The 60,948-nt window shown below is 43.7% G+C and overlaps 4 protein-coding genes across 5 annotated transcripts; 2 read left to right on the forward strand and 2 right to left on the reverse strand.

The window, feature by feature from the left end:
- Positions 1–3,551: 3,551 nt before the first annotated feature.
- On the reverse strand, positions 3,552–6,154 carry prok1 (prokineticin 1). Its single transcript, XM_010902409.3, has 3 exons — positions 5,980–6,154; positions 5,218–5,343; positions 3,552–4,000 (listed from the first exon to the last, which is right to left on the reverse strand). Exons 1-3 carry the CDS (start codon positions 6,052–6,054, stop codon positions 3,881–3,883), a joined length of 321 nt encoding a protein of 106 aa, XP_010900711.1. The 5' UTR covers positions 6,055–6,154; the 3' UTR covers positions 3,552–3,880.
- A 7,456-nt stretch (positions 6,155–13,610) lies between these two features.
- lamtor5 (late endosomal/lysosomal adaptor, MAPK and MTOR activator 5) lies at positions 13,611–16,111 on the forward strand. The gene is made up of 4 exons (XM_010902410.4): positions 13,611–13,780; positions 13,869–13,930; positions 14,203–14,320; positions 15,719–16,111. Exons 1-4 carry the CDS (start codon positions 13,746–13,748, stop codon positions 15,777–15,779), a joined length of 276 nt encoding a protein of 91 aa, XP_010900712.1. The 5' UTR covers positions 13,611–13,745; the 3' UTR covers positions 15,780–16,111.
- Positions 16,112–18,396: 2,285 nt separating this feature from the next.
- Positions 18,397–50,644, forward strand: slc16a4 (solute carrier family 16 member 4). Of its 2 annotated transcripts, XM_010902411.3 has the most exons (11): positions 18,397–18,481; positions 18,712–19,287; positions 22,878–23,019; positions 32,796–32,934; positions 33,194–33,326; positions 33,467–33,610; positions 34,453–34,614; positions 34,805–35,488; positions 40,923–41,134; positions 44,338–44,431; positions 47,101–50,644. In XM_010902411.3, the coding sequence occupies exons 3-11, from the start codon at positions 22,997–22,999 to the stop codon at positions 47,325–47,327; spliced, it is 1,818 nt and encodes a 605-aa protein (XP_010900713.1). In that variant the 5' UTR covers positions 18,397–18,481; positions 18,712–19,287; positions 22,878–22,996; the 3' UTR covers positions 47,328–50,644. The 2 variants fall into 2 exon arrangements, with proteins under 2 accessions (XP_010900713.1, XP_010900714.1); XM_010902412.3 differs by lacking the exons at positions 18,397–18,481; positions 18,712–19,287 and adding an exon at positions 22,588–22,671.
- A 5,036-nt stretch (positions 50,645–55,680) lies between these two features.
- Positions 55,681–60,244, reverse strand: rbm15 (RNA binding motif protein 15). The gene has a single exon (XM_010902413.4). It carries the CDS (start codon positions 60,093–60,095, stop codon positions 57,483–57,485), a length of 2,613 nt encoding a protein of 870 aa, XP_010900715.1. The 5' UTR covers positions 60,096–60,244; the 3' UTR covers positions 55,681–57,482.
- Between the last annotated feature and the right edge of the window lie 704 nt (positions 60,245–60,948).

A 60,948-nucleotide genomic window follows, 5' to 3' on the forward strand; every position in this document is an offset into this window, starting at 1 on the left:
TTTCATTTTGTAGTAGCAACACAGTCAGATTTATTATCTTGTTTTTCAGGGTTTAACAAAAAAAAATCCATGTAGAAAGACTAGCTTGGCATATCCAGGCCATATATTTAGATTGCAGCATTTTACTATAACATGTATTATGATTAATGTTTCAGACAATAGTCCATTCACCAAAAAATAATAACACAATGTAATCAATGAGTCATTAATGAAAAATTGGTGTGTTATCAAAGGTTTGTTATTAGCATAAAATAATCTACAGCAGTGATAGTCTCTGACAACTCAGTCGAAAGATTTTATACGCCCATTGGACGGTTTATTGTGTAGAGTTATTTAGTACCGGGTCAAACTGATTCGCCTCCAGAACAGCCTGAACTACTTAGGCCGTTGATTCTACAAGGTGTCGGAAATGTTCCTCAGGGATGTTGGTCCACGTGGTGACTGAGGAATGTGAAGACTAGATGAAGTCATATCATGTATACATATACACGCAATGCATGTCCACAGAAGCCCCTTTTTGTCTTGTCTGGTATATTGTGTACCAGTCATATGGTAGACCTTAATGAAGACAGAGAAAGAAAAGCCCCCAATTGTTGTGTTCACGCCATATCTCTTGTTTTTGAAAAGTAAATATGCTACAATATTAGTAGATAGTCATTTAGATTTATTTTCATATATTGCTACTGCGCAAATAGGTTTCAGAGGTCGTAATCAGAGGTCGTTATCTCATTTACACTTCAATGATGCCCTTGGGACTAGAGACCTAAAAGTCAATGGTTGTGTCCAAAGACAAATATGCTGCATTCTTAAGCCAACGGAAATTTTACAACATAAAAACAGTTTTAAAGTGTGTGATTGAAAAACAGTCAAGTTTCCAGTTGTAATATTCAGGTACAGACAAAGTGATTCCAGTTGTAATATTCAGGTACAGACAAAGTGATTCCAGTAGTAGTATTCAGGCACAGACAGTGTTTCCAGTAGAAGTATTCAGGTACAGACAGTGTTTCCAGTAGTAGTATTCAGGTACAGACAGTGTTTGGTGTTAGTAAATAGTCAAAACAATAGGCCTACAGCTTCACCACACAGCTTTTTTAAGTTGTTTTTTTTTTATTTAATTTTAAATTTGGTGATGAATATAACATAGTCAAAACTATAGCATACAGCACTTGAAACATTCATGAAAATTGCTTCATCCATTTACAAAAAAATCTACACTTATTCATTTGCTGTCTGTTTAAACTATCTAATCCTGAAGGACAGATGTGGAATTTAACAAATAGTAGAGAGGTATGATGGAAAAGGGAAAGTCAATGATATCTATCTGCAGAGAAGGTGATTTGCGGAAAAACAGAAGGAAAAAAGGCCCTTTTGTTAGTAACAAACATTAAGGATGTCAGTCATGAAATGGCAACGCTCTGGAGTACCTTAAATTACATTCTATACTGACGCTAAAACATAGTACCAACAATCCTGGGTGGTTAAGGGTTTGGATTGACAGTGGATGAGATTACCTAGGATATTAACCTAAGCCTACAGGACAGCGTCGGACCTAGGAACATGGTCCTTGCTTTAACCAAGAATACCTAAGCATCCTCATACCATATATTTACACTTTTACACTGAACCTATTCATCAGGCCTGAAACTGTTATGGGTAATAACATCATTTTGGATTGTTGATACAGTGGAAATAATGTTCCAGTGAATCATTTCAGATACCATCCTCACTTTCCCCAAAGAAAACAGAACACCTTAAGAAATTTGCTGAAACTAACCAAGAAATAATGCTTGAGTTACCAAGACCAAGGGGAATAGAGGATGTTGAGAAGAAAAACACTTCAATGTTAAGTTTCAGTTACAATTTTGAGAGTTCCAAAAGTGTTTCTGTGGATGCTCTACAAATTATCAACTGATTGTCAGTAACATTGTAACTACAGTTATATCCGAAAAAAGTTGTCCATGGTCATGCAAGTGTGGGTTATTTCTTCATCTATTAAGCAGGTAAAAGGCATGGAGTTGATTCCAGGTGTGGCATTTACATTTGGAAGCTGTTGCTGAGAACCCACAACATGCGGTCAAATGAGCTCTCAATGCAAGTGAAACAGGCCATCATTAGGCTGCAAAAGAAAATCCATCAGAGAGATAGCAGGCACATTAGGAATGGCCAAATCAACAGTTTGTTACATTCAGAGAAAAAAAGAACGCACTGGTGAGCTCTGGAACGCAAAAAGGCCTGGATGTCCATGGAAGACAACAGGGGTGCATGATAGTAGTATCCTTTCCATGGTAAAGAAAAACCCTTCACAACACCCAGCCAAGTGGAGAACACTCTCCGGGAGGTAGACATATCATTATCCAAGTCTACCATAAGGAGATTACTTCACAAGAGCAAATACAGAGGGTTCACCACAAGGTGCAAACCATTCAAAAGCCTCAAGAATAGAAAGGCCAGATTAGACTTTGCCAAAAACCATCTAAAAAAAAGCCAGCCGAGTTCTGGAACAGCATTCTTTGGACAGATGAAACTAAGATCAATCTGTACCAGAATGATGAGAAGAAAAAAGTATGGAGAAGGCTTGGAACAGCTCATGATCCGAAGCCTACCACATCTGTTTAACATGGTGGAGGCAGTTTGATGGCATGGCCATGCATGGCTTACAATGACACTGGGTCACTAGTGTTTATCGATGATGCGACAGAAGACAGAAGCAGCCGAATTAATTCTGAAGTGTATTGGGATATATTGTCTGCTCAGATTCAGCCAAATTCAGCCTAGTTGTTTGGACGGCGCTTCACTTTACAGATGGACAATGACCCAAAACATACTGCAAAAGCAAAACAAGGTGTTTTTTAAGGAAAATAAGAGGAATATTCTGCAATGGCCGAGTCAATCACCTGATCTCAACCCAATCGAGCATGCATTTCATCCAAATATTTCCGGACCTAATTGTATCTACTAACCCTAACCTTTTTCCTAACCATAAACCTTAACCTAACCCTAACCTTAGCAACATATTGCTTATCAACAGGTTTGAAAATATATTTCGAAATGCCTGTTACATATGTTGATGAGTATGAGTACGTATACTGCAGGGCATTCAGGGTTTCTTGGATCTATGGATGCACATCTTCAAATGCAACCTCTTCCAAAACTCTTGCTTAGGAATCACACAGTGATTTGAGGGGAAAATAGTTTTCAGCAGCAGGCATACACCACAATAAATTAGCCATTAGTACTAATTATTGAATAAATCCCCAGCGGTTGACAATGGCAGTAGTAATTCAGTAGTGTTATAAACAGTAGACATACAGCATCGGCATTGTATAGGAATGGTGAAAATGTGTAGGCAAAAAATAACTAATGGTTTACTACACATTTTAAATGCAATCAGGTAGGAAATCCAGTAGGTTTTATGCAGATCGTGTGTGCTTGGGATAATTAGTAATTCAACAGTCATGGAGGGATATAACATACACAATTAGAATTACAATTACTAACACAATTAGAATTACAATTACTAACACAATGAACAAGAAAACAAAGAGTGACGGAGTGAGTTTATTTGCAAATATCTACAATTTTGATGAATAAAAAACATTACATTGACACAAATAAAACAGTAACAAATTATGATGATCATGGAGCCTTTACCATGGCCCTGTGCACTGAGACTTTAGCCTGCAATTGTTACAACAATACAAATTAAAATGTACGTATGTCGGTCTTGTCGCCAGAGGGCAACATAAATGGTAACTGATGGTAACTAATGGTGCATAGGACAAAGACTAAAAGTTAGAGCAAGAGCAATGTATTGTGGTGCCGTCTTCATTTCCTTACTCCTTTGCGAAGGTCTCCTCGCTCCTCCACTGTCTGTCTGCTGTTAAAAGTCAATGTTCTTGAAGTCGTCGGTACATCTGTACTTACTGCCCGTGTAGCCGGTGCAAACCAAGTGAGGAAGACATGGACAGGTGTGGTGTTGCCTTTTTCCTGGATACGGCACCTTGATTAGAAAACATTAGTTCCAATTCAATTACACCCTCGGTTTGCTTGTAGCTGCCGGTGTGGCCTGTGGGAGACCCTAGAGCATAATGGGTCAAGGAAATCCATTCCAATGAGCCCCTGCCTCCACCCCAGGCTATGCTGGCCAATGTTCAACGGCCCTTAGGATTCTCGGCCACACCTTCGATTCAAGTCAATAACATCTGCAGTTATCAGCTTGCCAACCGCTGTCAAGCAGCCAAGACCTAGATATCATTGTTATTTCAGTGAGTGTGTGTGTGCGCACGCTCTATTGCAAGGATTACATTACATGAGTGAATTAGCTTGAAAAGGCACAATGGTTCAACAAAAATACTTCAGATTCTTTCAGGGCAGGAAATAATTTGGCCAAGATACAAGCAGATGCATCAGTTTAAGCTACAAGCATAATGACGAAAGCCATAGTACGTTGCTACCCTTTCTTTGTTTGTAAATGACAAAACATTTATCCAATTGCAGGTGTTCCAAGGCAGTTTGAATGCCCCGAGTATTTAACGGATAAACCTGCACAGCCAACGGGACAGCTGTGATTGACGTTCAAATAAATACTTTTGACTGGCTGTTATCAAGCACACTAGGCTATAACATAATACATTGTAGATGTTATTTGACTGATCTTTAGGCTACTAAGGGGCTACTAGGTATATGACAGAGGGGCCAGCGTGGTTCAAGCACATGGTCCAGGCATCACCTATTCAGGTGTTTCAGGAGTTAACCCAGAGTTTACTATCTGTTGCGTCGTCACTTGCCATTGGCTGCAATATGATATCTACGTGTGGGGTTCCCACTCAGGATCCCCTCTTTTTCTCAGCTATCATCCCCCACTTCCTTGTATTGTTGTTTAGTAAGCCTTTATTAATTACACCACTGGCATGATTTAGTTAAATTGAGGGACCTAGAATATTCCTTTTAGAATCGCATCCAACAACAGAACATTGACCAAAACACATGACATATTTTAACCACTACTACTTCTAGTACTCCTGTAGTACCACTACTAATACTAATGAACCTAATTTCCATAATAGTAGTGAACCTAATATTGCTTATTTCAGATGCACCTAATGTGATGTTTAATATATTCCCCAAACCCAAAATCTTCCAACTCCCAAATAATTCCGGAAATATACCCCCCCCCCCCCAACCCATGTGTGTGAATGGGTGCACGCGTTTCCTTACCTTGTGGCTGAATGGGTGGCACTCGTCTCCCTCTCCCCCTCGAGGTACGCACATTCTCAGTCCCCTGAGCCACAGGCTGACTGCACAGCACAGACCAAACCCACACTGTATATCTCTGTCACACGCCTGGGAGAGGGGTCGGGATGAAGAGAGTGGGGGCGATGGATGTATATATATATATAGACAGAAAGATAGAGAGTGAGAGAGAGAGGGAGTGAGAGAGAGAGATAGAGGGTGAGAGAGATAGAGATTGAGTGAGAGAGAGAGAGAGATAGGGAGAGCGGGAGCAAAATGCCCATTACATATTTTTTTGAGCGTCACCCAACTTTGAAAGGCCACAGCAAAATGCCTTGTCTCACTTGTGAAAGACATGTTTATTTACAAGGAATGTTCTAAACTGTGTTCGGCTTCAGGTGTTCTGTTTTAGTATGAATTAGTATGTTGGGACCACTCGTAACCCTGGAAACAAGGTTATGAATCCCACCAGAATGTCTGTCTCCCTCTATGAGATCCGTGTCTACAGTCAACGATAACTAGGTTTTTTCTTCAGAAGAACTATGGACATGCTGTCTCGTGCAGTGCCAGGCTTTTAATTGCATCTAACGAGTTCAACAAGTATGGAAATGTATGAACATCAATGAGTGTTGAAGTGTTGCAGATTAGGAACAGGCAAAAACAAAATCAATCATACATGCATTTCTCTTCATTTTAATTCCATAGGACAGCTCCAATTCTCTTTCCATAGACAGCAATGTCACTCACCCCAGTGATGACAGCCCCTCTGGACCAGTTCAAAGAAACCAGGAAGACAAAGAGAAGTAGGACCCTAATCTCCATGGCTGAGGGCAGCAACAGGAGCACAGGATTCGTTGCCACTCTCTCCTCAAAACAGCGACGCTGTAGCACCGTTCAGAAGAGTAGCTTCTCTCGTTTCTCCTCGCGCTTCCTGTGAATCCTTAGTTTTATGTTCATGGGACTTCTCAGATGACATCGGTCTTAATCTTCACCCCTCCCACCCTCCCTCCCTCCCACCCCCCACCCCACCGCCCCCTTACTTTCAGTGTTCACCTCCTCATGCCCCCCTCCCTTGTCTCCTCGGGTAGTCTGTCACCTCCTTCAGAGGGCTGAGGGAGTGTGGAGGGGATGATGGAAGACCTATCGCGATTAGGATTAGTTCCATTTAATTACCAGTCAATTCAAAAAGCCAATCAAACTACAATTTAAATTGAAAAGCTTAGAAATTAATTGGATTGGGGCCAAATCCTGGTGGTTCCTATTGATCTTTCCCTGGTGTGTTTATCTCTATCTTCTGAGTAAATGCCCAGATCTGGCTTGATTAAAGACGCAGCCATTTTTTAAAACATGTTGTGTAATATCTTGTTTATTCTTGCGTTATCTTTAAGGTGAATCACTTTCATACCTCAGTTAGCCATGAAATAACATATTTCAAAGTGAGTGGTTTTTATGACATAAATCGGCAATTTACAGAGACCGTTTTTGTCTCGCAAGGACCAGTTTTACAACCAGTGGCCAAAAATCACAGACTGCAGCTTTAATATAAGGTATTGATTGACATCCGAGACACATTTAGAACAGATAAACATAGTTATTTATTATCCTGGTCTTCCTGTTTGTCTGCACAGAGGCAAGACCGGCCACACTAGAAAACCCCAAACTAGTAACCATAGAAACCTAATCTCATTCTAGGTCTATCTATTCCCTATCTATTACACTTCTAGGTCTATTCTATTCCCTATCTATTACACTTCTAGGTCTATTCTATTCCCTATCTATTACATTTCTAGGTCTATTCTATTCCCTATCTATTACACTTCTAGGTCTATTCTATTCCCTATCTATTACATTTCTAGGTCTATTCTATTCCCTATCTATTACACTTCTAGGTCTATTCTATTCCCTATCTATTACACTTCTAGGTCTATTCTATTCCCTATCTATTACACTTCTAGGTCTATTCTATTCCCTATCTATTACACTTCCAGGTCTATTGTATTCCCTATCTATTACACTTCTAGGTCTATTCTATTCCCTATCTATTACACTTCTAGGTCTATTATATTCCCTATCTATTACACTTCTTCAGACTTGATAAGTGGCCGACGTAATTAGGAGTGTCTGATAAATGGCCGATTTAACATGCAGTCTCTGGCTCATTTATATGAGACAATGCAATGTCATGTTGAAAGAACAGATTTCTTTGTCAAAACACGGATTCCTTTACTCATACTATATATGTATATTTTAGATGCTTTTATCCTAAGAAAATTACAAGGAGTAATTGGGGTTAACTGCTTTGTTCAAGTGAAGGATGACTGACCTTTCCCCTTACTGGCTTTGAGTTTTGCCCCAGCAACCTTTCAATCACTGATCGCATGTTCTAACCACTGAGCTGTCGGTGTCTGTCTGCTGTCCATAAATCTACTATGCTGAATTAACATAATAATTGACGATAATTGTCAGGGCAGGAGATGGCAAACACAACATATCCACATCAATCCACAAGACACAATGCGGGTTTTGAAGATCGTACGTCTCAATAAAGATGTGAAAATGCGAGGCCAAATCGGTGAGTTCAATGGAATATGGAAGCACAGCAGCATTCAAAGCAAAATGCCATATGGCATTATGACACACTGTGAACTAAAGGTCAATCAAGGGACCAACTCCCCCGCTTAGACAGATGGTAGAGCGTTGATTGATACACCCTAAGTGAAACCAGCCGCATACAAAGCCCATTTATTTCCTCCACATATTCATTCCATCTCCCCCTAATAGTCTAGTGTGTCTGTGTGTACGTGTGGTCTGAGGGGTTGACAGTGTGTGTGTGTGTGTGTGTGTGTGTGTGCATGTGTGTGTGTGTGTGAGATGGACAGGGGTGTGTCGGTGGGATATGCTTGTTTCTGATTTAGGGGGTGCCAATAGGGATGAGGGCTGTGAGGGAGGTGGAGGAGGGAAGGGAAGCAAAGAGGAAGTGCACCCTGTGGGTTAGTCAGCAACACATTACCCAGAATACCGTGCGGCAGGTGATGGATTTCTCTGAAGGCCCCATGGCAACATAATTGCATTTCCAGTTTCTGCTGTGTCAGCAGTGGAGAAGTATCAGGCGGACTGAGAGAGCGAGAGAGAGTGAGAGAACGAGGAAGATAAAAAGAGAGGAAGAGAATGACAGAGAGAGAGAGAGATGTCATCCACTGTGGTGAGACCTGTCATACATCACTCTAGCTGACCAGGCTGGGGGAAATGGACACTGTCAATTAAGCAATAACAGAACAGAATTGAACCACAGATTTCGGCCATTTCCTAATTCCCATTCAAGTTTACGAGGCGAGTTGACTGAAAATATATTCGCATTTATAGAAATGACATGTCAGCAACGAAGGTTCACTGCCTTGCTGGGGCACAAAACAACAGATCCATCACCGTGCCAACTCAAAGATTTGATTTAGCAACATTTTGGTTACTGGTGAAATGCCCTAACAGATAGGCTACCCAAGATGCCATTGGAGTTAAGGTCTGAGCCTTTAAATTCATGACCTCTTCCCCATTCTCTTGATATCCAACTTGTGTTTAAGGCTTCCTTGCTGCAAATTCCAATAGATTCAGGACAGTCAATGTTGAGATATGTGTCCCCTCAAGCACATCCCATGCCATTCTGCAGTCCTTGTCAGCCGCAGCAAATGCATTCCCTACAGTACCTCGACTGAGCTCACAAGGGCCCAGGCTGCCGCTAGGAGTTGCTAGGCTGCCGCTAGGAGCAACAAGGCAAGGAAATGATATTCGGGTAATATTGCTAAGTGTTCCGAAAGACATAGTGGTAATCATATTAAACAAACCAGCTTGAGAAGGAGGTCAATATGTTCCCCAGCAAAGAGATAAAATATCTTGAAAGGACAATATTCCCCAATGTTTTGACACTTTTTATGAGTTAGGATAAGCTCATGTGCTGAGCGAACCACAGTGAAATCCTCTGAGACCCCTGTCTTTCCGACATAAGTTATATCTGATTGGACAGCGTGTGACATACTGACCTACCTGCTGGAGGCAACAGTGCCTGTCTTTTGTAGCACTTCTTTCCATCACCATTTGTTCCAGCTGCCAATCATAAGGCTCTGTAAAAAATGTTGGCACAGTTATTTTGTTTCCCTAAAAAGTGACTGTGTGACAGTGGATATGTTCAAAATGGAAAAAGAAACCACATCTGACAAATGGATATGAATAAATAAACCACAAATCTGTGAGGACTGTACAGTATTACTCTCAACCTAAGGCTTCAATATGGTGCAGCGCTTCAACGTAATCTCGCGGAAGAAATTACATTCTCCTGGCTTATTAAAGCTCTACATCAAAACGATGATGTATACCAGGGGTGTCCATACTGTTCCACGGAGGGCCGAGTGTCTGCAGGTTTTTGCTCTCACTTCATATTTGATTGACTATTTAGGTTACTATGTGGTTAGTTTCTACCCTCACCTGGTTGTTTAGGTGTGAACTGGGAACCAAGCACCCCTGATGTATACAGTTCACTGCAGATTCCCCTCAATAAAACGAGACATTTCATAGTACTACTGACCCAATTTAATGACCTTTAGAAACCTTGCACTGACGTAGGCTAATAACACGCATAGGCCACTCATAAACGCATTCATCGATTTTGATGTTCCTATATAGTTTCCTACATCGATGTTCTCATGAAGATTTTGTTATCTACGCGAAGCTTCAAAATGCTCAGTGTGAGTTCGTGAGCAAGCACGGAGGGATCGTGCGTGCCAGCAGCACCTCCGGTCACCCCGAAGACAACTCGGCTGGCCGGCTTTGTCCAGACCGCAGATAAGATTCAGTAGTCCTTTTGTCAGATTTTACCCAGACAGTTCTGCACAGTTGAATAGAGTAGATCTTTTTTAAAGCTCTGTGATAAGGACAAGTATTGGTTGCTCAGATATTATCCCTTATCCTGTCATAGATGTACCTAAAAGCCCTGTAAAGAACCTTGGAATGGCCAGACCATCAGTGTCTGTGGAGATGAGCTTAATAAGACATCTCTGTAATACATACAGGCCCTATATACAGTGGATATAAAGAGTCTACACACTCCTGTTAAAATGCCAGGTTCTTGTGATGTAAAAGAATGAGACAAAGATATGTAATTTCTGAACTTTTTCCACCTTTAATGTTACCTATAACGTGAATAATTCAATTTAAAAACAAACTGAAATCTTTGAGAGGGAAAAATTAAAAAAAAAAAACTGTGTGTACACCCTTAAACTAATACTTTGTTGAAGCACCTTTTCATTTTATTACAGCACTCAGTCTTTTTGGGTAGGAGTCTATTAGCTTGGCACATCTTGACGTGGAAATATTTGCCCACTCTTGTTTGCAAAAGCGGTCCAAATCTGTCAGATTACGAGGATATCTCCTGTGCACAGCCCTCTTCAGATCACCCTCTTCAGGTTTTCTTTGGGTGATGTGCAGTGTTGTTTTTGCGCCAAACATACCTTTTGGAATTATGGCCAAAAAGGTCAACCTTGGTTTCATCAGACCATAACACATTTTCCCACATGCTTTTGGGAGACTTGATGTTTGTTTTCAGCCGGGCTTGGATGTTTTTCTTTGTAAGTAAAGACTTCTGTCTTGCTACCCTACCCCATAGCCCATTCAAATGAATGATACGGGACATTGTTGTCATATGTAGCACACAGCCCGTACTTGCCAGACATTCCTGCAGTTCCTTTAATGTTGCCCTAGGTTTCTTGGAACCCTCCCTGACCAGTTTTCTTCTCGTCTTTTCATACATTTTGGAGGGACGTCCAATCCTACTAGAACAGGGGAACTTTATTTGTGATTAATCACAGTCACTGTAAATGACAATAGAATTTGAATGTGATTGGTTACTTCTGAACACAGCCACATCCACCAGTTATAAGAGGGTTGCACACTTATGCAACAAGGTCATTGTAAGCTTTTTATTTTTTATTTTTCCCCCTCGAAGATTTCAGTTTTTTTTTCAATTGAATTGTTCACATTATAGCTCACATTACACTCACCTAAAGGATTATTAGGAACACCTGTTCAATTTCTCATTAATGAAATTATTTAATCAACCAATCACATGGCAGTTGCTTCAATCCATTTAGGGGTGTGGTCCTGGTCAAGACAATCTCCTGAACTCCAAACTGAATGTCAGAATGGGAAAGAAAGGTGATTTAAGCAATTTTGAGCGTGGCATGGTTGTTGGTGCCAGACGGCCGGTCTGAGTATTTCACAATCTGATCAGTTACCGGGATTTTCAAGCACAACCATTTCTAGGGTTTACAAAGTATGGTGTGAAAAGGGAAAAACATCCAGTATGTGGCAGTCCTGTGGGTGAAAATGCCCTGTTGATGCTAGAGGTCAAAGGAGAATGGGCCGACTGATTCAAGCTGATAGAAGAGCAAATTTGACTGAAATAACCACTCGTTACAACCAAGGTATGCAGCAAAGCATTTATGAAGACACAACACGGGGTTACAAAGAGGCTACAATTTGCACGAGCTCACCAAAATTGGACAGTTGAAGACTGGAAGAATGTTGCCTGGTCTGATGAGTCTGGATTTCTGTTGAGACATTCAGATGGTAGAGTCAGAATTTGGCGTAAACAGAATGAGAACATGGATCCATCATGCCTTGTTACCACAGGCTGGTGGTGGTGGTGTAAAGGTGTGGGGGTTGTTTTCTTGGCACACTTTAGGCCCCTTAGTGCCAATTGGGCATCGTTTAAATGCCACGGCCTACCTGAGCATTGTTTCTGACCATGTCCATCCCTTTATGACCATCATGTACCCATCCTCTGATGGCTACTTCCAGTAGGATAATGCACCATGTCACAAAGCTCGAATCATTACAAATTGGTTTCTTGAACATAAAAATGAGTTCACTGTACTGAAATGGCCCCCACAGTCACCAGATCTCAACCCAATAGAGCATGTTTGGGATGTGGTGGAACGGGAGCTTCGTGCCCTGGATGTGCTTCCCACAAATCTCCATCAACTGCAAGATGCTATCCTATCAATATGGGTCAACATTTCTAAAGAATGCTTTCAGCACCTTGTTGAATCAATGCCACGTAGAATTAAGGCAGTTCTGAAGGCGAAAGGGGGTCAAACACAGTATTAGTATGGTGTTCCTAATAATCCTTTAGGTGAGTGTAGAAGTGGAAAAAGTTCTGACATTATTTATCTTTGTTTCATTCTTTTACATCATAAGAACCTGGGATTTTAACAGGGGTGTGTAGACTTTTTTTATCCACTGTATATATATATACGTTTGTAATGTGATATCTTGGGCACACCGAAGATAGGCTATGTCGCATTCAAATATTGATTTGTTTAGATTGAGTTGCTAAGAGGAGACAACGTGTTGTAAATTAAAACCGTGATGTACCGCCAGTACATCAAGGTGGTTGACAGGACGGCCTAGAGCAAATCTCATTCTGCTTACTGTAGCAAAATATATGCAGTGGCAGCCTAGACATAAAATATTCTATTTCTAAATGGAGAGTACAATGTGAGTTTAGAATCATTTGCAGTGAGTGAATTCCTCTATGATTTTGGCCAGATTTGTTAATGTATCAATGGGGCACAGTTGGTTATCGATCTGTAACTGATTGTTATTATCAATGGTGTAATGGTGAAAACAACATATGAAAATATAATATTTGAAGCCATTAAATGCAGCAATAAAATGTATATATTACAAATATACATACATTTTAAAGAGAGCCTTTCCTTTCGTTCCTATTTGTGAGACGGACCTAAACTAATACCATTTGTGAGACTGACCTAAACTAATACCAACTTAGTGAAATAACGTTGGTTTTACAATGGACATTCCAGTATTAAGGGAAGGTTGTATTCGCAGTAACGAGGATGGACTTGAATACACACATTTTATTTTTTCAAAATGTTAAATTTGGACCAAACATTTAATTAATTAGCTCCTATTAAACTGTGCCATTACCGTACAAATAATATTTTCTTAATCAGGGGAAGATGGATTACAATTTCGTAGTCCTCTAATATAGTTCAATACCTATTGACAAGAGAATTTGAATATTCGCAGGATTGATATTTTAATGCAGCAAGAACTGCCTAGTTCTCCCCAAAGTCAGGGAGGTACACTCATCAGCTGCCATATTTAGCAAAAGGCTTTTAGTACAGGTGTTTAGGTTAATAATAGCTGTTTCTCAATGTCAAGGATCCTTCCTTGACATTGAGAAACGCCTAATGTCTATCGCGAAGGAATTTCTTAACTGCCTTGTTTGCTGATGAAGACTTTGACGGACTGTTCCAGCATGGCCTTGGAACTAAACGCGTAAATGTAATTTAGTCTTCGCGGGTGTCCGTAGGAATCAGGATCACGTGAACATCAGCTGACTGACTCGAAAAAAGTCAGGAAGAAGACAATCGCCAAAACATTTCGTGATAAAAAAACATTTATTATTTTCAGCTAGCTGGAGTTAGGCTATTATAATCATGGAATCTACCCTTGAACAACATCTTGATGACACGTAAGTAATTTTTTTTATTAATATTTGTTTCGAATAGTTTGATTATGTGAAAGTCTCCCTGAAATCTGTGTCAATGTTGTTTTGATAGCATGAAGAATCCAGCCATTGTCGGAGTTCTCTGCACGGACCAGCAAGGACATATTTTAGGCTGTGAGTGAAGTTAGACAAAGTTATGATGCTCTGTCAATCTATCTGACTAGTAATGTAAACGTAGACTGGCAACGAATTACTTGAACGTTTGAAACCAACGACCTAACACTGAAATGGCGATAGCAGTAATTACTGTTTTAGAAAATGCAATAGGTCAAGTAAATCTAGAACCAAATTACTCTTAACTTCGGTAGGGCCTAGTGACAGTTTGCAGTATTTATATATAGTTCATGTGAGTTTGAGTCTACTCAATCTGTTTGTGTTTATTTCAGGTCGAGGCTCCCTGTCTGATGAGCATGGTGGAGTAGTGTCTGTACTGGCCAGGCAGGCGACCTCCCTCACTAGAGACCCAACAGACATCCCCACAGTGTGCCTAGAGTCAGACTCCGGGTGAGGAACCACATCCAGTCAATATCAGAGATGTACTGTGTACTGTTTCAGTCTATAAGACCATCAATAGACTCTCTGGGCCCCATTTACACTTACACTTTCTGATAGTTATCATGTAGCTACACTGTTCCCGTCCTGTCAGAAGGAAAGGCTAAGCTATTGTTTATTTTTACATTTACCATATTTAGCTGATGGTGTACCCAGCTATATTAGGGCCAGATTGGAAATATATTCTTGACACCTGCCTTAGTAAGTGCCCTGGATCTTTAGTGTGTGCTGAGAGCCAGGACACCCATTTTGTCGCCCACCTGAAGTACAGCATCCCACTCAGGGCTGCCCCTAGGATGTGTGCAGGAACTGCATTTTCCTATATTCATTTGCCTACGAAAGTAGGATTAAAAACTTGCGAAGGTCCTAGAAGATTTTTGCCCCATCCTGAACTGAACCCTCAGCCCTTGTTGGAGTTCTGATAGGTTGGCATGTGTAAGCAATATGTTACATGCCTTGTCATGTGCTGAAATGTTACCACTTACCCTCCAGATCGCCCCCGAGTGGCCAGACCAGTTATGGTCGTATATGTATATATCTTAAGGGCATACATCTGCCCAGTGTGGTGCTTTCATGATAACATGCATGAGCATTATGGGAAATTCAGTTTACTGTCCTGCAATGGGCGTTCAGTCTTTATTAGTCGCTATTGTGCCGCCCTCCTGTGGTTATAGGATGTTGTCGGATGTGCACCTCTTTATCTGAGTTGAAACACTGCTGAATCTTTGAACAGTCGAAACAACTTAGCCAATCTGTATCTAACTGTTGCTTAACTGGTCTGTTCATTTATGTCATTTTCAATGCTTTCTTATTAATGGGAGTTGTACAATCAGCAGACATCTGATTTGTCCATTTCCATAAAATGTCTATCTATTTTGAGATTTGTAAATAGGAAAGGATATTATGAAGGGTTGAATTTTTTTTGGGGTAACTCCCCCTAAAATCATGGTTCTGGACTTCCTGCCCATTCCCTCCTGATTCCCTAATGATAGGAATATTGCAATCAGGATTTGTAGTGAGCTGGGACAGGTTGGGAAAGTTGACATCGTGTTTTGACAAATTTTTAAATGACAATACTCTTTATATTGCAGACACTACAAATGACACTGTGAGATCCAATTGAATGATAAGTTCCCTGACTCATCTCAATATAATTTGTAGTAATCCTATGATGGTTGAGTAGTGATGTTTCTTTACATGGAAACAAATTGTCTTCATCAACACGTAGTGTTGCTTAGGGAAGTCGATATGTATTGTATTTCCGTGCTTTGATTTGAAATGTAATATTTTTTGCCACTGACATTTTACAATAGTGACAATATTTTCTATTTCTTTGTTTTTTCCTGGCAGGAATGTTCTAGTGAGAACCCATGGAACCATCACAGTAGCTGTGCACAAGATGGTGTCATAAAGTCAGCTAGCTAATGAAGATGGAGTCCATTTATCTGTTTGTAAAACTGTTAACCAATGTTAAATAATCACACTCAAAGCATGGTCTGGATCTGTGAGTTTGCATTCAGATGTTACATTTTAAATTTTCATGTGTATTTTTTTTTTTTCCCCTCTTCTACTGTTTGGCCCAGAAGTGTATTTAAATGTGTTAAAAGGGTCTGATTGTGTTTGGGAAAATATTTGTTATTCAAGGCTTGGATATGACCTTGTAGGATAACTGCAATAATTTCAAAGTCAGTGTTGACATATTGAATATACATATTCATATTAAAGTCAAAGTAACAAATGTTTCATTAGTAGTATGTTGTGTGTGTCTGCCGGAAAAGTCATGAGGCGACTCCCAAAGCTCAATATAACGGGTCTTAGAGTGTTGAACCACTGTCTTAGTACAGTATGTCTGACGTTTTCTTGGGGTTTTCGGGGCATCCTGAATGGGGAGACAAGTATGAAAATGAATAAGTGTAGTTAGTGTTTCCGCCAAATTATTTCAATGTGTGCGTTTGTGTGTAATGTCACTGGAAGGCCCTTCCTCAATGAAAAATAGAAGTGCTTTGCCAGAGATCGAAGGCGTTTACTCTGAGTTAAGGGCAGCAGGTAGCCGAGGGGTTAGTGCATTAGTCTACTTATCAAGATGTTGTTGGTTTGAATCTCTGAGCCAACAGTGATGCAAAAATATCTAATTGTGCCATTGAGCAAGGCACTTGACCATATTTGCACCTGTAAGTTGCTTTGGATGACAGCATCTGCTGAATTACTAAAATGTTAAAATAAACCGTAGAATTCACTGTGTATTGGCATTTTACATTGCCTTCTAAGTAGACTTAAACCTTAACAGAATTAAGTAGAACTGTCATTTACTCAGTTATTTAACCTATGAAGCACTTCATTTTCATGTAATACGTCTTTGAGTTAGAAAACAAACCGAGGGCTTGCACACTGTCAGCTGAAATGAGTGTTGTCTGAACAGGTAAAAAGCCAAGGTTTTATAAAGGTATAACCAAAGTATAACTAATTTGATGATCCCTCCTGATGATCTGGTCAGCATGATGCAATCCCGACTAAATTCAAAGGATCTGGCGTCCAAGTCCGTGCGAATAGTTACTTCCAAAAGACCAAGCTCCAGACACCAGGAACATAAGCAGTCATTGAAGGGTCCTGACCACTAGGGGGCCCCCAACCCCATTGGTTGGGGTCTCATATTAAGACTAAGAATAGAATCTCTATGCTGTTAGTCACTCCTTTGGCCAAATATTAGCTATGTACATTAGTCTATACGGCTTTATAAATGTAGCAATATTGGTAATCCTGACCAAACACTGGCCTACCAGGCCATGATTGTCAGTGCGCCCCTTGTTTCTGTTGGTCACCCCCACTCTGATACCATAGTAACATGGCATAAGTCAAGACAAAATGTGCTGAAATTAACTTTTAATGCGAGGTGATGGTGGGGATGGGGGCGAGGATGCCCTGACCAAATCTCACTTAGGGCCCCTGAAAGGTTTTAGGTGTTTCTGATTTAGAAGTAGTGTTCTCAGCCTCTGCACTTCAAAGGGCACCTACAGTATTTCCTTTAAAGGTTGTCTCATGTCCGGACCAGGTGACCTGAGCAGTCATGCGAGTTGAGCCTTTTCGGAGGTCGCCTGATTGGCACACAATAATTTCCTTTTCTCTACCAAAATGCTAATTATTCTAGCAATCCGTTTTTTTCTGGTTCCTCGTGTTTCTAGGTTAAAATAGGTTCCTCCCATTTTTTTGGCCAAATAATCCTCCTGCTAACCAAAAATATTCCTCAGTTGCCCAAAGGGGCATCTTTGACTTCTGAACCCTAATGTCAAACCTGTAAGTGTATGTTGGTTAAAGGTAGGCCACGTCGGTGCAGACGGCTCATTTGGTTATGTATACACATGCTGTGCATGTGTCACGCTCCTGGTGCCGTAGCAACGTCTCTTCGTGAGCGTGAAGTGTGCCTCTAGCAGGATGAGCAAGTGAACACGACCCGAAACGCGCTGAACATCGAGTTCGAGGCCACCACTCACATTTCTTGCTACAGCAAGGAGGACTCCTCCAGTCACCTCCAACTCAATGAACCCTGTGCGGCTATGTCAGAGGTCAAAGTTGGTAATTCATATGGCCCCGCATCCCAAATGATATGCTATTCCTTAAACGGTGCCCTTTGTACTGCGTGAAAGGTTTTGACCGCTATGGGCCCTCGTCAAAAGCAGTGCACTTTGGAAGGGACTTAAAATATACAGCACAGTGCTTCCTCAAATATCTCAGGTGTGTATTATGTATATCATATATCGCAGGCCTCCTCCATTTTATCTACGGCACATCAATGCGAAAAATAAAGATTAAATTTTTTTGCACAAGAGTTAAGTCAGTGATAGTGGACTTGGCCAGCTCTAATAAAAGTAATCCCTTCATAAAATTATGAACATGATGACTGTGTGTGAAGTATTTAACTGGTCTAGGCTCACTGTCCACCTCCCCTCATCTCCCTCACCCAGAATTTCTCTCACACCCCTCTCTCACTCGTTTAATTTCATGTGATTTACTTGATGAATATTCTGAGTTTACGCACAACTCATTGTCCAAGCAGGACCCCGTGTTTCCTGTACTGCCAGTTCAATGCATAGGTCGCTTCCGGCGCTGAGGTGCAAAGTGCGTAAATGGGAAATTGATTAGTCTTCTGACCTCCGTGTCAAGGGTCAATTGTTTGTGTTCTAATACCATTTCTCTTAGCAAATTCTCGGCAAATAATAGGCCTAGGTGTGGCGCTGGTTCTTTTGTCAAAACCTAGAAAAGTTATATTTTTATTTAGAATTATATAATCTCTATCGTATTTACCCAATTAGGAGTTGACGTAACATTGTTCAAATCTTTCGCTATAGTTCCTCTGCAGTGGACCGGGTGTCCCGTTATCTGTGGAGAACGCTGCAGTCAGCGGTACGGACTGCAGGGCTGGCTGACAACCTGCGGAAGGACTGGCACGGTTCATGCACTTCTCACGTAACACCCCGAAGAATCTACACTTACCGGTCAAGCTAGTGTTTTATCATGATGACTTGACAGCAGAGGAACATACGCTGTTTTCCGACATTTGGGAGGTTTTCGGAGCCAGCGCTACGAGTCTGTCACGTGTTAGTCCGTGTGGAGGGCGGCTTGGGTTCACGCGACCCTTCTCACTCCATCGCCAATTTTCGGTTGACCGTGACGATGGTGGTGTGAGTCGCAACTTTGAGGAGGGGATTCATAAGCGGAACTAAAATAATTATGGCGCCATCACACTCAGGGATAGGTGTACTGTTCTGTCGAGTTATATCCCGAAGAAACGTATCCAAGTAACGTTTTATCAAGTGCTCTATTAAATAATGGACCCCGCACCTAGACTGTAGGAATCTCATCTCTGTCTCCTTGAGCGCTGTTGCTGAAGTTCCTACATTGCCAAAATAAAATGGAAAATTAAGGTACGTAAAGTATAAAGTATATATTAAATACATGATTTCAAAAATATGTCGTTACTTTTCTAGAAGTGCTTTGAATGCTTTATTTTTTATATGACTTTGAGAATATGCTTTTATTTTTTGAATGAGTCACAAATATGAAGTATTTCTATTACTTTCAAGCTTTTGGGTTTTCTTACTTCACCCCTTGGGTGTAGCCAACTATTCATGATGGCTCCTACACCTGCCGCATAATTTGATTTGTTGGAATTTTAGTCATGTGAAACTAGGGAGTATAGCCCCGCAACTTTTACATTTGACCAATTCTGTGAACACAGACGTCCTTCTAAAACTAATTAGCGCTGATTTGTGATTAACCATGTTCTATAAAATACTGGAAAACATAATTAATATGGTTTTACTTAATTACTTACTAGAGCAATCAAGGATCTGTCATGAGCATTCAGCATGGGAAATGCGTTTTGCAAATTGAATGAACTTGTGTTAAAATTCATGTCCATCTGTTGTTAATATATTTAGCCATGTAAAAGTCACCCCAGCACCCTATTTCAGTAAGTTTTCTTCAACTGGTCACCTGCCGTTTTTGAAAGAATATTTCGAATATTTAAACAGTTTGAAATACCTGTGGTGTGAGTTCACATTATTGTGGTGTAAGGGCGTCCCATTCTCCTTTTCAGGGATAATAAACTAAGCCAAAAGCTTTTCAACTGACCACCAAGCTGGCTGCTACTTAGCATGATAATCTCACCATTCCTCATGACTAATGTATTTTGCTTTTCTCATTAACACCAAAAGAGCTCAATCAAGAAGGTGAGAGTAGCTATTAGTGTTTTAGACATACCATATTCTGGCAATATGGGGTCTATGAAAGACAACGAGGAAAACAGTGTATTTTTATATATTGCCATAAGCTAGGAGCCCATCCCTAATTGCTTCAGGGGTGCTGGACAATGGTGACCTTGGCGTTGACTCAACACCCACTTAACCAGGGTAGTTGAGACACAAATGAACACATCTGTAACAATGAATCACCCGGACAATTACAAAGGACACCTACAGTCACATGATCATCCATCTACAATCTGAACAGTCACTCATGAGAACACAGAACGAGAGTGACAACCGATTCTAGCCAATTGAAACAAACCATACAGTGAATCTGCCTCCCCAAACAAGCTGCCACACACCTTAATTGTGACTGATTTGGTTGTTGTCTGAGAGAGCATGAGGTCACTTTTAAGAAAGGTCTGGTCACTTTTAAAGAACTGAGATTAGCCGTTTGAGAGTGATCATGTGACTTTTGTTTCAGTGCACCAGGCTGAAATCAAAATTGATTGTCTAGGTGGAATACATATTTTAATCTTTAAACTTTAATTTCACATGGGAACAATGAGTTAAAAAAGTTGTGTTATTTTAGTTAATATTTTCTATTGCCTGATGACCAGTACCCCCCTATCCAACCCATGATCTTGATATATAATTCCATGATAGCCCATACCTACATGTGCTATTGATTTTAATTCTCCACAGGAACCTGTAGGCATCTTAACCCACTGGATGCAACACTGATTCAGCATTTACATACATTCAATTTAAATATCATTGAATTTTGGTTGATTAAAAAAATATCCCTGTACTCAGTGCCTTGCAAAAGTATTCAGACCCCTGAACAAATCTTTGTTACTGAACCTCAAACGTTACTTTTTAGGGATATTTTCGTTTTTAGCACGTTAAACCTCCTTTTTACAGATGAATTTGGCTGTCTACAAATTGTTCGAAATTTATCACAAATACAAATGAGAAAATAATTTATTCAAACTCGGCTTACTGGGATATCCTAACACTTGGATATTATTTTGTACCCTTCTCCTAATCTTTGCATTTGTATTTCTTTATTCTACTTTAGTAGAATGCTCTTTGGTCTTAATTTTCCTTCAGATTCACAGCCTGAGAAATGATCCTTCAACATTAGGGTGTTTATAAATGGTTCATAGATGGATACCAATTATACATGCAGCTTTGTCATTGTTGGGGGAATGTTTTTCAATTGGGAGCTTCCACAGTACATGGATTGAATACTCATGAAAGCAGCCTACTGTATGTCATTGTTGTAACTGTTGTTAAAAATGTGTCCCAACCTAAAATCAATGTCACATGTTTCAATGTCTCAAAATGAAATATTTAACAAAATGACATGTCAAAGAACCTTTTGAAATTCTGTAATATGAGAGAGAGAATCTCTTAACCCAACACTAATGCCTGACACTAACCTCACTTGTATGTGTTTACCATAAACCTAACCCCTAAGTTGGAAACATCCATTTGCATTATGGGAATCTTCTCATGTGGGGCCGATTGTCATGTTTTATTGTCTTCATGGAGATTTCTCATTCCCACGTGCAGTAAAATCACACAGAAACCAACGCATCGACACCCTTGGTGGATTCTGTAGGTTAAACCTAGGCAAACCTACCAGGCAGCCTGGGAACACACAATTGCTGATTGCCATGAGCTCCCCCTGACTGGTTTAACCTCCTTCACTGGTTTATTAGCCCGGAGATTGCATCGTGTGTCAGATGATGAGACATATGTTATGCAATCTAAAGGGGGCATTTTGCTTACCTCAGTCCCTGCTTGCAGGATGTAAATCTGACATTCTGACTGACAGAAAGTCTGAAGCTGCTTTGCTCTTAAGGCTAAATGTAGAATAGAAACACATTTCCGTTGAGCTGGCACAGCTGTGTTTGTTAAAGTTGTGCTTTCGTAATGATTTGGAACAGAACGCTGCAATATATGATCCAGAATTCTCAGAGATAGTGGTCAGGTTAGTCACTTGCTTTTCCCCCAATTTGTCTGTCTGTCTGTCAGTCAGATAAGTTTCTTAGAGATGCTATCGTGTTTCATGATCTGAAGATTATATTATTTTCTTTGCATCTATGACAAGTGGTCTATATGGGAACCCTTGAAGAAAGTCGCCTCCCATCTAGTCGCTGCCAGTGCCGTGCACAGACCTTTCCAGGGGCATGTCCGGAAACTGAAAAAACGGGCAGAGTGAGTTGTATAACAGACGGTCTCCGCATGCCTGTTGGAGAGTTTGGCGCCCGTTCGCGGAGAGGGGGGCGGGCACTGGTCAACGGGAAAAGGCACTATATAGAAAAGGGGCGTGTGCTCTGCACAGGTTGAGTCTCACCTGCAAACGTGCCTGAGTGTAGTTCAGCCAGGGAACCTGTGGGGGCATTGGCTCAGCGACGCATCACCTGAGGTCGGGGGCGCTACCGCCACTGTCTCAATAGTTCATCTATTATGGCGGTCCTTTTAAGTTGTTAACATGACTCATTCTGTATGCTACTCTACTGGTTTACCCAGCCACCACCCCAGCTTCTGTCGGTTGGTTCAGTTTCCTTCTGTGGGGGGTATTGGTACTGCGCACCTTGCTCATTGCCATGGGTGTGTCCGTTACATTATTACAGTGTCAATGTTGTTACTAGTAGTGTTGTAAACACGATCATGCAATGGTGGAGAGTTACCCCACACGGTCTGTTCAATTCTGGGGTTATTTGGGCATTATTTCTGACCAGTGTTTCTCTTTGTAGGTGAAGGGCTGGCTTTGAGACAGCTGTGGAATTATCTCGATATCCACAGAGGAGGGTATGACGCCGAAATAGAGAACAGTCCTCTGTGAATTATTTCCTCTGCTTCAGCACCGGTCGTCATGCTGCCTAAAGAGCACAACAGGTAACTGTCAGAACACCTGCTCAGTTAACACAAACAGTACTTTATCTGTGGAGATCTTATAATGACTGTGTGTATGTATGTATGTAAGTAGATGTATGTGTGTATGTATGTAGATGTCTGTGTGTGTATGTGTGTATGTATGTAGATGTCTGTGTACCAACAATTGTAAATGTACAGCACGCATTGAAATATATCATACAGAAAGCACATTTGCACTTTTGATAACACTTTATTTTTGAGAGTCCCAAATGTGTGTGTAGATGATCTACAGATTATCTACTGACTATCAGTAACATTTTACTATCAATAATCAACTAAGCCTAACCTTTACCATAACTTTAACCATTACCCTAAAGCTTCGAAACCTAACCTTAACCCTAACTTTAGCAAGCAGTTGCTTATCTACAGATAGGTTCCATAATAGTTTTACTATGTACCGAAAATCTACCAACAGAAATTGGGACTCTCAAAATAAAGTGGTACCACATTTTTTTGTAATTTAGCTGAGACACTTAATCTGAGCATTTTATTAAGATAAATATGTGACTGTAGTAATAAACAGTATTAGTCAATTACAATTTCCCACAAAACAATGTATAAAATCTCAGTGTGCTAGTTGAAAAGAACAAGGTTGTTGATGCTATCTTACATTTGTTTAACCTCGGTTTTGACTCACTTAGATTAAAAATCTATTTTCCAAGAGTGACCTGGCCAATAGCAGCACACAGAAGTTATAAACACAGTTCCTAATTATACATAAATTGTTGAAGGTAGTGTGCAAGTTATGAATCAAAACATTTACAATTTCCATCATAGATTTTATAATAGATTTAAAATCATTCAATGTCACTTGATTGATTTTTACAGTTTTTTATTTTTTTATTCCAGTCAGAAGGAGCACAGTGCTGGAAGTTTCTTTCCCCCCTGTTCAGTATGGGACTCAATCACAGCATAATTTGATCACAATCAAATTATTCACAGTAATCTGCTGGACAGTATAAGAACCTTAGGTAAAATGGGAGCTGCTTTAGTGTGGCCAAATACATTTAAATGTACCAATTTACGTACATTGGTACATTGTAGAGCTGCTGAAAACCAGGCCAGTCTGTTATAAAGGTTACATTGATGTGGGAGGTTTACATCTGGGAACTAAACTCATCGCCTCGTACAGCACAGCGACTATTCCTGGTAGGTTTAGGGTTCTGTTTTAGACTTTTTGAAAACCTAAACTTTTCAGCGTTTTAAAACTTAACTTCAGCTGACAGAACGGAGCATTACCAATATTAACAGTAAATTAAAGCCTTGATGAATGTAGCTGCACAACAGAAAATCAGCATTTAAAATAAAACTGGCATTTGGCACATTTCCCAACACTATGGATTCAGAAAGCGAACGGGTCTTAAAAATGAACTGTTGCTCATCTTTATCGGACCCGTGACGGGAGGTCACAGATGTGGACGAGTGAAGAATGAAGCAGACACCATAATAAACTCACTTTCCCCTCTACAGTTTTTGGAGAGTTTTGTCTAAACTGCCCCCCCCCCGTCCCTTTCTTCTGCCCTTTCTCTACACCTCTTCTCTTTTTTCTCTTCCTTTTCTCTGAACTTCTCCAAATCTCTCTCTCTCAAACTGTCTATTGTTATGTTGGTCTGAATTATAATCTATGGATTGGATTGATAGACAATCTGAGACACCCGTTTTCTCTCCCACTCTCTCCCTCTGCCTCCCTCAACCCAAACCCTTCCTCTCTTTCCCCTTTTCTCTCCATCCCCTTCTTTCTCTTTTTCTCTCTCCTTTCCCCTTATCACTGATCCTTCCTCTCCACCCCAGTCTGTCTGTTCCTCTGGTCTGAATCAAAATGTGTTGAGTGGATAGACAGCCAATTTGAGACCTGAAATCGCTATAGTTCGGCAGCCTTCCAGGCCATGGTTTTCCGGTGTCATACATGCTTCCCTGACCCGGGTCATCGCTCAATAAATGCCATGGCTGGCATGTGTTCTAACTGCCTTCTTATCCACTGACTTCTTATAAGGTTTCTAGTAGCACCGTCACTTTGGATGGGCGCCACACTCTTCAAGGGCTCTCACACATTGAAGAGTGTGGATTTAATGTTTGTGTGTAGCAGAAGACTTGAAAGGGTCCTAACAATGAACTGTCGATACTGTATTGCCACTCAATGTCTCTCCTGTGATTCATCTAGAGTTGTGATCGCAGAGCTTATGCAGTCCTTATAGTTAACTTAGAATCTGTAGTAGTGCAGTGTTGTACAGTGACAATGTTATATTTCCCAACGCATCCTTTAGATCGCGGCGCTGTAATATTACCCGACCAGCTGAACAGGACTCCAGTAATACTAGCCAGGACAAGTCTAAAATACAAATTCCTGAAGTACTTTTACTTCAAATGTCACTTTGACCGATAGGAAGTAGTCATTCTAAAGTCACCCCAGCTCTCTCATGGGCCTTGTGCCGGTGGGTAAGATACTGTCTAGGTGGTACTGGGTAGTTGTGGATGTCTAATGATGTTTTTGAAGTCCCGGGCCCGCACTGGTGGTCAATGATCGTTCCAGAGTAACGACAAACCTGTTTTTATTTATTTATCAGGGAAACGAGGTCCCTGACTCAAAGGTCCAAACAGGTCCATGAAAAGAGGAGTTTCTTGTTTACCTGCAAACACCCATGCAGGTAACGCTAACATTGAGGAAGACACATTTAGCCTTCATCCTACGCCACAACATTAGTTTTAGGACACAAGGAAATGTGGTGATTTAAGCAATTTTGAGCGTGGCATGGTTGTTGGTGCCAGACGTGCTTTATAAATAAATTTGATTGATTGATTGATACTTCCAGCAGGATAATGCACCATGTCACAAAGCTCGAATCATTTCAAATTGGTTTCTTGAACATGACAATGAGTTCACTGTACTGAAATGGCCCCCACAGCCACCAGATCTCAACCCAATAGAGTATCATTGGGATGTGGTGGAACGGGAGCTTCGTGCCCTGGATGTGCATCCCACAAATCTCCATCAACTGCAAGATGCTATCCTATCAGTATGGGCCAACATTTCTAAAGAATGCTTTCAGCACCTTGTTGAATCAATGCCACGTAGAATTAAGGCAATTCTGAAGGCGAAAGGGGGTCAAACATGGTATTAGTATGGTGTTCCTAATAATCCTTTAGGTGAGTGTATATTTACAATTTACAAGTATTTGATTTTGTATATTATTATATTATTTCCTGTTTATTTATGTGTTTTGAAATATGGCCACTCACTTCCAGCAACCAACTGAAAGTATAGTATGTGCAAAAAAAGCTAACTATTTGAAGTTATTATTTTACCTACCTGCATTAAATGCATGACTTATTGCTGTCAGTGTACTTATAGGAAAGGTTTGCTATTTTTTAATCTGTGGCCTATTTTCCGATTATGTAGCATAATCCTGGACTTTGTTTTTGGAATTATTACTGTGTTGAGTATTTTTTAATTATTTTTTAAAGGAAGCCTCTCTCTGGACTACAGTGGAAGTGAACAAGGCAACCGATATAGCGTTTGGAAATATTTGATACATTTGTTTTTCCAAAATGGGAAGGCCAGGGTATATGGATATAGGGCTCTGTGTCCTGGTGTGTGTACTGGCATGTTTGCTGGTATGTGTGTGTCTTGGGGTGTGTGTGTCCAGGTGTGTGTGTGTACTAGTTTGTTTCCTGGTTTGTGTGTTTGTCCAAGTGTGTGTGTGTGTGTGTGTGTACTGGCATGTTTCCTGGTATGTGTGTGTGTGTTAATGTGGGTGTCCTGGGGTGTGTGTGTGTGTGTCTTGCTTTGTGTTTGTGTCCTAGTGTGTGTGTGTGTGTGTGTGTGTGTCCTGGTGTGTGTTTGTGTCCTAGTGTGTGTGGGTGTGTGTCGTAATATGTGTTTGTGTCCTAGTGTGTGTGTGTGTGTGTGTGTGTGTCCTGGTGTGTGTTTGTGTCCTAGTGTGTGTGGGTGTGTGTCGTAATATGTGTTTGTGTCCTAGTGTGTGTGTGTGTGTGTGTGTGTGTCCTGGTGTGTGTTTGTGTCCTAGTGTGTGTGGGTGTGTGTCGTAATATGTGTTTGTGTCCTACTGTGTGTGTGTGTCCTGGTGTGTGTTTGTGTCCTAGTGGGTGTGTGTGTGTGTGTGTCTTGATGTGTGTTTCCTGATGTGTGTGTATGTGTGTCCCAGTATGTGTTCACGTGTGTGTTAGTGTGTTTCTATGAGGATTGCAATATTTTTTAGCACTAATTCACTCCAGCATGCTGATCTGATCTATGAGATCATGTCAGGGTCATGTCAGGGTCGTGTCTAGGTATTTTGCATGCCAGTGGCAGGTTAGGGGATGAGCCTCCCTAAAGCCTGATTGGCTACCGGTAGAGGTAAACCAGCCCAGGCCAGTCCTGGTGTCAGTTAATCAGTCTCAACACACAACCTGACTGAGGGAAAATCAGTGATGACATTCATCTATGGGTGCGTCCCACTAACACCCTGTCCCCTTCTAAGTGCCCTACTTCAGACCAGGGTCCATGAAGCGCTGGTCACACGAAGGGCACTATGTGGATTATCGGGTTTGATTGATTCAAGTAAACTGAACTCAACTGAGCTTTTCTGTCCTACCAGTGATGGATTACAGCAACCTGGTGTGGAGGGGGGGGGGAGGGGGGTCCTTGGTGGTGTTGGCTGACAAGTTATCTTTTTTTTTTTTGTTTAGAATAGTTTTTGGGGACAGTCAATGAACAATTTCGGAATTTGTTCATTCTTATGATGTGGATTATCACAGATTGGCATTTCTGTTGTGGATTATAAATTCTCAGGGGTAAATTCAGTCTGGCAATTTTGTCAGCCAGTAGCCCCAAGGAACCCCTTCCCCACCTGGCTGGTGTGATCCATCACAGGTGAGTTCAGTTCAATGGGTGTGGCTTTAATCAATCACACACAGAAATAACACATTTGCAAATCTTTTTAAACTTCAACCATAGGTTCACGAACACGTTAGCATTCCCTGCGTGCCAGCTGGACGATGTAATGTACATTAGTTACATATCTGTACATTGCAGTGGATCATCTCTATAGTACTTCAGACTCTACATGGATGGGGGGGAAGGAGTCCCTGAACATCACACAAACAACGCATCCTTTAGATCGCGGCGCAGTAATATTACCCCAACCAGCTGAACAGGACTCCAGTAATACTAGCCAGGACAAGTCTAAAATACAAATTCCTGAAGTACTTTTACTTCAAATGTCACTTTGTACGATAGGAAGTAGTCATTCTAAAGTCACCCCAGCTCTCTCATGGGCCTTGTGCCGGTGGGTAAGAAACTGTCCAGGTGGTCAATTGCGATGGTTGATGATCATTCCAGAGTAACGACAACCCTTTTTTTATTTATAAAAACACGTTTTTTTCCCCCCTTTTTTGCACCACAAGAATTGCCCCCAATTTTTCTCATCCCCTAGCCCAGAGGTGTCAAACCGGTTCCACGGAGGGCCGAGTGTCTGCAGGTTTTTGCTCTCTCCTTGTACTTGATTGGTTAATTAGGTCACTGATTGGTTAGTTTCTACCCCCACCTGGTTGTGTAGGTATGAACTAGGAACCAATTTATAGGAAAAAACAAAAACCTGCAGACACTCGGCCCTTTGTGGAACCGGTTTGACACCTGTGCCCTAGCCTAAACGTAACATAGCCCAAATCATTAACCCTAAACCTAACCCCTAAAGCCTAAACCTTAAAGTAACCCTAATTCTAACACTATAACAAACTTAAACGTAGGGGGAAAGGTTTTTCCCTAAACCTAACCCCTAAAGCCTAAACCTAACCCCTAAGCCTGGATGATGTATTTTTAGGGACAGACGTTTCAGGGATTGGGTGCACTTAGGCATAGATCACACTGTGTTAGTTTTCAGTTTCAGCGTTTCGAACTGTAGCATGTTCAAGCATGTTATTGTATGATCTACTGCAGTGTTTTTCAACGCTGCTCCTGGAGGCACACCGCTCTGCATGTTTTGGGTCTCTCGTTGCCCTAACTCACCTGAGGTAGCCCATCCAGGATGTGATGATGAGCTGATAAATTGAATCAGGTGTGATAGAGCAGGGAGAGATCTAAAACATGCAGGGCGTGGTGCCTCCAGGAGCAGGTTTGAAAAACACTTGAAGAGCGATGATTTACCAGGGGACTGTTGGAAATAGCTCACTGATGGTCTTGATCTTATTAATCCAGTAAAACATAATGCGTTGATCTTAAGGTGGTTGGCTGAGACAACCTCTTGTTATGCAGACAATAATACAGCAGAGGAGTAAGAAAAGTGGCGAAAGATGGAGAGACGGGTTTTCAACACGTACATAACATTTGCAGAGCCTCTTATTCAGAGCAGCTCACAGCTGATGCTACTGCAGTACATGTCACTGTAGCTGAGACCGCTGCGCCACCTCAAGTCGCACTTGCCGGCAAATTTTTTACAAAATATTCAGAAATCTCCACTCATTTTTTACTGAAGATGTGTTCACATCCAGTTTATTTGTTGCAGATAAGCGACGGGTCGTGATGACCTAACGCACACAAAAATAGCTTTTGCTGTTCAATGCGCACGTACCAGAAAACTTTGGTAACCAGTTTGTGTGTTAGTCAAACGCATACAGTAGGTGTTACGCCCCAGCTCAGCACTACAACATTGGAGGACTACTGATCATGTCAGCCAGCTACATCCTTTGATTGGAGGACTACTGATCATGTCAGATAGATACATCACATGACTGGAGGACTACTGATCATGTCAGATAGACACATCACATGACTGGAGGAATACTGATCATGTCAGATAGATACATCACATGACTGGAGGACTACTGATCATGTCAGATAGATACATCACATGACTGGAGGACTACTGATCATGTCAGATAGATACATCACATGACTGGAGGACTACTGATCATGTCAGATAGATACATCACATGACTGGAGGACTACTGATCATGTCAGATAGATACATCACATGACTGGAGGACTACTGATCATGTCAGATAGATACATCACATGACTGGAGGACTACTGATCATGTCAGATAGATACATCACATGACTGGAGGACTACTGATCATGTCAGATAGATACATCACATGACTGGAGGACTACTGATCATGTCAGATAGATACATCACATGACTGGAGGAATACTGATCATGTCAGATAGATACATCACATGACTGGAGGACTACTGATCATGTCAGATAGATACATCACATGACTGGAGGACTACTGATCATGTCAGATAGATACATCACATGACTGGAGGACTACTGATCATGTCAGATAGATACATCACATGACTGGAGGACTACTGATCATGTCAGATAGATACATCACATGAGTGGAGGACTACTGATCATGTCAGATAGATGCATCACATGACTGGAGGACTACTGATCATGTCAGATAGATACATCACATGACTGGAGGACTACTGATCATGTCAGATAGATGCATCACATGACTGGAGGACTACTGATCATGTCAGATAGATACATCACATGACTGGAAGACAACTGATCAAAGTCATGTAAAACAATGTAATGTATGCAACTGGTTTGGCCCAGAAACCAGTACCGTCCAAGTTGTCTGCCTCCTCAACCATCCAACTCCAGGGTCCCTTGATTAAGCCTTATCATCCAACCTGATGGATGATGAGGCAGACTTGGTGTAGGTGAGGACATTGAAGGGACGCACAGAGACCGACACAGAAGCACACACATTCTGTCACACGCATAAACAATCTGGACAAATTGTCATTAGTTGTGGAGCTTGTGTTTAAAATGTGTGTGACTGTTCTGGTCCATCGGTGAATTTGTGCCTTACTTCTCCTGATTTGTGTTTCATCCGGACACCGAGGGGAGAGTTGCTCCTGATTCGGCAGGAGGTAATGAGGAGCACAGTGCTTTACTTAAGAGACCCTAGATGGAGAGTGTTCAAATATTAATGTGGGCTGAGAGATGCAGGGAAAGTTTGTTTTCCACAGCCTTCATCACCCAGAGTGAAATCTTCAGCCGTCTAGAGCTTTGAGCGACGGTGAATGTATTTGCCCACAGTCTGTCTGACCAGTCAGTCAGCTACAGTCAGTCAGCTACAGTCAGTCAGGTGCTGTCAAATACAATCAGACATTCAGCCAGAGTCAGGCAAAATCAAACAACTGGTTAAGGTCGATGACCAATAGGATACCCTGTCCAGCATCCACCATGCCTGTTCCAACACAGCTCCTGGAGATCTACCCTCCTGTAGGTTTATATTTCAACCCTGCTCCTGGAGATCTACCCTCCTGTAGGTTTATATTTCAACCCTGCTCCTGGAGATCTACCCTCCTGTAGGTTTATATTTCAACCCTGCTCCTGGAGATCAACCCTGTTGTATATTTTAACTTCAACACTGTTTCTGAAGATCTTCCCTCCTGTAGAGTTTTAAATTCAACCCTAATGTAACATACCTGATCCTAATAATCAGCTGCATGAAAAGCTAAATGAGGTTCGTTAGAACCGAGGTTGGAGCCTACAGGACAGTAGATCTACAGGAACAGGGTTGAAATATAAACCTACAGGACAGTAGATCTACAGGAACAGGGTTGAAATATAAACCTACAGGACAGTAGATCTCCAGGAACAGGGTTGAAATATAAACCTACAGGACAGTAGATCTACAGGAACAGGGTTGAAATATAAACCTACAGGACAGTAGATCTACAGGAACAGGGTTGAAATATAAACCTACAGGACAGTAGATCTCCAGGAACAGGGTTGAAATATAAACCTACAGGACAGTAGATCTACAGGAACAGGGTTGAAATATAAACCTACAGGACAGTAGATCTACAGGAACAGGGTTGAAATATAAACCTACAGGACAGTAGATCTACAGGAACAGGGTTGAAATGTAAACCTACAGGACAGTAGAACTACAGGAACAGGGTTGAAATATAAACCTACAGGACAGTAGAACTACAGGAACAGGGTTGAAATATAAACCTACAGGACAGTAGATCTACAGGAACAGGGTTGAAATATAAACCTAGAGGACAGTATATCTACAGGAACAGGGTTGAAATATAAACCTACAGGACAGTATATCTACAGGAACAGGGTTGAAATATAAATCTACAGGACAGTAGATCTACAGGAACAGGGTTGAAATGTAAACCTACAGGACAGTAGAACTACAGGAACAGGGTTGAAATATAAACCTACAGGACAGTAGAACTACAGGAACAGGGTTGAAATATAAACCTACAGGACAGTAGATCTACAGGAACAGGGTTGAAATATAAACCTAGAGGACAGTATATCTACAGGAACAGGGTTGAAATATAAACCTACAGGACAGTATATCTACAGGAACAGGGTTGAAATATAAATCTACAGGACAGTAGATCTACAGGAACAGGGTTGAAATGTAAACCTACAGGACAGTAGAACTACAGGAACAGGGTTGAAATATAAACCTACAGGACAGTAGAACTACAGGAACAGGGTAGGGCAGCAGTGAAGTAGATTATACCAATCTACATTAAACTTCTCACATAGTCATCAAGTCTTTATCTGAGACTTACTGTAAGGCTTAAGATTGGGATTATAGTCATACTGCTTTGCGGCTGAGTAATTAAGCCTATAGATGTGATGCGTTTCAGTCCTTTGAAAGTGTTCACATTGTTACGATTTACCATGAGAGCGGGTGCCGTGGTTCACCTTTAAATGGGTGCCATTGTTGTTGGTTTGTTTCCAGTGAGCCCAAGGCAGCCAAGCTCAGCCTGTTTAAGAGGAATGATGCTCTGAACGCCCGGGCCAAGAAGGAGAAGGAGGTGCAATTCGTGGCCCCCCCAGATGGCGGCTGGGGCTGGATGGTGGTCCTGCACTGCTTCCTGGTATGGTTCCTCCCTCCTCTTCGTAGTTTTAGCAAATTTACAGAAGGCAGGTGGATGTGCATGGTGGATGTTTTTATGGTGTCTGCTGGCGTGTGTCGGTGCTTACGTATGTGGGGGGCGGGGTGCGTGGGGGGGTGTGTGTATCTGGTGTGGTGGATGTAGTGTGTGTGGTGTGAGCGTGCGGGGTGTTTGTGTGTCTGTGCACCTGCCTTTTCATGCATGCGTCCACATGCTCCTGCACGCCTCCATGTCGTTGCAGGTGAACGTGCTGGTCATGGGAACCCTGAAGAGCTTTGGGATCTTCTTCGTGGCATTCCAGGACGAGTTCGGCGGCACGGCCGAGAGCATCAGCTGGATCGGCTCCATCATGTCCAGCCTGCGTCTCTCCGGAGGTCAGAGTTCACGTGAAACTATTCAATCGACTTGTGCCGACCCATTCCCCCTCAGAGTTACTGTGTCAAATCACGTTAGCTGCTGACAGCATCTGATAGATTGTGGGAGACATCGCATGTGTTGCTGTGCTCCCATGTAGGTCCCTTGGCGTCTGTGGCGTGCGCCAAGCTGGGGAACAGGGTGACTTCCATAGCTGGGGCGATGCTGGTCAGTGTTGGTTTCCTCATGAGCATCTTCGCCACGAGCGTGGTCTTCCTCTACATCAGCATGGGGCTGGTTGTCGGTAAGCTTAATGCGTTAAACATATAGGAAGTTAGAAGAGATCACAGTAAGATTTTGGTAATTTAGAAGATGGTTACGTTCAGTGCTTTCCTCTCGAGATAGCCAAGTGGGACAGGATTTAAAGGTGTTACCCATACTACAGAGAACAGTAGACATGAGCCAAATATATTAGGAGTAAAACAATTACTATGGGGTTAAAGTTTAGACGGTCAGCTTTAATTTTAAGGGGAATTTGTGTGCACATTGGTTTCACCAAAAGGAAATGACATACCGCCAAAAATTTCAAAACCGCCAAAAATGTTGGGACAATTGTCATTAGCTCACCAATTCCAAATGCCCTGGTAGAACAGACCAGGAACCATCTCCAGGAAGTATGCATGGATGTGTCAGCCAGTGCCATCGAAATAAGACTTGCCCTGCAGAACTACAGAGGATGGACTGCATGCTGTGAACACTATTTAGCCTAAAAAACAGGTTGGCCAGGTTACAGTATGAAAAGAAACCTGTAGAGTTCTTGAAAAGGGTGTTGTAGACAGATAGACAAACTATTACCATGTACCAGAGGGATGCCATGATGGTGTGGGAAAGAAAAGGAACTGTGTTGTTTTCTAAATGGTGTAGCCAATATGTACACAAGCGCACAAAAATTTTGCTTAGAATCCATAGTTTAACCTCAGGGCATTTGTGTGATTTAAAATCCAAACTTGACAAGAAACCAAAATCAGAAGTCATTGCATGTCAAATAATCACGAATTATAATTTTGGTCTCACATTTTTGTTTTGTGTTCGGTGACTACATGTTTCATGCACTGTATCACAAATATTTGACATATCTCCTCCCAGGCCTTGGTTTTGCCCTCCTGTACCAAGCCACTTCTGTTGTCACGGCAACATATTTCCGTAAGAGGTTAGCAACAGCGTACTCCATTGGGCGGTCAGGGATGGGCTTGACCTTTGCCCTTGCCCCCTTCACCCAGCTGCTGCTGGAACAGTATGCCTGGCAAGGTGCTAGACCCACACACAATATGCAAACACACACCAAACACACACACACACACTAATGGGGTGGGAGAAATGTTTAATAATTCATTGTGTAATTATGTGAAAACTGTATATCCCTGCATTTGCTACAGGTCCACTGTATCATTATACTGTTCTAGAATGATCCCGTAACACCCCTGTGCTCCTCCCAAAGGAGCTCTGCTGATCCTTGGAGGCCTCATGTTGAACCTGGTGGCATCTGGAATGCTGCTGAGACCCATTTACCTGAAGCCGTCAGCCCCGCCTTCCTCAACCTCATGCTCATCCCTCCAGAAAAGCCCCCTCATTGGTCCAGAGAAGGTAAAGGACCGCCCTCAGAATGGGTGCTGCCGTAACGGATCCACGCCGTTAACCAACGGCATCGCCAAGTCTGACTCGGAACCCGCCGCCCCGATGCCCCTGCAGTGGGATACAGAGACCCCGGAGAAGGTCGACTCACCCGGTGGGGGTCAGAGACGCCTCTCACCTCCTTCAAACCCCGAGCTGACCAAGTTGGTCCAGAACGGGGTGAATGGACATGTCCAGGAGACGTCCCCCACCCTCACGGACCCACCCGGGCCCGTGTGTCAGAATGGGGCCCCCAGTCCGAATGGTTCCGCCATCTTGGGACTTTCCTCTCCAAATGGCACCCAACCGGTGGACAAGCCGGTTCTGCCGGTTGCAAAGAAAAACAAAATCCTTGACTTGTCGCTGTTGAAGAACCCGTTCTTTTGCATCTACACCTGGTCCCTGGTGTTCAGTCAGCTGGCCTACTTTATCCCGTACTTCCACCTGTCAGCCCGCGCCAGGAACCTTGGCATCGACGCCATGGATGCCTCCTTCATCATCTCAGTGGCAGGTGAGATTTAATGGTGTGTGTGTGTGTCCTTCATCAACTCATCTGCGGGTTCGATTCCAACTGCGGACCATTACGAAAATGTACACTCAGTTGTAGTGTTGAGTGCTTGCTGAATGACTATTTAAATATGTCACATGGCAAGAATCAATCCATAGAACCTCCAAAAAACTGCATGGCCCACAGTAGTTATAACCCTACCCTCTTTATGACATGGGTAGTGGTAGACAGTAGTTATAACACCACCCTCTCTGTGACAAGGGTAGTGGTACACAGTAATTATAACGCCACCCTCTCTGTGACATGGGTAGTGGCAGACAGTAGTTTTAACGCCACCCTCTCTGTGACGTGGGTTGTGGTAGACAGTAGTTATAACACCACCCTCTCTGTGACATGGGTAGTGGTAGACAGTAGTTATAACACCACCCTCTCTGTGACATGGGTAGTGGTAGACAGTAGTTATAACACCACCCTCTCTGTGACATGGGTAGTGGCAGACAGTAGTTATAACACCACTCTCTCTGTGACATGGGTAGTGGTAGACAGTAGTTATAACACCACCCTCTCTGTGACATGGGTTGTGGTAGACAGTAGTTATAACACCACCCTCTCTGTGACATGGGTAGTGGCAGACAGTAGTTATAACACCACCCTCTCGGTGACATGGGTAGTGGTAGACAGTAGTTATAACACCACCCTCTCTGTGACATGGGTAGTGGTAGACAGTAGTTATAACACCACCCTCTCTGTGACGTGGGTAGTGGCAGACAGTAGTTATAACACCACCCTCTCGGTGACATGGGTAGTGGTAGACAGTAGTTATAACACCACCCTCTCTGTGACATGGGTAGTGGCAGACAGTAGTTATAACACCACCCTCTCGGTGACATGGGTAGTGGTAGACAGTAGTTATAACACCACCCTCTTTGTGACATGGGTAGTGGTAGACAGTAGTTATAACACCACCCTCTCTGTGACATGGGTAGTGGTAGACAGTAGTTATAACACCCTCTCTGTGACATGGGTAGTGGTAGACAGTAGTTATAACACCACCCTCTTTATGACATGGGTAGTGGTAGACAGTAGTTATAACACCACCCTCTTTATGACATGGGTAGTGGTAGACAGTAGTTATAACACCTCCTCATGAATAGTAGTAGATCAGGAATATTTTATTTCAACTAGACAGTCAGTCTAGCAATCACATAATTGACCAAGGGTCCACGGCAGACAAATCAATTGATCTAAATGAAATGCCCCTAGCAAGAGCCAGTCACTCCGACAAGCAAGTAATTGAATAAAATGTCTGATGAAGCTGAGCTGTTAAGGTTCTACGAGTGTGCCAATCCTTACACTGGCTCAAGACATCTTAACGGACACACAGAGCATGTGTAGTTTATCTCTGACAGGACAGGCCTTTTTGCAGTGGCAGCTGTGCAGATTTGTCAGGAGAAGTTTTTTGCAGAAACGACGTTGAAAAAGAACGTCCCCAGCTAGTCGCCCTGTTCTTATGCTGCGTATTAATTATTTGTGAGCTTCAGCTCAGACCGAGGTGCAGCAGTCTTACATAACGCACGTCTTTATATAAAACCAGACCTTTGGCCCAGTGGCCCGAGACATTGAGTTCAGCCTACTAGTGTCCTATCCATAAGGCTGTGACAGAAAGACAGAAAGTTGCCAAATGTACCACAAAAATAAGTTACATAGTTTAAGGCGCTTGAAGAAGATATTAATCTGTGTTGTACTAAACATTAACAATTTAGCAAATGAGCTGTTGTTCTCCAATTAGCATACACGCGTGCAATGTAGACCCTGGTGAGAAACCAGTGACCTGTATAGGAAATGATGGACACAGCAGCGTGTGCATTTAGTAAATGTTATCTCCCAGTCAGTCAGCCAGCGACTCAGCCAGCCAGTCAGTCAGTCAGTTTGCTGAGCCAAATGACATTGGTAAAGACTATTTCTGCAGTCCTCTCCTCAGCAATGAAGACCGTCAAACTGAGTGTCTAAGAAGTGCGAGGGACTTGGGCGCGGGGTCCAAGATTAGGCGGGTGGGGGGTGGGGTTGTGGTACGTGTACAAATGTAGACCCAGCACAGTCATCTAGTCACATTGGCCTGGGTCCAGACAGCCACCGAACGCCAGCCAAAACAAGCCATCCGTGGTTGTTGCTGTCTCTCTTCCATCGTGACCCCGGAGTACCCCGAAAAAAACATGCCCACACAGTTAAGGGGGGGGGAACAGGAGAGGACATCCAGTACCCCTCACAGAGTTAAAGGGTTAAATGAGTTATGTGTGAACCTGCTGCATGTGTTGGCACATGGAGGTGGGGGATGGCGGTCTTCCCAAGCGCACGTTCAACGGAGAGAGAGAGAGAGAGAGAGAGAGAGAAAGAGAGAGAGAGAGAGAGAGAGGAAGAGAGAGAGAGACATGTTGTTGGGGACAACACTTGTTGGGACTCAAGTATTGCCAGCTCAAAATATATTTTCCCCCAACATCTACATCTAATCCAAATAGTAAACTTACTATAAAACATTGTTTTTTAATGTGTAATATATTGTTTATATGTGAATAATCTGTAAGTAGATTAACTATAATACCTCAGTTAGCCATGAAAATATCACATGAAATATTGATGTGACCACATCATCACCCGACGCAGCCAGAAGAGGACGGGCCACCCCTCAGAGTCTGGTTCCTCTCTAGGTTTCTTCCTGGGGGCTTTATCCTATACACAGCAGAATATACACAGCAGTTCTTAAGCAGATACCCAGTCTGAAACCCCACAGAACAAACAACAACCTACAGTAGTACACACTTTCCGAGGACCTGTTTGGGCACGACAGAGGCAGTTTTACAACTGGTGGCCAGAAATCCCAGGATGTATCTTTAGGTCCCCAGTCCCTTGAGTTGAGACCGGCTTGGAAGTCTGACCTGACGTAAACCACTAAGCCTTTCCCTCATGGGGAACAGCGAAAGGTCCCTAGGAGTTTTAGTTTTCCTGGTTTTACTGTCCTTGCACAGATTTTCAGTCCTAACAAGTATACTGAAACAAGGGCACACGCACAAAGAATCCAAGAGGAGCTCCCACCACAACAAACCCAACACATCCCCAATCTCCTCTAGCCTTCAGCTAGACTCTCCTCCCTCCCCTCCTGTCCTCTCTCCCTCTCCCCTCCCATCCTCCACTGAAAGAGGCTCTTTCAGCTAGCTCCGCTCAGACAGTGATGGGAGGAGGGCCACCATCATCAAGCCCATAGAAATCAGATTACCAGAATCGACATTCCCATTCGATTCTGTGTTGATTCAGTCTATTAATTTAATTTCTATGCTGCATTTCTATGCTCCAGGCCAGGCCTCATTTCAGGCCACCGTTGGCCACGTCGGGGTGCCTAGGCAACGGTTAACTGAGTAAAAAGTGGCTGCCGTGGCGACAGGAGGGCACCCCGATTTTTATTTTGAAGTGGCTGATATTGTTCCCTCAGAATCATTCAGGCGGAGCTGTGTACAAAAGGGGAGGCGTGAGGAGCCAACAGAGCTTGTTTAGTAATGAGAAAGGCCGGGTCGGGGGGGGCGGCTGAGTGACATGCGGGTTTTACAGTGGAACCTCACTGTTTTCTGTCTTTGAAGTGTGGAGATTTGAAAGGCATTCCTTCTGCCTTCTGGTTAGTTTGTTTGTTAATGGTTATCGCCGGGAGGCTTGTAGGACCAGCACCTGCCTGTGCTCGCCCTGAATGACAGACAGAGGTCGTGACCTCACAAACATGGGCCACGCGTTGTCATTTTCTCATTTCCAGTCATTTTGGCTAACACAGGTCTGGGACCAGGCCAGTAAGAGAGTGGCAGACCGCTAGGGAGAGATGGAGATGGAGAGAAGGGGGGCAGCTCGATTGAGATCTCATTGTGCTGCGTTACTACGGAAACAGCTGTAGAAAAACATCCACTAACCTGCTGCGATTTAAACACACAAACAAACTCAGGACAGAGTCAGCACTCTGGAGTGGGGGGACGCTGTAGGGGACGCTCACTGGTCACAGGAGAGGACAGAAAAACAGGGCCTGGGGACAGACAGCTGTCTTCAACCGTTGCTTTGGAATATTCCACAGCAGAGACAGAAATGTTCAGGGACTTAACATTAAGAGATTCAGACACCAAAGTGTTTCTTGACTAACACAATCTCTGGCTTTTAACACTGTGACTTTACTGTACTCTACCAAACAACACTTATCTACTTTATTCTACTTAACTGTTTTCTGCTGCACTCTAGTCTATGTTCTACTCTGTTATACTTGACTGTAGTCTAATGTATTCTACTCAGCTCTGCTGTTGTCTACTCTGCTCTAGTCTACTCTGCTGTAGTTTGCTCTAGTCTACTCTGCTGTAGTTTGCTCTAGTCTACTCTGCTGTAGTTTGCTCTAGTATACTCTGCTGTAGTTTGCTCTAGTCTACTCTGCTGTAGTTTGCTGTAATCTATTCTGTTGTAGTTTGCTCTAGTCTACTCTGCTGTAGTTTGCTCTAGTCTACTCTGCTGTAGTTTGCTCTAGTCTACTCTGCTGTAGTTTGCTCTAGTCTACTCTGCGGTACTCTACTATGTTTGTAGCTCTAAACCCTTTGTGCTCCAACACAGTGATATCCTGCTTTCCTGCACAGTAACTGAGCACATAGAAGTCCCCAGTCTGTTCCAGTCACCAATCCTCATCCCTGCAGTGCTGGATCCATAAAGACATCACTGGTCTTTGCATCACTAATGTTTCCGCACCCCCCACACCATGCAACACTTTCGACCCAGAGCAGTGCAGACCTGGATGAGCCCTGTTCAAAAACTAGCGCGCTGCCCAGGAAACAGCCTCCGTTTGGGGCGGGCCATCGCTTACTTGACAGCGTGGGAGGGGCCTGAGTATGTTACCGCATTGGTTAATGGAGGGGCCGCTCCCTGCACAGCCGTCCACAGCCAGGATCAATGCTGCCCTCGCCGCAGCTGCTATCACATTGCCATTGACCTTGAAGCCACATGGTTGAGGATTCCTGATACAATAGGATGCAACCCATTGTGGATGGATGGGGCCTGTAGAACAACCGCTCTTTTGCATTGGTGATTTAGCGGAGCGACTTATAATCGGGGGTGCCTAGATTTTTCTACTGCCTGTATTGAGATTATTCCGCTCACGATTTCTGTCAGAAGTTACATGCGCTTTTAGATCTATGGGAGAGCCATCAGGACATATGGTGTCAGTGAGACGAGCCTGTCGAGAACGACACAGAGAGTTGTGTTAGTTTAGGGTTGCAGTGCATTCGTAACTCGTCTTTTATACTCATGAAAGGATTTCTGAATACTTCCGGCGTGTTAAAAAGACATCTCTCTCCATCTCTCCCTCTCCCTTAACACTCCCTCCCCTCTCCGTCCTTCTCCCTGCTCCTCCGCGTTTCTCCTTCTCCAGGCATCACGGAGACCATAGCCCAGCTGGGCTCCGGCTGGCTCGCGGACAAGAACCTGTTCCACAAGTACCAGTACCACAAAGCCTACCTGATCCTGTGCGGAGTGGTCAACCTGTTTGCCCCGCTGGCCGACACCTACGCCCTGCTCATGGTCTACGCCGTCTTCTTCGCCGTCTTCTGTGGCGGCTACATGGCGTTGCTCCTGCCCGTCCTGGTGAGAGACACGAGTTGTATGAGCACCGCGGGGGGGGGGGGGGGGGGGGGCATTCAGATGATCGTGAGATGTGTTGGGTTTTTCAGAATGTTGCACATCTACTCGCCACCAGTCACGGTACAAGCTGAAACATACACAAGTCCTGAAGTTTCACCGGTCTTAAAGTTTTACTAATAATGAAGCAGACTTAATGGTATTCTAGTCTTATCATATACTATTCTCAAACTTATCTCCAAGGTATGCTAGTCTTAAAATAATCTTAAGGTTTTTACTTGTCTTAAAAGGATGCTGATCTTAAACTAGTCTTAAAGGGGGAATAGTCTTGGTCTATTAAGAATAGAAAGGCCAGTCGTCCCATGAGGACCCATTTTGACTCAAACATTCTTGTAGACAAATATGTAAATATAGTGAATATATGCTATTGGAAAACAGTACTGGTTGTTTATTTGGTAGTGTTTTTAAGGTGTTCATCGGGTTCAATAGGTTACAGAAAAGCAGTGTTTGGCTCCTGGAAAATAATGACGTCCTCCTGAAACTAGTCTGCTCCCCTCAGTGCTCATGCTCTACTGCAGCATCGGTTTGAAAACTCTCACCTGTCTTTTACCACGTTTCTGTCCAGCAAAGCCTCGAATTCCTGAAAATATCTGTTAAAAGAAAGAAAAGAAAATTATATGTGGAGTGGCATGGGGGGGACGTGTGTCTGGGTCTCTGGGTTTGGACATGTGGAGTAGCGTGGGGGGACGTGTGTCTGTGTCTCTGGGTTTGGACATGTGGAGTGGCATGGGGGGACGTGTGTCTGTGTCTCTGGGTTTGGACATGTGGAGTGGCATGGGGGGACGTGTGTCTGTGTCTCTGGGTTTGGACGTGTGGAGTAGCGTGGGGGGACGTGTGTCTGTGTCTCTGCGTTTGGACATGTGGAGTGGCGTGGGGGGACGTGTGTCTGTGTCTCTGGGTTTGGACATGTGGAGTGGCGTGGGGGGACGTGTGTCTGTGTCTCTGGGTTTGGACATGTGGAGTGGCGTGGGGGGACGTGTGTCTGTGTCTCTGGGTTTGGACATGTGGAGTGGCATGGGGGGACGTGTGTCTGTGTCTCTGCGTTTGGACATGTGGAGTGGCGTGGGGGGACGTGTGTCTGTGTCTCTGGGTTTGGACATGTGGAGTAGCATGTGGGGACGTGTGTCTGTGTCTCTGGGTTTGGACATGTGGAGTGGCGTGGGGGGACGTGTGTCTGTGTCTCTGCGTTTGGACATGTGGAGTGGCATGGGGGGACGTGTGTCTCTGTCTCTGCGTTTGGACATGTGGAGTGGCGTGGGGGGACGTGTGTCTGTGTCTCTGGGTTTGGACATGTGGAGTAGCATGGGAGGACGTGTGTCTGTGTCTCTGCGTTTGGACGTGTGGAGTAGCATGGGGGGACGTGTGTCTCTGGGTTTGGACACGTGGAGTAGCATGGGGGGACGTGTGTCTGTGTCTCTGGGTTTGGACATGTGGAGTGGCGTGGGGGGACGTGTGTCTGTGTCTCTGTGTCTGGACATGTGGAGTGGCATGGGAGGACATGTGTCTGTGTCTCTGGGTTTGGACATGTGGAGTAGCGTGGGGGGACGTGTGTCTGTGTCTCTGCGTTTGGACATGTGGAGTAGCATGGGGGACGTGTGTCTGTGTTTCTGGGTTTGGACATGTGGAGTGGCATGGCGGGACATGTGTCTGTATCTCTGGGTTTGGACGTGTGAACTGGCATGGGAGGACGTGTGTCTGTGTCTCTGAGTTTGGACGTGGAATGGTATGGGGGGCGGGGGGGGGGGTGACAATGAGTCAGGGAAATCTTGTCGGAAGGTCAGTTCCAACCCAGTCAAACACACTTTTGTATGCGCGTGTGTGCGTGTGTTTGTACTCTCAGTAAACTTTGCTTCCAGGCAAATATAACTAAAATACCACTTGACTAAATTGTTCTTCCTAATGACCTTTGGAGCAATCATGGTTATAGGGAACCGCTAGTGGCTTTTTGGATGGGCCCAGAGGCTTTTACAGTCCAAGGGGTCAGGTCAGGGGTCCGGTTACCTGTCAGTAGGTCATGCGGCTGGATGTTTGATGTGGTCAGGGGAGAGAGCAAATGGACCGGTAAACTGTGAAGGTCACAGACAGACGTCCAAAAAACATGCTGACAGACAAACTGACAAACTAACAGGGAAGTTGACAAACTGACAAAGTAACTGGCATGTTGACAAACTGACAAACTAACTGACATGGTGACAAACTAATACACATGTTGACAAACTGACAAACTAACAGACATGTTGACAAACTGACAAACTAACTGACATGGTGACAAACTAACAGACAAACTGACATGGTGACAGACAAACTGACATGGTGACAAACTAACAGACAAGCTAACAGACATGCTGACAAACTGACAAACTAACAGACATGTTGACAAACTAACAGACAAACTGACATGGTGACAGACAAACTGACATGGTGACAAACTGACAAACTAACAGACAAACTAACAGACATGCTGACAAACTGACAAACTAACAGACATGCTGACAAACTGACAAACTAACAGACATGTTGACAAACTGACAAACTAACAGACATGCTGACAAACTGATCTACAAATATGAATATGTTGTTTTTTAAGGTCAGTACTGGGTGATTAAGCAGGATACGTCCAGGGATTATATACGTCCAGACATTATATACAACCAGACATTATATAACGTCCAGGGATTATATACGTCCAGACATTATATACAACCAGACATTATATAACGTCCAGGGATTATATACGTCCAGACATTATATACAACCAGACATTATATAACGTCCATGGATAATATACGTCCAGGGAGTCCCCCAGGGTCAACTGGTTCTCTCTGTTAGGTCTGGACGAGGATCCTGTTTGAATGGCCACAGCTGTTCCTAGTGATCTAGCGTGTGTGTTTGTGTGCGTGCGTGCGTGACTACAGCAGTCCCTAATTTACCTCAGGCAGGACCCACTTTCTCGTCAACCTAGTGGTACACATAACATACACATTACTTTGCAGTATTGCTTTTACACAAGATACCTAAGTAACATTATGCTCTTACTTACTGTCCATGTAGGTGTACATTTGGTGTAATGGTTCTAGTTTGTCTAGTAACATATGCCGGGGAGTGAAGACGGCGTATAATGTAATTTTCCTTATTCCGACCCTCTTCAGGTGGACCTGGTTGGACAAGAAAAGCTGAACAACTCAATGGGATTCTCCATGTTCTTTGTAGGCCTAGGCTGTCTCACCGGACCTCCGCTTGCAGGTGAGGGAATATAACACACACACACAGTCTGTTTGTTTTCAGTCAGCTAGCACAGCCTTGTGCTATAAACAGCCCATAGTTACCATGTCGACATCCAAGGGTTTTGATCTCTCCTGGACTGTGAATCCAGGCCCAGGTCACTAGGTGGTTCTGGGGTTTGCAGTGCTCACACAAATCAAGACGTTCTGGAAGAAGAGTGATTCACTTCTGTTCCATCTGTTTTTGTTTATAATCTAAACCAGGGGTGGGCAATATTTTTCACAGGGGGGACACACTGAAAATGCCAGAGAGCATCGTGGGCCAGATTACTTTTTTAACCAACATGCCTAAAAAACACACAACATAGCTAACTCTGTTAACATGCATATTATATGCATGCTTATTTATTTTGCATGCAACACCGTTTTCATAATTGAACTTAATTTTAATGTTTTTTGTATTTTCTGTTAACAACTGTTATAATGGCAGGCAAACGCAAATACCTTGTTTCAACTTAAAGGTATTTTGAACAGACAGTATAATACTGCTGTACTTAATGGGAGTGCCACAGGACTTTTAATTAGAAAAATAAATATCCAACAGTAAATAAAGTTACGTAATTTGCGGACCTCTTCAGGATTTTTTTTAATTATTGTAAACGTTTTGGATGTATCGCGGGCCAGATAGAATGACTCAATGCCTTAACTTGCCCAGGTCTGATCTAAACTATTGTGCGCAAGTCTTACCTAGTCTACTAGACTAAATGTAACTTTACTGAGACCTATACTCCATCCAGGGGTTTAGAGATACATCTGATGTATATATCCCCTTCACACTGTCGAAGTGTGACATACAACATACCCATTTCCATGCAATAAAAAAGGCATCCCTTTTACTTGTGACTTTCAATGGCAGTCCATGGGAGGGAATCCCTTTTACCGTTGCAAAACACCTCATTCACATGATTAGAATGTGTTCTAAGAATAGCAGCGTACTAATTTTACATGTTTAAAATGTGTTCTAAGAATTCTAGTGTACTTATTTCCAGGAAAGAAAACAACACTGCATGCTCTCATCACTGGTGACCTTTCACCATAATGCATAGGAGAAGATTTACATTTACAGGGAGGGAGTTTTTTTGGGGGGAGGGGTAGGTTGGGAGGGTCTCGGTTCTGAAAGTTGAGAAGGGATCTGCATTCCAAGGTCATTGGGGTCCGGAAATAGAGGGCTGTGTTAGCCGTCCATGCTGCTAGCCCTACAGCGTGAACTCAGCTCACTGCAGTCCTTCATGACCCACGCGCACACGCACACACTCACACAACCTGCTAGCTATACATAATATTTTAGCTTTCCCTTTAACCAGCTATGCATGCCATGACTCGCAAACACCCACAACTCCACTTCCAGCTAGCTATACATGCTATGTTAGCCTCCCTCCCAAACCCCTTTAATCATCTATGCATGCCATGACATGAAAATACCCACAACTCCACTTCCAGCTAGCTATACATGCTATGTTAGCCTCCCTCCCAAACCCCTTTAATCATCTATGCATGCCATGACATGAAAATACACACAACTCCACTTCCAGCTAGCTATACATATTATGTTAGCTTCCCTCCCAAACCCCTTTAACCATCTATGCATGCCATGACATGCAAACACACACGACTCCACTTCCAGCTAGCTATACATGCTATGTTAGCTTCCCTCACTAACCCCTCCCCTCGACATGCAAGTTATACATGGCCTGACACACAAAGAAACCCCCTTCCTGTGAATACAAGCAGTGTTAGCTATCCACCTCCCACTGGACTGGGCTGGGCTGGGCTGGGCTGGTCAACCGTCATCCTCCTCCAGGCTGGTTACCTCGAGAACTTTTGTGACCAACGGAGATCTGGCATTACATGAAATTTGACTTATTCAATGCACGTCGTGGTCACCCTATGTTTCACTGAAAATAGGCAGCCCTTTTAAAATGCCCGAGGCCTTTAGTTTGGAGTGGCCCAGGTAAGGATAGTGTTACGATAGTGTTAAGATCCTCTCGACTGTGTGACGTGGCGTCAACCTTTGCCCATGCCACGATGACCGGCTTCCCATGGTGCTCAGAGTCACCTGTGTGTTTGTCTGCTCATAAAAATAGAATCTAACAATTCTAGTAATTCTATATCTGCGTGCAAATTTTCTCTCACATTGAGGCAACCGGTGACGTTATGAGCCATCTCCTCCATTTACATTCTAACTTATGGAGTTGGCGGGCGTGTGGGGATTTTCTGTCCTTGAATTACATTGCTAATGTCCTGCCCTGTCTCTCCTGCCGGTGTCTCCTTTCTTATTAGTAAAGCATCCGTATCATCGGATAGAGGCTACAGTAAAATGTGGTTTTGGGAACTGTTATAGAAGACGCAACTGTGCACAATTGAAACGGGCCACTATGACAACATCAGCTCTCGTTGCGCGTGTTTCTCAGCATGTTTCCCAGTGCGTTTGTCTGCGTATTTCCAGCTGTGTTAAAGTCAGCTCCAAAACAAGCAGACATCTTCATCTTAGTTTATTGGAATTCTTTGGACTCAAATGACCTGGAGCTCTCCCTGAAAGATCCTCGCCTGGATTCCCGGAATCCTCGCCGACCTAACAACACCGCTGTGAACGGTCATTAACGGTCTTTCTTGTCTCTCCTGTTGGTGCAGGTTTCCTATACGACTACACCCAGACCTATGACTGCTCCTTCTACCTGGCTGGGGTGTGTTATCTGCTCTCCTCCATCTCTCTCTTCCTGGAACCAGTAGCGAGGAGGTGGGAGAGCAGGAGGAAGAAACGGGAGGCGCAAAACACTGACACCAGCTGGAAGACCAACGGCTGTTTCTGCCCAGAGGCAGAGCTTCCTGTCCAGAAGGACGGCAATGGCGTGGTCTAGAAAGGGCTGCCTCACCCTAGCCAGTGCATTTGGTTTCTTGGACGTTATGGGAAGACTGCATGCCAAATAACCATTGGGGGTCCACCACGATTCAGCAACTTCCAAGGTTCTTAGAACATTTTGTGTTTGCTGGGACGTTACCATAGTGCCCAGGTCTTTTCAGTCAGCTTGGCATTAAGGCTGTGGAGGGCTGGGTTGGCTTCCAGTTCCTGATATGTGCCATTCAGGGGACACTTGACAATTTTCCAAAGCAATTCCCAGACTTACAGTACAGCAAGTCCATTTTTCTATGATTTTTTCCCCCTATAATATCCCAGCAGGAATCGAACCCACAACCTTAGTGTTGCTTGAGACACATTTGACTGTGTAGAGGGAGGTCTGTGTTGGCTGCTCTCAGTCTAATTCTCTCCTTAATATAAAGGATGGTCCTCCATTTGCCAACTGTGACAGTTGGACTTAAGTCAACCTTTGTTTTGGGATGGACTGAAATGACCCTGCAGCTTCAGAGAAATCCTATGAACCTCACTGCAGCAATTATGCTACCACAGCAAAATGAATAGCCTACTGGTTGTGGATATGTTTTAAAGCAGTCCATAAAACGGCAAGGAACAGAATATCTTGTTTAGTAAAGTTTTGAATATAAACCAAATTTTAACTAATACAGTGTCGTTTGATCCCCCATGTCCTCTATGGCTTCACCTCACACCTGCTACAGAAATCAGAATCACCTTCTATTGTCAAATACATTTACATACTGTACATATTGAATTTGATTTGGTGAATCGGTGCTGCCAGGTCGGCCAACAACCTGATACAGACACCCAATGTAGTGTTGACTAATGTGACCGGAATACTGTATTGAATGGAACGTAACCTCTGACACAACACAGCCACAGTTCTCTCTTCAATCACAAACGATTGCCCGTGTGTTACAGGTAGAAACCATAACACCCTGCGGGCACAACCCGGAGATGAGCCCTGTTCAACAGACGCCCGGTGTACCTTTACACAGAAACAGGCCTTTTGTAAATGGTTTGGCTTATTTACCACAAACCAAACAACTTGTATATGTACATGAACCATATGATCTGGGACAAGGGGGGACGGGGGGGGGTTCCCCCCCCAAAAAGAAATATTATGCCACAGAACCCTCTTTCCCAGGCCCAGTCGCTATAGCCAACTGGTGGACTGGATCTCCATCCCCACCGATCAGTCCTATTTCTATAGTACCATAAGGCGTCTGCGTCAGATTGTTTTCTGCCGTCGTGTCAGCATTCGGTGTGAAAATCGCCCCGTCGAAGCAGGCAAGGACCAAGCTCCATGCTGGTGGAACGGATCAAACAGGATGAAACGCCGGGGTTCACTGCGTACATATACGTGGTGGACGGCCGTGTCAGTTGGGGCCGTTTTACTGTGTAAACTGTAACCAAGTGCTTTTGGAGGACAGACGCTCTGTTTGCTGAGTGCCAATCAGTTACCAGGACTAGGCACTCGGACAGTGATTTGCCGACTACAACCTACATAATATATCTTCTTTAGCTGGCACTACCAACACACTAGAGACTGTAGGGAGATTACATGAAAGGCTGTTGTGGGCTTCTGCAGGCTTCCCCGGGCAATCGGAATGGCAATGCAACAAATGACAGCGGATGAAAAAAAAAAGTTTTTACTTGTTTTATAGATATTTTTTATGCTGTAAATCGGTTTTTGTTTTGTGAGTCTTGTCAATTGTTTATCACCACGATTTGCCTTTATTATGAAGAGTTGTATCTTTACTAACTTTCCTGTTTAATGTGAGCCAAAGACACATTCATAATCTACACCACAAAACCTCTGAAGAGATACTAAGTATAATACAGTACTAGATGAATATTAGCTCAACATTTTCATACAGGTATTCTACAGGAATACTACATAAAACATTTTGGTTACTTCACTGTCCTTCACCACATTGTCTTCTGTATGCTTTGTTGCCTGGATACAGAATGTAGCCTAGTTCAGTATTCGGTGTGTGGAACTGTGCTTGTCCATGGGTTATTGCTGACCAGTTCTTGGTTCCAGGCACAAAAATAACTGTTCATGAACCGCAGATGTGAACTTATTTTTATGTTTGTTTTCTACCGCCCTCTATTGGCGCAAAAAGGCTTCGGCTCAAAGAATGCGGCATCATTAACTAGCACCAAATCTCTCTTCCTCCTCAATGCACTCTCACAAAGTCCCTCAGACAGCCTGGCTGCCTGCACAGCTTTGCATTGTTTCAGGACATTGTGCCGTACACCGTTATGCGCACACAACAGTCCTACTCGCTCCTGAAATGGTTGCCCAGAGAGCTCTGTGTTCCAAGTCCAGAAAGGCACACTATTCCCCCTGTCGAGCACTACTTTTGACCAGAGTCCCACAGGTTCTGGCTCGGCGTAGTTCTCCAGGAATAACGGGGCCGTTTGGGACCAAGCAAGCGTTCGCTGCCTTTGAGTAAGATTTCCAAGAAGCGATTGAGGGCAACCAATATAATGAATCATGTGTTAAAAATATGTTGCCGCTTTGACGGTGGTGTCGGGGAAATCCCGCGGCTGCAGAAAACAAGGATGCATATTGGGTCGATGTTCCACGGGACAAACGAAGAGCGTTGAACCCAGATTTTGGCCGTCACACGGAACAGTGCGAAGGGAGAACAGGGCACCTGAGCAGAGACCGTGTGACTGTACAAGCAGTCTGGGACCTCCCACAATACCTGTGGCGCTGCTAGTGGCAACCTCATTATGCTGAGTCTACCTTTGAAAGTGAATTGTTATGACATTTTTGTCTTTCCTGAAGCCTGTGTTGTGTATTATAGTAGGGGCCCAACCTTTTCCATGCCCTTTTAAACATACAGTTTACACCTATAATAATAATTATAGGAACGATTGTTTACTATGTTTAAAGAAGCATTTTCTACAAGATTTGTTCTCAGTAGATGTATTTGAAATGTGCAACCCATGGACACGAATAGTCACCAAGCAAAGTGACTGTGCAGGTATATATTGGCAACATCTACTTATGTTAAATATGTGCATGATGTGGATGTTTCAATTATATTCAGATTGCAATAATAATAATGTCTTGTTCAACCTCTATTGCCAAGATGACAGCTTTCACATGAATGTAGGTTTCAGCCAGGTGTAATGTTTGATTAAAGGTTACTAGAAAACCTTGCTTAACCAATCACATTCGTAACAGTCATTTCCTGACTAGCGTGTAAATGTGCAGTTTCTTTTGCAATTTTTGTACACCTTTTAACAGACTGTAAAATCTGCTTCAATAAAGTCATGCGAAAGGCAGGGTCAGGTCTGATAGGATCATTTCTGTTTACATTATGATATCTAGAGAAAATAATTTTCACACACAAATTCTGTTCCATCAAAATCACTTTAATTGAGAACCAATTAACAATACAAAAACTATGTATATCAGACCATTATATATAAGTAACGTTGACACTCATATCAAATCCATTTATATTTATACAGATGTCTATTGTACATACATACAGCACCAGTCAAAGGTTCAGACAGTTACCCATTTAAGTGAATGGGCAGATGTGTCCATAACTTTGCCTGGTACAGTAAATTGGGACACGGTCAAAGTGACAAGGTGAAAGGATTTCTACATTTAACAGCACTACATTTCTAATTGCGGCCTGCGTGTCTTGCAATGAAACACTGCGATAGAGTAACATCTAGTAATTGGATTGCAGTACTTACTTGTATCAGTCTGAGGTATGCCAGTGTCTTGGGTGGTCTTCCAGAAGAGGTCCTGCACAGAGAACAACAGAATTGAAAACAACAGGTATTTGTGGTCCATTTTGTGACTTTCCGTTGCCCAAGCCACGATTTCACACGCAGGTTGAAGGCATTGTGGCATTTGAAGGCAACGTAGCTGCAATCCCAAACATTACATACACAGTGAACTCCGCCCGCCAGCTCAATCAGAGGTTGCCTTCAAAGGCCGAAGTCCCCTGGGCAAGGAAGAAACTGCGGGAGATGGTCTTGGGCTTGCCCAAAATGGGCAAATCTACTCATCCAACCTGCAGCCAATGCCAGGGCCTTCAGGACTTGGTGATGACACTGTCTACCGTGTAACTTACCTTCCTCGTACAGAGCTTACCATACGCACAGTCCTTCTGGTACCTGGGTTTCATAGTTTCCGTCTGGAGCTGGAATCACACTCAGAGACATTAGTCGTAACACCGACACCCTTTGGCCAAGTGCTGTTCTTATGCATGATGTGTCATGGAGTGCATGGACTTAGTGCTTAGCCGTGCTATACTGGCATTATACCACAAACACCAAAGATGCCTCATTGCTCTTATGAACCAGTTGCCAAGGTAATTAGGGCAGTAAAAAGTGTGGTGATCTCCTACCCGCGGTACACAGTCTCATATACCTCATCCATCAGCATCCTGGTTTCACACCATCTGGTTTATAGTAGGATTTAATCTACGGCTCAGAGAACAATATTCCACTATCCAGCTGGAATATAAGTCTCCAAACAATAATGTCACTGGATTGAAGTTGTGCGTGTAAACGTGACTGCCCAGTGTTTGTAGATTTCTATACAATATAACCTAGAATGACAATATGAGTGAAATAGTTTTCCTCTTAAAATGTTTTTTAAAAAAATACTTTTGCAAGTAGACCGCTTTATTGGCCAGTTCATCATTCTCTAGGCGACTGATTGGTCAGCTGATCCTCAGGAGAATTATGTCAAACTTCATGGCATTTTTTTAAACTAACATTTATTTGGTGTCATTTTTTTCTCTCCCATGTACTTGATCACAAATACAAGCATAGGATAAATCAACATTATCCTGTCATTAGTTAACAGAATAAGATTTCAAGGTTACGGGTAGGGGTTACTGGTAGAGACGCCTCAGGATCCAGGATAGCACTAACCCTTCTAGCCTACATACTTAGCATGTGGTGAGCTTAAATGGGCCTGAAATGGGACTTCCTGGATTACGAGCTTTAGAGTTAATATTCTCTGGATTATGCTTACAATAAACTATTTTTCTCTACAGCCTCTCCTTGATTTGTCTTCTACAGGCTCATTTGCATTTGTTGTACTTCACACGCAAGGCTCAGGGATTTTGGTTCTCATCATAGGCCAGAGGTTAAGGTCATGTCGCCGTTTAGATATTATCAGGGTTTAAAACTGAATTAGAGAATTTCCTTTGTCTTGCAGACTACAACCACCCAGGCTACTTAATAGGATAGTAGGTGTAGACCATAAAGCTTGAATTTTTGCCAACATGGCTGGTATATTGTCAGTTTCTGTATTTCTATGAAATTTGACCTAAATTCCTTTACATGTGAAATACTTTTCTTTGCAAAACTAAATGGTTCAAAATGTGTTGCGATGTTGCAGGACAATCCCAACAACAGAATGGTGTGGGTGTATACAGGTCATTCAAAATATTTATGAAAGAAGGCTGCCAATTGGCCAGATCATCCTTCTCTCAACCTGATTGGCCAGCTTATGCTCCTCAGTGTATAAGCCCTCCTGTCCTGGACACTGAGGGAGTGTAAAGAGTCATCCCGTGTTCTGGACACCGAGGGAGTGAGTGTAAAGAGTCATCCCCTGTCCTGGACACTGAGGGAGTGAGTGTAAAGAGTCATCCACTGTCCTGGACACTGAGGGAGTGAATGTAAAAAGAGTCATCCCCTGTCCTGGACACTGAGGGAGTGAGTGTAAAAAGAGTCATCCCCTGTCCTGGACACTGAGGGAGTGAGTGTAAAAAGAGTCATCCCCTGTCCTGGATACTGAAGGAGTGAGTATACAGAGTCATCCCCTGTCCTGGATACTGAAGGAGTGAGTGTAAAAAGAGTCATCCCCTGTCCTGGATACTGAAGGAGTGAGTGTAAAGAGTCATCCACTGTCCTGGATACTGTAGCATTACACAGGGAGTCATGTATTGACTGTGAAGGCACATCTGTTGTGTTTTCAAATTGAGAATCAGAGTTTGGCTGTTCTTCATGCTCCACGTCAGCCTTTACGTTTGTAAAATATATAGTATTGGTAAATTAAATACAGCTAGTGTTTAGTATAGTATTGGTGATTTAACTACTATTGTTTAGTGTAGTATTGGTGATTTAACTACTATTGTTTAGTATAGTATTGGTGATTTAACTACAGTGTTTAATGTTATATTGGTGATTTAACTACAGCTAGAATTTAGTATAGTATTGCTTATTTAACTACAGCTAGTGTTTAGTATAGTACTGGTGATTTAACTACTAGTAGCGTTTAGTATAGTATTAGTGATTTCACTACTGATAGTGTTTAGTATAGTATTGGTGATTTAACTACTAGTAGTGTTTAGTATAGTATTAGTGATTTAACTACTATTGTTTAGTATAGTATTGGTGATTTAACTACAGTCAGTGTTTAATTTTATATTGATAATTAAACTACAGTGTTTAGTGTACCACTGGAGATTTAACTACAGAATAAAGTAAGTACTGGTACTGCTCATATTCCACAACAGGAATAAAAGTTGCAGCGGTGAGCTCTGGCCTAACTCATAACACTGAAAATCCATTTGAGGTTGTATATAGAGCGGCCTACCAAGCTAGACCTAATGCCCTGTAGGTACAAACAGAGGAACCCCTTATATTGTACCATACTTACTTTAACATAATACTGGTAATATACGTACCTCGGCTTCTTTCATGCTTATACGATACAGGCCTGGCCAGCAGCATTTATTCTCCTTACCAATCAACGGGTCCTGAAGTAACGACATCAAGCCTTTTGTCTCTGTGTTAGCAGTGGAGTGGCTTGTTGAGGCATTACTGTGGCGACGGAAGCCTCCAGGGTCCTGTTGTCCTAGCTGTCAACTGCGGCATTGCCCATGTGTCATGTTGTCATGCAGTTCCTTTCTGATCCTCTAGAGGGCGGCTTTTCTTCAGTTGGCGGTTTGGGTTTTCAGCACCAAAGGCCGTTGGGATTTAAACTACACAATTATTCTACCTTGTGCTGGTGGTAGGCACTGAAGCACTTGTACTAGGGGAGCTATGGGAAATAAGTAAAATTAAATATTTCTTCATAAGATGGACTCTTTAAAACAAAAGGTGCGTTTTGGTTGAACTGTCACAAAATACAAAATAAAAACAATATGCTTCCTTTTTAAAACGTGCAGGAATGTTGACTGTCAAATTGCAAATTTTTTTGTGCCTTTTTTGCTTTGTTCTCTTGTTCGTGTGGAATGCAGGGGCGATGATGTGAGGGGGAACCTCAGCAGAACAGCCTCCCTTTCCCAGTTCCTTTCCTTCAGGAAAAGATTCAACGAATAAACAATAAACAATATTCCTATTCGAAAAGGGCGATTCCACGATCCAATCACCGCTTACACGGGAGTCAAATCATAAAGTGAAGAAATCAAAATTGTGATGGCAACAAATATTCGTTCTTCTGGGAGAACTGAGGAAACGATGAAAGGTCACAGGTCAACGTGACTCCCTCAGCAGCGCAACAGCTCGGAGGTACCGGAGGAGCTGCTAGGCGTGCTAGCCCAGGGTAGGAGCGTCATGCATGTACAGCCTGTGGCAGGACCTCCCCTCTGCTTGTGTGGGGAACCGAGGAGGACACGGCCCAGAGAAAACAGACCTCGGGGTGGGATCAAAGCGCACTAAACGGAATCCTGTTGACGACAACAGTGAAGGCAAGGGGTCACGGGAGCCTGCAGTGAATCCAGCGCGTGAAGACTCAAACCTCGGCGAGGAACATGAAATGAAAGGGGGCGGGGCCTGCTGCTTCACTCCAGCCCTGCTCACGCGCCCCACAACCAGTGAGTGTGTCAGAACGCCAAGCAGCAGGACAGCGGCTGGCGTCTGAAAACAACCAGGGCACGAACAGAGCAGGCACCACGGGGGGGGTGGGTGGGGGGGGGGCTCCTTGATCGATCCTGCCCCACGGTGGTGACCTGACAGACCGGTAGAACTACCACAGTGGTGTGGAGTGGGGTGTGGGGGCCCTGTGGTGGAGGGAACCAAGGAACTGACAGGGGCAATAGTTACGCTACTTAGCAACAACTCCTGAACCCCTCCGGATAGCTCACCAGAACATTGACGGATCCCGAAACGTATGAGTGCGTGTGAGAAAACACACACACACACACACACACACACAACCACGATCATCGACGGACAAACGCCGAGGTCTCCCTCCTAGTCTCCGTGGAACTCTAACCATCAGCAAAGAGGCGCTTGGCTCCCTTCTCTTGTGCGACAACTCAAAGCGATAAACAATTCCTTCTGCGGGACAAAACAGAGGACGTAGTCAGTTTTCTCCAATTCATTTCCACGGCAGAAACAGGTTTCCCTCAAATGAAACAATTTATTGATATTCGGAGGACAACGACGTGCGTAAATGCACGCTTTCTCTGAGTGTGTTAAACAGCTTGGCAGTAAGCTGTGTGTGGTAAGATGACTTTCCGTGTCTTGTCTTTCCAATGAAATCAGGTACAGAGCACAAAGAATGAGGGTCATAGAATTCCACTTAAATACAGAACACAAAAGAGACACAGCGTCTCTGCGAAAACGGACCAATACTAAGTTGTTTCCTCCTCCTCAGACTTCCTCTGATGTTGAAGCTTTAGAGATTCCACAATTCCTGGAGAACTTTGAGGGAAAATACACGTTTGTTTCTGTTTATCAAAAGATAAAGCAAATCAACCTCACCTTAAGCCACAACTCAGTTTTCCTTTTTTTTTTAAAACAAAAAAAACAAAAAAAATAACATTGATAATAATGGCAACATACTATAAAGTCCTAAAAATCAAACTGTCGGCAGCTGGCTTACATGAGGAACATTACTTCTGAAATCTACTAAAAATACTAGCACTACAACTTATCAAAAATACCCCAAAATGACCAGGGTATATGCCAAAAAAACTTTTTTTTTAACTTGATAATAAGGATCAACATTACCATCATGTTCACACAAACTTGGCAACAAACATTGGCATATTGAACCAGACCACAAATGTCAATAACAAAAAGAGCTTCCAAGTCTTGTTTGTTCTTCTCTAGTGTAACTTTATCACACACTGTAGGTGAAAGGTTATAGGTCACAAGGTACTACCAAAGTTCAAGTGGTGCGAAAGAAAGTGCACACAATAAAATCTACTTTATATTTTAGTCTCATTTGGCTCTTTATCGCATCAATGTATTTATGGTTCAACTAGATTAGCAGGGCAAAGCCTTTTATGTATTCCTCATTTAACATCTCAATATACCCAAACATTTCTGGCTTAAACATTAAAATACATATGGAAAGCAACTGAACTTACTGTTGTCAAACAGGAAAGTTATACTGAACCCATATCTAGGTATTCAAGCCTTCATTACATCTCAAACTGTTTTGTAGTGTTCATGAACCATTGATTGACCATACTGGACTACCTAACCAGTAATATAGGACAAAACAAACCAAAGAATAGCCTACGTACGGGCAAAGACGGGAAGTCCATTCTTATCAATATGGAAGACTGTCAAGTAAGACATCCCACCCTTAATTTTTCAGAATTCTGTACTTTTAACGAAGGGCATCGAGAATATTATGCAAGAAAAATATATAATTAACTCTAAATGAACACCAACTGATTGTAATAAGCATTACAGTCTGTTTTTATAACACGTCGACCAAATAAATAGTGGACTAAACCATGGAGTTGACTTGTACTCTACTTCTTAGTGGTTCAAGTTTTCCTGAATGAAAACACAGAAGGGTTCCTTTGTACCTCATTTCAAGCTAATGTTAACGTCAAATTCCAATGAATATCCCCCTTTTTCATAAAACACCCATTGAATGGTTTCTGTGCACGTCGGTTTGAAATTAGCACACCCTTTATAAAACAGGGTTCCAAAGTTGTTGACTTTAAAGGGGGCAATTTAAATTTCTGTTGCTGTTGCAGAACCAATAGTCACATAACCTAGCCTACCTAAACCACCCCCCCCGTCCCGCCCCTCCCCTCCCCTATGACACTACTCCCCAGTAGAGACCCCATTTAGCAGAACACACAGCATGCACTAGTAGTTACAGACACGTTTTGTTTTTTTGTTTACAACATCAGGGATGATTTGCTTCCTGCTTCCTCTCTCTCCGACAAGACTGCATTTATGATGCTCCGCGCACCACGACCATCACCAGGTAGTCCTCCTCGGTTTTGGCCAGGGCTTTGGCCGAGGCGTCAATGAACTGCTGGGAGAACTCACAGGGCGGGAACGCGTGTAGAACCCCCTGGTGCTCCTTATCCCGGCTGCCGCCGACGGGCAGGCTGATCACCCCGGCGGCCTGCTTCTGTTTCAGGTACGACACCAGGTTGCGGAGGGGACGCTGTGTCGAAATGGCCGGGTCCGTCGCTGACGCGTCCTCTCCGCCGGAGCCGGGAACCGCCAGGAGAACCGCGTAGCCAGCCGGGCCGGCAGCTTTGATGCGTCGGGACACCTCGTCGAGTTTGGGCTGGTCGAGGCGCAGGCGCTGGGTGATCTTCAGCTCCCCCACCGGTCGGCCGGTGGCGCCGTCGGTGAGCAGGTCCTTGGCCACCCCCTGGTGGCCCTCGAGGAGGTGCATGTTGGCAGGGAAGTTGCTGTTTTTCAGGAGCAGCATGCCATGCCAGGCCAGTCCCAGCTTGGCCCCGCCCTTGGCCCCGCCCTTGGCCCCGGCCTGGTCTGAGGAGCGATCCCTCTTAGCCCCGGCTGCTTTGGCGCTGCCGTTGTCGCCGGCTTTGCGTTTCCTCTCCCCAGCCGAAGGTGTGAGGCTACTGCAGGAGGCCCCTCTCTCCGCGAGGCTCGCCTGGCTCTTCAGTCTCCTGTCCCCGCCGCCAGGACGCTCCGCGCTGGGGCGGCGATCTCGCACAGGGGACAGCCTGTCGCCGCCACGCAGGGAGCGCTCCGTGTCACTGAAGCGCCCCCCGTCGGGGCTGCCGTCCGGCGAAGGGCCGCCCCGGCGCCGCCGCGCTGCGCGGTCAATGCTCTCCGGAGAAACGTCAAGGTGGCGGCTGTCATCCACGGGGCGCCGTTTCCGCCCTGGGTCGCCGCGCCCCGCCAACTCACGCTCCAGAGACCAGGGCTCCCGGCCAACGGGCCGGCGGTCCCGCTCCAGGTGATCCAGCGGATCGAAGGCCCCCGGCCTCACCCGCTCCCGCATGGCCGGGTTGGGGGGCCACTCTGCCCCAGGGAAGCCCAGCTCCCTCTCTCGGAAGTGGAGTGGAGGCGTAGTCCTCTCCCTGACCCGCAGGGGCTCCGGCGCGGCACGGTGGACAAAAGACTCACCCAACATGTCAAACAGGGGGAGAGGCTGGAGGAACTGCTGCTGGTAGCGGAGCTCAGTGTCTGCAAAGTCCACCCGGAGTCTCCTCTCGGGCCCACCCAGAGGGAAGCCACGCATGTGAGTGCACGCCGCCTGAGCAGCATCCAAGCTCTCGTACTGGATGTAGGCCCAGGTGTCCCCTTTCCTATAGTCAATGGTCCTTATGGTGCCAAAGCGGTCAAACTCTCTGGCCAGTGCAGCCAGGGGCACCCAGGGCCCCAGGCCGCCCACCCATAGGCGCGTGGTGGGCGTGGCCTTGCCGTAGCCAATCTTGATGGGGTTTCGGCCCACTATCTTTCCGGACATGGTGAGCTTGGCGCGATGGGCCATGTCCAGGTTCTCGAACTTGAGAAACCCGTACGTGCTGGTCTGTCCCCGGGTGGGTTTTATATCCACCTCTGTGATCACACCGAATCGGTCGAACACCCTCCTCAGGTCCGTCTCGGTGACTGTGATGTCCAAGTTGCCGAGAAACAATGTCCTGTTAGCTCTCTGGTCGTCCTCCGGAGAGATGAAGTCCTCCTCGCGGAAGGCAGCTGCTCTTTCTGTAATAAACGCTGGGCCTGGACGTGCCCTGGCTTCAAAAAAGGCTAACTCTCTCTCCCGTTCTAGGTCTCTGGGCAAAGGGGGAGGTGGGGGAGGGGGGAGGCGGCCGAGAGCCAGCTGCTGTAGCCTGTAGTCTCTGTATCCAAGCCCTGAAGGTGAAAGGGGTCTCTGGGTGTGCAAGTGTCTGTGGCCTGGGGCAACATACGGGTCCCTGTCAACTCTCTCAACTGGTGATCGACTTCTTCTTCTATTGATGTACACTGCATCGATTTTCAGTGGACGGTCATACAGCACTAACCTGCCCCTGGCGTGTTTTGCTGCTCTGGCATCCTCGGGCTTTCGGAAGTTGACAAATGCAATTCTCTCGTCGTTGCTGCGGCTTATTTTGACACTTACGTCGCCGAATTTTTTGAATTCGTGGAAAAGTCCGTCTTCTATGTCTTCGTCGCTCAACTGAGTACCCAGTTCACTGATTTTTAGAGTTTTGTACTCACTCTCGTTGTTTGTAGGAGGAGGCGGAGGACGTTCGCCGCGAGAATTACTCATTCTTGCCGTGGTTAAATCGAGTGCTAAACCCAGGTTGTGGTTCTTGCCGATAGAGCTAACAACCGCGCCGGGATAACTAACGTTGTGATTACTGCCGCCGGTTCGACTAGATACATGACCGTCAAAATCTCTATCTCTCTTCTCTCCCAACAAACTCCTTCTTGTAGATCCTCCGTCACTTTTGGTGGAACTATTTCCATTATTGCTCCCGCTAGAAACCGAGAGAGCCCCCATTTTCTTGCTGGGCGGATGGCCTCCTCCCCTGTCTCGGATATCGTCCAAAGCGCGAGAACGTTTTTTAATCGGCGACCTTTCTTTGCCTTTCATTGTAGTTCACCTCACCAAATCTTACAACGACGGATGTTATTCCCAAGTATTATTTTTGTGTAATTTCTAAAGGTAAATCGGAGAAAAGGTGAACTTCGATTAGCGCTGACCCTGCGGCAAAATAACAACATCCGCCATTTTGTCTAGAATACTGTTAGAGCCCGCCCCGTGGAACTGATTGGACGGAAAAGTGGGTGGAAAATACAACTACACGTTTACAGTGGATATCAGTCAGACGAGATATTACAGAAACTGAGTCGTTATTGGGTTTATCAAACGGCGATGCGTTTCGTGATTGGTTATCCGCTGTATTCAAATAACTACAAGTTGATATGAAATGGAGAACGAAGTATTTGTAGCCTAAATGAGAAAAGTTGCCTGTAAATACTACACACCAGTCTTTTTTGTTGCAACTTCTGATAAAGCATATCTTGTGGGAGTTTCTACACATTGTATACAAGCATTTCATTGCGGCTGCCGAATTATGACTGAATATTATTTTATTCCCTTGATAATTACAATTCCCAGTATCCTGCATTTAACTGCACCTTTGCAATCTCGCCACAGGATGGGGCCATTTGAACGGCATAATAAAAATGAAAGTCGATACCATGGGGGTTCATGACATCTGAATAATAGTAATAGTTTTGACATCTGAATCAAAATACACAGAAAAATAAAATAATCATAATTATAAGGACACAACGGGACATAAAAATGATTTATAGGACAGATGGGATTGTTTATGTTTGAATAAACAAAAAATCTGCCCCTGCCATTTTTATTAGAATTTGTCCAACACATTATTTACTACGTTATTATCCAGGCATTGTGGAATGTAAAATCACAAAAA

This window comes from Esox lucius, chromosome 12, assembly GCF_011004845.1.
Source record: "Esox lucius isolate fEsoLuc1 chromosome 12, fEsoLuc1.pri, whole genome shotgun sequence".
In the NCBI taxonomy this organism is placed as follows: domain Eukaryota; kingdom Metazoa; phylum Chordata; class Actinopteri; order Esociformes; family Esocidae; genus Esox; species Esox lucius.

Excerpts from the sequence above, each read along its gene's own strand:
- lamtor5 (XM_010902410.4), top strand. The coding sequence starts at position 13,746 with ATGGAATCTACCCTTGAACAACATCTTGATGACAC. Across the intron at positions 13,931-14,202 it reads GCAAGGACATATTTTAGGCT|GTCGAGGCTCCCTGTCTGAT; the intron begins GTGAGTGAAGTT and ends TGTTTATTTCAG. Across the intron at positions 14,321-15,718 it reads TGCCTAGAGTCAGACTCCGG|GAATGTTCTAGTGAGAACCC; the intron begins GTGAGGAACCAC and ends TTTTCCTGGCAG.
- slc16a4 (XM_010902411.3), top strand. The coding sequence starts at position 22,997 with ATGCTGCCTAAAGAGCACAACAG. Across the intron at positions 23,020-32,795 it reads CTGCCTAAAGAGCACAACAG|TGAGCCCAAGGCAGCCAAGC; the intron begins GTAACTGTCAGA and ends GTTTGTTTCCAG. Across the intron at positions 33,611-34,452 it reads CAGCATGGGGCTGGTTGTCG|GCCTTGGTTTTGCCCTCCTG; the intron begins GTAAGCTTAATG and ends ATCTCCTCCCAG.
- prok1 (XM_010902409.3), bottom strand. The coding sequence starts at position 6,054 with ATGGAGATTAGGGTCCTACTTCTCTTTGTCTTCCTGGTTTCTTTGAAC. Across the intron at positions 5,344-5,979 it reads GAGGGGCTGTCATCACTGGG|GCGTGTGACAGAGATATACA; the intron begins GTGAGTGACATT and ends CCCCTCTCCCAG. Across the intron at positions 4,001-5,217 it reads GCCACCCATTCAGCCACAAG|GTGCCGTATCCAGGAAAAAG; the intron begins GTAAGGAAACGC and ends TTTCTAATCAAG.
- rbm15 (XM_010902413.4), bottom strand. The coding sequence starts at position 60,095 with ATGAAAGGCAAAGAAAGGTCGCCGATTAAAAAACGTTCTCGCGCTTTG.